The 72089-nt window shown below is 38.3% G+C and overlaps 3 protein-coding genes across 3 annotated transcripts; all 3 read right to left on the bottom strand.

Moving 5' to 3' along the window:
* Positions 1–9953: 9953 nt before the first annotated feature.
* On the bottom strand, positions 9954–15941 carry LOC140822487 (uncharacterized). The gene is made up of 9 exons (XM_073183254.1): positions 15822–15941; positions 15438–15526; positions 13368–14339; positions 13172–13285; positions 12864–13021; positions 12593–12755; positions 11556–11845; positions 11036–11234; positions 9954–10168 (listed from the first exon to the last, which is right to left on the bottom strand). The coding sequence occupies exons 3-9, from the start codon at positions 14335–14337 to the stop codon at positions 9954–9956; spliced, it is 2109 nt and encodes a 702-aa protein (XP_073039355.1). The 5' UTR covers positions 14338–14339; positions 15438–15526; positions 15822–15941.
* Positions 15942–46000: 30059 nt separating this feature from the next.
* LOC140822488 (uncharacterized) lies at positions 46001–50500 on the bottom strand. Its single transcript, XM_073183255.1, has 12 exons — positions 50482–50500; positions 50253–50379; positions 50062–50151; positions 49638–49934; positions 49354–49556; positions 49159–49276; positions 48814–49058; positions 48271–48483; positions 48074–48166; positions 47838–47936; positions 47462–47756; positions 46001–46234 (listed from the first exon to the last, which is right to left on the bottom strand). Exons 2-12 carry the CDS (start codon positions 50377–50379, stop codon positions 46218–46220), a joined length of 1797 nt encoding a protein of 598 aa, XP_073039356.1. The 5' UTR covers positions 50482–50500; the 3' UTR covers positions 46001–46217.
* Positions 50501–52858: 2358 nt separating this feature from the next.
* LOC140822489 (uncharacterized) lies at positions 52859–68273 on the bottom strand. Its single transcript, XM_073183256.1, has 3 exons — positions 67927–68273; positions 53076–54086; positions 52859–52924 (listed from the first exon to the last, which is right to left on the bottom strand). Exons 2-3 carry the CDS (start codon positions 54048–54050, stop codon positions 52877–52879), a joined length of 1023 nt encoding a protein of 340 aa, XP_073039357.1. The 5' UTR covers positions 54051–54086; positions 67927–68273; the 3' UTR covers positions 52859–52876.
* Positions 68274–72089: the final 3816 nt, after the last annotated feature.

The raw sequence follows: 72089 nt of genomic DNA, 5'->3' as shown, positions 1-72089 counted from the left end.
AGAACTTTGGAAACACTTTTGCGTGCTATTCTTAAAAAGAACTTGGATTGACATCTCTATGGACTTTATTTTGGGGTTGCCTAGGACTAAGAAGGGTAGGGATTCTTTTTTTGTTGTTGTGGATAGATTATGTACGATGGCACATTTTATAGCTTGTCATAAAACCTAATGATGCATCAAATATTGCGGATTTGTTCTTTAGAGAAGTCGTTACGTTGCATGGCATGCCTAGGCCTATTGTTTCTAGTCGCGATGTTAAATACTTGAGTTACTTTTGGAATACTTTATGGGCTAAACTTGGCACAAAATTGTTGTTTTCTACTACTTGTCATCCTCAAACGGATGGACAAACTGAAGTTGTCAATTAAACTTTGGGAACACTTTTGCGTGCTATTCTTAAAAAAACTTGGATTGAAATTTCTATGGACTTTATTTTGGGGTTGCCTAGGACTAAGAAGGGTAAGGATTCTTTTTTTGTTGTTGGGGATAGATTCTCTAAGATGGCACATTTTATAGCTTGTCATAAAACCAATGAAGCTTCAAACATTGCGGATTTGTTCTTTAGAGAAGTCGTTAGGTTGCATGGCATGCCTAGGACTATTGTTTCTGGTAGCGATTTTAAATTCTTGAGTTACTTTTGGAAGATTTTATGGGCTAAACTTAGCACAAAATTGTTGTTTTCTACTACTTGTCATCCTCAAACGGATGGACAAACTGAAGTTGTCAATAGAACTTTGGGAACACTTTTGCGTGCTATTCTTAAAAAGAACTTGGATTGACATTTCTATGGATTTTATTTTGGGGTTGCCTAGGACTAAGAAGGGGAGGGTTTCTATTTTTGTTGTTGTGGATAGATTATCTAAGATGGCACATTTTCTAGCTTGTCATAAAACCGATGATGCTTCAAACATTGCGGATTTGTTCTTTAGAGAAGTCGTTAGTTTGCATGGCATGCCTAGGACTATTGTTTCTGGTCGCGTTGTTAAATTCTTGAGTTACTTTTGGAAGACTTTATGGGCTAAACTTGGCACAAAATTGTTGTTTTCTACTACTTGTCATCCTCAAACAAATGGACAAACTGAAGTTGTCAATAGAACTTTGGGAACATTTTTGTGTGCTATTCTTAAAAAGAACTTGGATTGACATTTCTATGGACTTTATTTTGGGGTTGCCTAGGACTAAGAAGGTAGGGATTCTATTTTTGTTGTTGTGGATAGATTCTCTAAGATGGCACATTTTATAGCTTGTCATAAAACCGATGATGCTTCAAACATTGCGGATTTGTTCTTTAGAGAAGTCGTTAGGTTGCATGGCATGCCTAGTACTATTGTTTCTAGTCGCGATGTTAAATTCTTGAGTTACTTTTAGAATACTTTATGGGCTAAACTTGGCACAAAATTGTTGATTTCTACTACTTGTCATCCTCAAACGGATGGACAAACTAAAGTTGTCAATAAAACTTTGGGAACACATTTGCGTGCTATTCTTAAAAAGAACTTGGATTGACATTTCTATGGACTTTATTTTGGGGTTGCCTAGGACTAAGAAGGGGAGGGATTCTATTTTTGTTGTTGTGGATAGATTCTCTAAGATGGCACATTTTATATCTTGTCATAATACCGATGATGCTTCAAACATTGCGGATTTGTTCTTTAGAGAAGTCCTTAGAATGCATGGCATGCCTAGGACTATTGTTTCTGGTCGCGATGTTAAATTCTTGAGTTACTTTTGGAAGACTTCATGAACTAAACTTGGCACAAAATTGTTGTTTTCTACTACTTGTCATCCTCAAACGGATGGACAAACTGAAGTTGTCAATAGAACTTTGGGAACACTTTTGCGTGCTATTCTTAAAAAGAACTTGGATTGAAATTTCTATGGATTTTATTTTGGGGTTGCCTAGGACTAAGAAGGGGAGGGTTTCTATTTTTGTTGTTGTGGATAGATTCTCTAAGATGGCACATTTTATAGCTTGTCATAAAATCGATGATGCTTTGAACATTGCGGATTTGTTCTTTAGAGAAGTCGTTAGGTTGCATGGCATGCCTAGGACTATTGTTTCTGGTAGCGATGTTAAATTCTTGTGTTACTTTTGGAAGACTTTATGGGCTAAACTTGGCACAAAATTGTTGGTTTCTACTAGTTGTCATCCTCAAACGGATGGACGAACTGAAGTTGTCAATAGAACTTTGGGAACACTTTTGCGTGCTATTCTTAAAAAGGTCTTGGATTGACATTTCTATGGACTTTATTTTGGGGTTGCCTAGGACTAAGAAGGGTAGGGATTCTATTTTTGTTGTTGTGGATAGATTCTCTAAGATGGCTCATTTTATAGCTTCTCATAAAACCGATGATGCTTCAAACATTGCGGATTTGTTCTTTAGAGAAGTCGTTAGGTTGCATGGCATGCCTAGTACTATTGTTTCTGGTCGCGATGTTAAATTCTTGAGTTACTTTTGGAATACTTTATGGGCTAAACTTGGCAAAAAATTGTTGATTTCTACTACTTGTCATCCTCAAACGGATGGACAAACTGAAGTTGTCAATAAAACTTTGGGACACATTTGCGTGCTATTCTTAAAAAGAACTTGGATTGACATTTCTATGGTCTTTATTTTGGGGTTGCCTAGGACTAACAAGGGGAGGGATTCTATTTTTGTTGTTGTGGATAGATTCTCTTAGATGGCACATTTTATAGCTTGTCGTAAAACCGATGATGCTTCAAACATTGCGGATTTGTTCTTTAGAGAAGTCCTTAGGTTGCATGGCATGCCTAGGACTATTGTTTCTGTTCGCGATGTTAAATTCTTGAGTTACTTTTGGAATACTTTATGGGCTAAACTTGGCACAAAATTGTTGTTTTCTACTACTTGTCATCCTCAAACGGATGGACAAACTGGAGTTGTCAAAAGAACTTTGGGAACACTTTTGCGTGCTATTCTTAAAAAGAACTTGGATTGACATTTCTATGGACTTTATTTTGGGGTTGCCTAGGACTAAGAAGGGGAGGGTTTCTATTTTTGTTGTTGTGGATCTAAGATGGCACATTTTATAGCTTGTCATAAAACCGATGATGCTTCAAACATTGCGGATTTGTTCTTTAGAGAAGTCGTTAAAAAGAATATGAGATGCTCATATGATGAGTATCATGAAACTCATATTTGGAATACTGTATATTCTAAACAGTTCCTAGTCGATTCAGTCGCCACTAATAATGATATAGGCCGCTCGAGTTAGAGACTAGTATCTGCGATGTGAGTATCATGTTTCATTGGTAGGGGACATTGTGATGTCCAAGCATGCAGATAGGTGCTCCTGGAAGAGTGCACTGAACAACCCTCCATTAAAGGACTTTCCAAGTGGTTCTCACTTATCGAGTGGAAACGTCCTAGTTTATGGTTGTACACCATTAGTCCTTATGACCCGGGACAACATTGGGACTCTATGTGCTAGCATTGCACTTTGACTTGTTTACCGACTCTCGAGGGGACATCAGGTGGCAAGGTTGGGTGTTCTGTCGAAACATATAGGAGTCGATGCATTGTAGTCGGGGATTCACCGCTTACCTTCGGGTATGGATATCCTATGTGTTTTCATGTATATGTAGTGTGAAATCTCTGATCAGAGTATGGTGGTAATTATGAAAGGAGTTTCATAGATTACACCATCGATGCAACTACGGCATGACACATAGTATCGATTCATTGACAACTCTCGATAAACCAATGGTTGTCGAATCGGTCGGGATATATGAGTTGAAGGGACCGTACTGTACGCTAACCATAATTGAATGGTTCTTGCAGGCACTATCATTTGATACCTAGGGAATCATGTAAGCGATGCTGCTAGACGTTTAACATGATTGGTTGGGTACTATCAGACTTGAGTTCTGACGTTCTTGTTATCAAGGAGTTGATAAATAAGAATGGAGCAATTGGGGTATGCTCATATAAGGACATGTTTAGTCCGAATCACATGGAGATGTGAACTCACGGCTAGTTGTATCAATGAACCATTGAGGGCCACACAAGTGCTGGCTTTCTAGATCCCGTTGAGAAGTAAAATTAGTTCAATGTTTTGAACGGCTTATAAAGGAGTTTATAAGTGTAAGGAAAAATTGAAGTATGACTTCTATGAGAGAAACGTAAATTTTAATTTATGGAAGTGTTCCTAAATTAAAATTTTGCCAAGTGAATAATGTATTTGAAAATTGTGATTTTCATAAACATTATAATGGACTAAATTAAATTAATTCAAGTGTTGAATTAATTAAACACTAGTGGACCTAGTAGAGTCCAAATAATTAAATTAATTCAAGTGTTGGATTAATTAAATTATATTGAGTCTTGTAGAGCTCAATTTAATTTAATTATTTAACTAGTGGGACTTGGGTAAATTCAAGTAATGTTTAATTAGTCTCAAATATGTTTGAGATAATTAAATTTAGTCCATGGTTTTTATTTTGATAAAAAACCATATAATATGCATGCATGGGAGGTGAAGGGTTGGAGACAACTTTTGCAACTATCAAGGCTTGGCATGCTACTTTTGTCTCTACTTTTTGCAAGTCCAAGACAAGTCTCCCTTCTCCCCATTCTAGCACACAATGGCCGAAATTCTCACTACCATTCTCTCATGTTTTCTCTCAATTTTTCTCTTCAAGTGTCGAGGAAGAAAAATACTTCTCTTTGAAAAATCCTTTTATTTTTCTAGTGCAAAATAAGAGGGGTTCTAGTTTGCTAGTGGTGGGCCTAATTTGAAGGAAAGAAAGGAGTCCAACGAAGCTTGTAGATCTTCATTCCATTCAAGAGCCAAGTTGTTTACAACTTGGTTGGAACCATCATCAACCTTAAGAGGTTGATAGGTAACTATTTCTAAACACACTATGAATGTCATTTTGGTGTTTTATTGTATTTTCTACACAAAAATCATGGTGGCCGAAATTTATATGCTAAAACGAAATTTTTTGTGCTTCCGTTGCTTTTCCGGCCACTGTAACCGATCCCCTTTCAAGTGGTATCCGAGCTATGGTTACGTTTTTGTGTAGCAAATACAAGATATTATATTGAGATTGATTTCTAACCGCATGAGAATGAAATTTGCAACAAAAATCAAGGCATGGACAAGGGGAATTTCGGGCAGCATGTTGCTGCCCGTGTCGGGCAGCTCGGGCTGCCCGAGGGGCTGCCCGAACGCCCCTCTTTTAAAAATAAAAAAAAATATTTTTTGTTACCGGAATCCGGCGACGGAGCTCCGGCGACGGCAATGACGACTAGGGTTTTCAAAAGGTGTTTTGAAATATCCAAGTGTCATGGGCCTTGAGTTGTTGGGCCATTGGATGGCTAACATATTTATGAATTTTAAATGGGCCAAAACGTTTTTGGTTAAAAATGAGTTTTTGGGCCCTTAAGTTTAAAATTACAAAAGTTGCAAATATTTTCTCATGAAATAAATAATTTAAGTTGGACTTTAATTATTTATAGTAAATGGTGATTTACAAGAAATTCGGTTATAAATAAATTAATTGAAAGTAGACAAAGGTGTTTGTATACTTTGTTAATTTAGTTTATAATCGTGGCGGTTAGTGATTGGATCCAGATATATAATATTGGATCAATTAATTATTGTAATAATTAATTGATAGTGTATGATATGTGATATTATGCATGAAGGATGATCAAAAGCCCAAGCCCAATTTTCTAGGTGTATGCTAGGATATTTTGTGTTGAATGATTGTAATAATTATCAATTTATAAAGTGGGCTTGGTTTATGGCCCGTTCCCACCCCCATGAGATGTATCCCTATTTGCCATGGATATTTATTTGTAAATATTAGTATAGTGGATGATCAAGATTGGAAGATGGTGGCCATGATGATTATGAAGATCGAAGACATGTAAATATTGGAAGCTTATGTAATAGTTGCATTTGCATCCCGTGCATTTCCCTAGGATTGGACCTAGGCCCGTGTTTAGCTCACACGGTCCTTTAGTATTGGGGCGATTGATCATCCTTGTTTGTTTACTGTTATAATATATGCATGATATGTTATAAATATTGAGTATGTGCGTTATTATTATAATAACAAAGTCGCATGAATCCGGCAAACATACGATCAAACATGGCGAGCTTTTAAATAAAATTAATGATGAGACCTTTTCAAAATTAAAAACCCTCGTTTTGAATTAGATTCAAAATTAATATCAATCCCGAAAAGGGGAATTATAAATTTGTTTATAATTTCCTTGTCTTCCATCGACAAATGGGTGCATGACGAATCGCTACCCGTACTCGGGGCTCGGCTCATATTATTGGGGGGGCCCTTAGTACCGGAAAGCTGTGACATCCATTTGACATAGTGATGTGAACTACGTGGAACTCCCATGACTTCGGCTCATATTATTGAGGGAACTCTTGGCGACCGTCCATTAATGTTCAACATCGATGGGTAAGGCTTGACACGTAAAGATGAACGACGTCATATTATTGGGTCCTAATCAAACGTGAGACAAAAGTTTACGTAGAGGGTTGCATTGTGATGCAATTGGAAACTACCTTTTAGGAATTGTGATTGGCTGATATTATTCGGGATCATAATTCGCTAATTGGACCTTACGTACCTACTGAGGAAAGGAGTTTCCCGTTTTCACTAGAGGGTAGTGAAAGATGTCAAAACAGTGGGAGTAAACATTTATAAAGTTAAAGTCCATACTTTATATCTTACTAAAATATTTTAAAATAGTCATCAACATTTATCTGTTTACTTTTCAGTACTTTTTAACGATGTCTTCAATTCGCAATCCGCTTTCTGCCATACTCGAAAAACATGTGTTAACCGGACCTAACTACCTCACTTGGCTAAGAAACCTGAAAATCGTCTTGAACTCGGAAAAGATTGCATATACACTGACTGAGTCGCCCCCTGATAAGGCTCCGACTGACTGCACTCCTGAGGAATTGCAGACCTACAAGGATTGGTGTGACCATGACTTGAAGACCAAGTGTTATATGCAGGCTTCTATGAATGATGAGCTGCAGAGGCGTTTTGAGGGTGCAAAGAGTGCTGCTGACATTCATTTGCACCTCAAGGAGCTCTTTGGTGAGCAGACTCGGCCTCTTAGGCATGCTACCGTCAAGGAGCTAATCACTTTGCGCATGCGAGATGGGGCCTCGGTCCATGAGCATGACCTAAAGATGATTGGACTCGTGGACAAGCTCGTTGGCATGGATTTGATCTTACCTTTGGAGTTGACCACCGACGTGTTGCTATTGTCCCTGCCTAGCTCGTTTGATCATTTTGTGGTGAATTTCAATATGAACAAGATGGAGCCGACCCTTGAGGAGTTGGTGAACATGCTTGTGACTTTTGAGTCCACTATCAAGAAAGAGAAGTCGGTTCTTTATGTGGGTTCTTCATCTGGTACGAAGACCGATCCACGTGGGAAGAGGAAGAAGCGTTCTTTCCAACATCCCAAGAAGAACGTGCCCTTGAAGAGGCAAGCTCCGAGTCCCGTTGTGGTAGCCACACCAGTAAAGGCTAACAAGACTGTTGACGTTTGTCATTACTGCAAGAAGCCTGGACATTGGAGGCGTAACTGTGGGGCCCCGGGTCCGACATCTAATACCAATAATTATAAAAGTAATAACCAAACGATTTAATAAAATACATAATTCGTTGTTCACAAATCCACATAAACATTGTCACAATAATTTAAATGTTTGAACTATAAGTTTTCAACATGTCAAAATAAACTTGTGAACCAAATTTTCCCAACATCATCAAATGCTCCTAAGACCCGAGAATCCCACTCTAACTCGCATCTCCTCGCCTGGAGCTTGACTCTGGCATTCCAAGCCTCGCCTCACCTACCGTCAAGCACATGAAAACAAGAGGTACCGGACACGCCGGTGAGTATAAACCCAGTATGATACAATCAATAACATATGAGAATTAAAATTTCAAATATTTCATATGAATTCATAAAGATGCAATATAATGCAATGCATGATCAGAAGCTGTGAGCTATCAATAAATCTCAAGATCAAGTGAATCATCTGGTCATAGGGTACCCAAGGAAAGAGAATCCCCCAGCAACATCCACCGACTCATCCGCTCGAGGTGGGGTGCTGTGTTCTACAATCCCAGGACTATGGTGCGCCTATAGAGAGTGTTCAGGCCATAGCAGCGACCTCCGCATACACTATGCCAACTCAAATATAGCCCCATACGTCCAACAAAGCAATATATCAAGGCGACCTCCGCCATATCAAATCTGAATCAAAAAGTGGCTCAATATGCAATGCAATGTTGCATTTCAATCTCATCAAGTCAATATCATAATAAGCTCATCTCAAAAGATCAATCATCAACAAATCACAAATATTTCATCCAGCCATCGAATTTTCAATTTAAAATAAAAATGATACTTTTACCTCGTATGTTACCGACCGTAACATACCTTTCAATTATTACCAAAAGAAATCGAAATGCGTAGGTGAGAAGTCTTGAACCTCTGGATTCTACTATAATTCAATAACTCTGATCATCTATCAAAACAGAGTAATTTCTGTTCAAAATTCATAATTAGTTCCATATCGCTTCGAATCAAGATCCATAAATTTCTTAACCTTAATATGCCATAAAAACATTCATTGAATCATTCTATCAAACACATGGCATGTGTCCTAAAGAGTTAGCTCCTTTACTTTGCCATTGTCTTCAATTCCATTTTAAATTCAAACCAACACAATCTCAACATCTCCAACATCTCAAATATCAACACAAATATCAATTCTAAACTTCATCTCATTTCCAAACTTGAATAAAATATAACATACTTACACCATCTTGAAGATCTTGGAGAGAGGATCACAAATCTAACTTCATTTCATAATTTCCTTGAACAAATCTCCCATAGATTGAAGAAATAATTAGAAAATAAAAAGGAAGAAGAGAACCCTAGCTTCCAAACCGATAGAGAGAAGACAAGGAGAAGGAAAATGAGGAAAAATATGATACCATTCTATTTTATGCCTTCCCAAACACCAAAACACGTTTTTATTATTGTTGTTGGGCGCCATAGCGTGAGATTTGGCACTGCCGCGCGCTCCATTCTGCCCCAAACAACAACAAAATCAGTACTGGGCGCGCTACAGCACGGGTTCTGGCGCAGGGGCGCGCAGGTATTCTGTCCAAAACACATTTTTAACTTCAGAATTTGCGAAAGTGGTAAACTACAAAGTTGTAGCCCTATGTCTTGGCTTTCGTCTCCCAAACTTTCAGATTATTTGGAGCTCTGAATAAAAAGTTATGCCCATTCTCCCAACATGTGTAATTTTAGGAACGACGATACGCACGACACACTTCGGGGCGATTTTGGCTCGTCTTCCCTAATGATTTGAACAAAACTCAAAACTTGAAAGTTATAGCCTTAGGTCTTATCTTTCTAATGGAAGTGGCCTCACATCAATTGGATCAATATACAAAACATTATTCTAAAAACCACAACTTGTTCCATATTTTTCATACCGTTTCTGCACTTCCATTACCTATTTAGCTCAAATTCCACCTTTGATTCTACACATCCATTATCTATTCCATTCTATAACATCATTATCATTTATACCATAACATAAAGACAAGAACCATCACAACTACTGTCATATTATATCAAAATTCGGGCATTACAATTCCTCCCCTCTAAAAATAGATTTCGTCCTCGAAATCAATCATCTCTTTCAAGTCTAACATGTAATAATCAATACTGAAATTAAAACCGAGAATAGAAGCGTACTTCATTTGAATAACTCTGGATATTTTTGTCTCATTTTATATTCTAATTCCCAAGTTGCCTCCTCGACACCATGTCTGTTCCACTGTACTTAATCAACGGTATCAATTTATTTCTGAGTTGTTTATCTTTTCTGCCTAGAATCTGAATCGGTCTCTCAATCTAGCTCAAATTCTGATCTAACTCAATTTCATCGGGTGGAAGTACATGAGAAGGATCTGGATGATATTTCCTCAACATGGACACATGAAAAACATCATGAACACCTGATAACGCAGGAGGAAGAGCTAATCTGTAAGCCAAATCACCAACACGTTCCAAAATCTCATACGGACCTATGAATCTTGGTGATAATTTACCCTTCTTTCCAAATCTAACTGTACCACGGAAAGGAGATATTTTCAGAAAAACTCTGTCACCCTTCTCAAAAATCAATGGTCGTCTCCTGATGTTCGCATACTTAGCCTGCCTATCCTGAGCAGCTCTCATACGACTCTGAATCAATTTCACCTTCTCTGTCATATCTCTTATCATATCAGGTCCTACAATTGGTGCTTCAGATAAATCATCCCAATACAAAGGAGATCGACACTTCCTGCCATATAATGCTTCAAATGGTGACATTCCAATGCTCACTTGATAACTGTTGTTAAAATAAAACTCGACAAGTGGTAACGAATCCTGCCAACCAATACCAAAATCCATCACTACAACTCTCAGCATATCCTCTAATGTCTGAATAATACGTTCTGACTGTCCGTCTGTCTGAGGATGATATGCTGTACTCAAATGCAAACGAGTACCAAGGGCCTCTTGTAAACTCTGCCAAAAATGAGAAGAAAATCTGGGATCACGATCTGATACAATTGACTTAGGAACACCATGCAATCTCAAAACTTCTCTTATGTACAATCTGGCCATCTGATCATGTCTATATGTCATCTGATAAGGAATGAAACATGAAGACTTAGTTAATCTGTCAACTATAACCCAAATTGCATCGCAACCCCTCGACGACCTCGACAATTTCGTGACAAAGTCCATGGTGATATGATCCCACTTCCATTCTGGAACTTTAAGGCTATGCAAAAGACCTCCTGGTCGCTTTCTTTCTGCTTTTACTTGTTGACAATTCAAACAATGAGATACAAATTCTGCTATGTCAGATTTCATTCTTTTCCACCAGAATTGTTTCTTCAAATCATTGTACATCTTTTTACTTCCAGGGTGTACACTGAATTTACTGCAATGAGCATCACGCAAAATATGCATCCTCAACTCTGAAATATTAGGAACTACAATACGATCATTCACAAACAAAATACCCTCATTATTGACCTGAAATTCTGATTGATGTCCTGATCTGACGAGTTCAACTGATTTCTGAATACTTTGATCTAATCTTTGGGCCTCTTTAATTTTAACAAACAACTCGGGTTCTGCCTGAATCATAAATACTCTTACAGGTTGAGTATTTTCCACAAAATCCAAACCAGAAAGACAACACTCTTCTACTAGATCAGATACACTGCTAGTGATCAAAGACATATTACATACTTTTCTGCTCAAAGCATCGGCTGCTGCATTAGACTTTCCTGGATAATATTTTATTTCGCAATCATAGTCTTTCAACAAATCTTACCAACGCCTCTGTCTCATGTTCAGCTCAGCTTGTGAAAAGAGATATTTCAAACTCTTATGATCAGTGAATATCTCAAATTTCCCCCCATACAAATAGTGACGCCAAATCTTTAAGTCAAAAACCACTGCTGCTAATTCCAAGTCATGCACCGGGTATCTAGACTCATGTAGCTTCAACTGTCTAGAAGCATAGGCAACCACACGGCCATTCTGCATTAATACACAACCCAGTCCTTGATGTGAAGCATCAGTGTGCACTGTAAATCCTCCTACACCTGATGGAATAGTCAAAACTGGAGCACTAGTCAATCTCTTCTTAAGTTCAACAAAACTAGCCTCACATGCTTGCGACCAAATAAATGGTGCATTCTTTTGTGTCAGCTGGGTAATTGGCCTCGCAATCTGTGAGAATCCTTCAATAAATCTGCGATAATAGCCTGCCAAACCCATAAAACTACGTACCTCAGGAACTGATGTCGGTCTAGACCAATTCATGACTGCCTCAACTTTACTCGGATCAACTGATATACCTGCACTTGAAATCACATGTCCAAGGAAAACCACTCTATCCAACCAAAACTCGCATTTCGATAATTTAGCATACAACTTTTCAGTTCTCAAAATTTGCAAAACAACTCTCAAGTGTTCGGCATGCTCAGATTCAGATTTTGAATAAATAAGAATATCATCAATGAATATCACCACAAATTGATCTATATACCTTTGAAACACCCAGTTCATCAAATCCATAAATACCGCAGGTGCATTGGTCAACCCAAAAGGCATTACCAAAAATTCAAAATGCCCATACCTGGTACGAAAAGCAGTTTTAGGCACATCTGCCTCACTAACTCTTAACTGATGATATCTGGATCTTAAATCAATTTTAGAATATACTGAAGAACCCTGCAACTGGTCAAAGAGATCATCAATCCTTGGCAAAGGATACTTATTCTTTACTGTGGCTTTATTCAACTGTCTATAATCGACACAAAGCCTCATAGATCCGTCTTTCTTCTTCACAAATAAAACCGGAGCACCCCAAGGTGAAACACTGGGTCTAATATATCCTTTAGCCAATAGATCCTCAAGTTGTTCCTTTAATTCTTTTAGTTCAATTGGTGCCATCCTATAAGGAGCTCTAGAAATAGGCTGTGTACCTGGCATCAACTCAATGTTGAACTCAACCTCTCGGACTTGAGGAAATCCTGGAATTTCATCTGGAAATACATCTGAAAATTCACTAACAATTGGAATATCTTCCAATTTAGGTACTGACCTTGAAATATCAATCGCATAAACCAAGAAACATTCGGCTCCTTTCTGCAACAAACGAGTCATGGACAACACAGATATCAAAGGAATCTTAGCTCGAGAACCCTTACCATAGAATGTCCAGTGATCTGTCATATCAGACCTAAACTTAACAACCTTCTGAAAACAATCTACAGTAGCCTTGTATCTTGTCAACATGTCAATGCCAACTATGCAGTCAAAATCATACATCTCCAATATAATACAATCAAGCTCAATGACATTATTCTCATAGCGAAATTCACAACCACTTATCATTTTAGCTGACCTCATCACTTTGCCCAGTGGAGTAGAAATAGATAAGGTAGATGATAATGGTATAGAATGCAACGAATGCAATGTGACAAAGTGCTCAGATATGAAAGTATGTGATGCACCAGTATCCATCAAAACATAAGCAGGATAACCTGAGAGAAAACAATTACCTGCAATGACATGATCTGGAGCATTATGTGCCTCATCCTCAGTGAGTGCAAAAACTTGAGCCTGTTGTCTAGGTGGATGTCCTGCCCTGTAGCCACCACTCTGTTTGTTCTGATCTGACCAGGTTTGATTGTTGATAAGAATGAACTGTAGGGGTCTGACGATTCTGGTGAGGTGTTTGTCTCGATGATCCCCCACTCTGAGACATATCACTGCCACGGTTAGGACACACTCGAGCATAGTGTCCCACCTGGTTACACAAGTGGCAAGTTCCCAAGATTCCTCTACAATGATCGGTATAATGTCTACCACCGCACTGACCACAAGTCGGGCCTGAATAACCAGTGCTCTGAACTGAACCAGACTGTCTCGATCCACTAGAACTCGAAAAATTACTTCCATGCCTCTTAAATTGTTTGCCTCTAGCCTTGAACTGATCTCTTATGTTGCCACTGTTACCACCAGTATTACCCTGTCTGAACTGCTGTTGAAACGGTGGCTGTTGGGGTCTTTGTGAATATTGAGAACCTCTCTGCCTAATGATTCCAGTTTCAGCTCCCTTGGCTCGATCAAGAGCCTCAGCAAAAGTGTTAGGCCTTCCAGTATTAACCAGGGTAAATATATCAGGATTAAGACCATTTATGAAATGATCGGCCTTAGCTTCTTCATCGGATGCTACATGAGGAGCAAATCTCAGTAAATTCGAGAACTTAGCAACATAGTCCTCAATATTCAGATTTCCCTGCTTTAAATTTGCAAACTCGGCTCCCCTATCTTTCCTGTAAGAGGTAGGAAAGAAACGCTGATAAAATTCAGATTTAAAAATATCCAAGGTAACAATCGTACCTCGACTCTCTAAAGCTTTCTTTGTCATGATCCACCAACTCTTAGCAACATCCAATAACTGATGAACAACTAACTTGATTCTACGATCATCTGGATACTCAATAGATTCAAATAATTGATCCATATTCTCCAACCAGTTCTCACACTCTAATGCATTCTCTGTACCCTTCAACATCGGTGGGTGCAAAGACTGAAATCTGGCTAACAGTATCTCCATCGGAGTAGGAGTTATATCCATCTGAGTATGAGTAGCACTGCCCTGATCTTGTGCCACTGGTACGTCCTGTCTAGGTCTACCACGACCTCTACCACGAGTAGCCATGTCTGATATACAATAGATCAAACACAGATAAAATCACAATATCATAATCATCTCAATCTCGTATCCATCATCTCTGGCTCAACGAATAAAGATCAACAATATAATATCTCAATTAAAATCATGTATTTCACATTATGTCACAATGAAAATGCTAGCAAATATATCACATGATCAAGCAATTCGAATTGACTCGATCTACCATGTTCCTCAAATATCTTATGCTCTGATACCACCAAATGTGGGGCCCCGGGTCCGACATCTAATACCAATAATTATAAAAGTAATAACCAAACGATTTAATAAAATACATAATTCGTTGTTCACAAATCCACATAAACATTGTCACAATAATTTAAATGTTTGAACTATAAGTTTTCAACATGTCAAAATAAACTTGTGAACCAAATTTTCCCAACATCATCAAATGCTGCTAAGACCCGAGAATCCCACTCTAACTCGCATCTCCTCGCCTGGAGCTTGACTCTGGCATTCCAAGCCTCGCCTCACCTACCATCAAGCACATGAAAAGAAGAGGTACCGGACACGTCGGTGAGTATAAACCCAGTATGATACAATCAATAACATATGAGAATTAAAATTTCAAATATTTCATATGAATTCATAAAGATGCAATATAGTGCAATGCATGATCAGAAGCTGTGGGCTATCAATAAATCTCAAGATCAAGTGAATCATCTGGTCATAGGGTACCCAAGGAAAGAGAATCCCCCAGCAACATCCACCGACTCATCCGCTCGAGGTGGGGTGCTGTGTTCTACAATCCCAGGACTATGGTGCACCTATAGAGAGTGTTCAGGCCATAGCAGCGACCTCCGCATACAATATGCCAACTCAACTATAGCCCCATACGTCCAACAAATCAATATAACAAGGCGACCTCCGCCATATCAAATCTGAATCAAAATGTGGCTCAATATGCAATGCAATGTTGCATTTCAATCTCATCAAGTCAATATCATAATAAGCTCATCTCAAAAGATCAATCATCAACAAATCACAAATATTTCATCCAGCCATCGAATTTTCAATTTAAAATAAAAATGATACTTTTACCTCGTATGTTACCGACCGTAACATACCTTTCAATTATTACCAAAAGAAGATCGAAATGCGTAGGTGAGAAGTCTTGAACCTCTGGATTCTACTATAATTCAATAACTCTGATCATCTATCAAAACAGAGTAATTTCTATTCAAAATTCATAATTAGTTCCATATCGCTTCGAATCAAGATCCATAAATTTCTTAACCTTAATATGCCATAAAAACATTCATTGAATCATTCTATCAAACACATGGCATGTGTCCTAAAGAGTTAGCTCCTTTACTTTGCCATTGTCTTCAATTCCATTTTAAATTCAAACCAACACAATCTCAACATCTCCAACATCTCAAATATCAACACAAATATCAATTCTAAACTTCATCTCATTTCCAAACTTGAATAAAATATAACATACTTACACCATCTTGAAGATCTTGGAGAGAGGATCACAAATCTAACTTCATTTCATAATTTCCTTGAACAAATCTCCCATAGATTGAAGAAAAAATTAGAAAATAAAAAGGAAGAAGAGAACCCTAGCTTCCAAACCGATAGAGAGAAGAGAAGGAGAAGGAAAATGAGGAAAAATATGATACCATTCTATTTTATGCCTTCCCAAACACCAAAACACGTTTTTATTATTGTTGTTGGGCGCCATAGCGCGAGATTTGGCGCTGCCGCGCGCTCCATTCTGCCCCAAACAACAACAAAATCAGTACTGGGCGCGCTACAGCACGGGTTCTGGCGCAGGGGCGCGCGGTATTCTGTCCAAAACACATTTTTAACTTCAGAATTTGCGAAAGTGGTAAACTACAAAGTTGTATCCCTATGTCTTAGCTTTCGTCTCCCAAAATTTCAAATCATTTGGAGCTCTGAATAAAAAGTTATACCCATTCTCCAAACATGTGTCATTTTAAGAACGACGATACGCACGACACACTTCGGGGCGATTTTGGCTCGTCTTCCCTAATGATTTGAACAAAACTCAAAACTTGAAATTTATAGCCTTAGGTCTTATCTTTCTAATGGAAGTGGCCTCACATCAATTGGATCAATATACAAAACATTATTCTAAAAACCACAACTTGTGCCATATTTTTCATACCGTTTCTGCACTTCCATTACCTATTTAGCTCAAATTCCACCTTTGATTCTACACATCCATTATCTATTCCATTCTATAACATCATTATCATTTATACCATAACGTAAACACAAGAACCATCAAAACTACTGTCATATTATATCAAAATTCGGGCATTACAGTAACTGCAGAAATATCTTACCCAAAAGGGTTCTGGAAACGGTATGTTCTATATTGAAGTAAACATTTCAATTAACTCTACTTCTTGGGTATTGGATACCGGCTGTGGCTCACATCTCTGTAATGATTTGCAGGTGATGGGAAGAAGTAGAAGGCTTAGAAAAGGTGAGACCTTTTTGAGGATGGGCAATGGAGCAAGGATTGCTGCCAAGGCCGTAGGAGATGTTTACTTGCTTTTGAACAATGATTTTAAGTTAATTTTGAGAGATGTTTTGTTTGTACCCGATTTGGTGAAAAACATTATTTCCATTTCTATGTTGGACAAATTTGGATTTTCTTGTTTATTTAGCAAAGGTGTTTGCAACATTTACAAGAATGAATGTTTAGTTGGTACCGGGGAACTTGAAAACGATCTCTATAACTTAAAATTGAAAGATATTCCACTAAACAATGTCCAAGCGATAACAACAACAAACAAGAGAAAACAAGATACTCTAAATTCGGCACAATTATGGCATGCTCGATTAGGACATATTTCCTTAAGAAGGATGAACAAGCTAGTGGGAGTTGGCATGTTTGATATGTCTGATATTAATGCTCTCACGACTTGTGAATCCTGTCTAAAAGGAAAGATGACCAAAATTCCATTTAAGGGCCATGTGGAGCGAGCCAAAGGGTTATTGGATTTGATCCATACCGATGTGTGCGGTCCTCTTAGCATCACCACTAAGCATGGACATGCCTACTTCGTCACCTTTACCGATGACTTTTCGAGGTATGAGTATGTGTATTTGATGAAATACAAGTCTGAAGCCTTTGAAAGGTTCAAAGAATTCAGAAGTGAAGTAGAGAATCAGTTGGGACGAAGCATGAAGACACTTCGATCGGATCGGGGTGGTGAGTACTTGAGTGCCGAGTTCCAAGAGTATCTAAGGGAGAATGGGATTCTCTCGCAGTGGACTCCGCCCGCTACACCACAGTTGAATGGTGTTTCGGAGCGTCGTAACCGGACTTTGATGGACATGGTTCGGTCTATGATGGGGTTCACGGAGTTGCCGCCATCCTTTTGGGATATGCGCTTGAGACAGCGGCACTGTTGTTTAACAATGTCCATACAAAAGAAGTTGATAAGACACCATATGAGATATGGATGGGTAAGCCACCCAAATATTCATATTTTAGAATATGGGGGTGCCCTGCTTATGTGAAGCAGGTAGTGGGAGATAAATTGGATAGTCGATCCATTTTATGTTACTTTGTGGGATATCCAAAGAATTCTGTTGGATATTACTTCTATCATCCCCAAGAAACAAAGGTATTTGTTTCTAGGAATGCGACCTTTTTGGAAAGGAAATTTCTATTGAATAGAAAAGGAGAGATGATAGAAATCGAAGAAGTTCGAGAGACACCCACAATTGTAGAACCCACACCCGAAGAGCCAAGGGAGGAGATACAAGCTCCTAGAAGATCCGAGAGAGTCTCGAGACCACCTATGAGGTATGGTCTGCTTCTTGAAGAGGGCCGTGATGAGCCTAACCTTGGATGTGATCCAAGGACATTCAAGGAAGCGTTATCTGATGCCGATTCATCCAAGTGGCTTGAAGCAATGGAATCTGAGATGAATTCCATGCATTCGAACCAAGTGTGGAATCTTGTGGATCCACCTGAGGGAACTGTTCCCATAGGGTGTAAATGGATTTACAAGAGGAAACTTGGGGCGGATGGGATAGGTATTGACCTTCAAAGCGCGATTGGTAGCAAAAGGATATACTCAAAGACAAGGAGTTGACTTTGAAGAAACCTTTTCTCCAGTCGCAATGTTCAAGTCCATAAGGATTTTGCTAGCCATAGCTACATGGTATGACTATGAGATATGGCAGATGGATGTTAAGACAGCATTTCTTAATGGGGATATTAAGGAAGAAATTTACATGTCTCAACCCGAAGGGTTTACATCTGTCGGAAGTGAGCATATGGTATGCAAACTTCAGAGATCTATTTATGGTCTAAAACAGGCATCTAGGAGTTTGAACCTTAGATTCGATAGTACAATCAAAGAGTTTGATTTTACTAAGAATCCTGAGGAACCCTGTGTGTATAAGAATGTCAATGGGAGTGCTGTGACATTCTTGGTGTTGTATATTGATGACATTCTACTCATTGGGAATGATGTAGGAATGTTGCAATCAACCAAGATATGGTTAGCAAGCAAGTTCTCGATGCAAGACTTGGGTGAAGCATCTTTTGTATTGGGAATACAAATCTATAGAGATAGATCAAGAGATTGCTTGGTCTCACCCAATCCACATACATTGATACCATCCTGGAGCGATTCTCGATGGATGAGTCCAAGAGAGGACATCTACCAATGTGTCATGGCGTGACCCTATCCAAGTCTATGTCTCCCAAGACTGATGCGGAGATAGCGGCGATGACACATATTCCGTATGCTTCGGCAATTGGTAGTATCATGTATGGAATGATATCCACACGTCCTGACGTGGCTTTTGCACTAAGTGTAGTGAGTAGATATCAATCGAACCCTGGTCTTCCACATTGGAAAGCTGTGAAAGACATCCTCAAGTACTTGAGGAGGACCAATAAATTTTTATTGGTCTATGGGGGTGGAGAACTAAAATTGGAAGGCTATACCGACTCTAGCTTCCAAAGCGATATTGATGACTCAAAGTCAACCTCTGGATTCATATTCATGCTCAATGGTGCTGCTGTCTCTTGGAAGAGTTCCAAGCAAGACAGTACAGCGGATTCCACCACTGAGGCAGAATACATTGCTGCATCAGCTGCAGCAAAGGAGGCAGTTTGGATAAGGAATTTCGTCCAAGAGTTGGGCGTCATTCCTAGTGGAGTTGCTCTTGTCCCGGTGTTTTGTGACAACACGGGAGCCATTGCTCAAGCAAAGGAGCCGAGGTCTCATCAGAAGTCCAAACACGTATTGAGAAAGTACCACATCCTCAGAGAGATCGTGGAAAGAGGAGATGTCATGATTGCACAAAGTCGACTCCGCAGATAATGTTGCTGATCCACTAACTAAGCCTTTACCTGGACCATTATTCGAGAAGCATCGCGAATCAATGGGTTTGAAGCATATGGGTAGTTGGCTGTAGTGAAAGTGGGAGATTGTTAGAGTAGGTGCCCGTCGAGCCAAGTGTTGGCCGAGTGTTCACAATGAAACTCTATGTATAAACGATCTTTATTTTAATTATATTTGAAATTATTATTTTGGCACATCTTTATCTGTATACCCATGCTAGTTGCATAGATAAAGTCCTTGAATATACAAATAGTAGAAAGAATATGAGACGCTCATATGATGAGTATCATGAAACTCATATTTGGAATACTGTATATTCTAAACAGTTCCTAGTCGATTCAGCCGCCGCTAATAAGGATATAGGCCGCTCGAGTTAGAGACTAGTATCTGCAATGTGAGTACCATGTTTCATTGGTAGGGGACATTGTGATGTCCAAGCATGCAGATAGGTGCTCCTGGAAGAGTGCACTGAACAACCCTCCATTAAAGGACTTTCCAAGTGGTTCTCACTTATCGAGTGGAAACGTCCTAGTTTATGGTTGTACACCATTAGTCCTTATGACCCGGGACAACATTGAGACTCTATGTGCTAGCATTGCACTTTGACTTGTTTACCGACTCTCGAGGGGTCATCAGGTGGCAAGGTTGGGTGTTCTGTCGAAACATATAGGAGTCGATGCATTGTAGTCGGGGATTCACCGCTTACCTTCGGGTATGGATATCCTATGTGTTTTCATGTATATGTAGTGTGAAATCTCTGATCAGAGTATGGTGGTAATTATGAAAGGAGTTTCATAGATTACACCATCGATGCAACTACGGCATGACACATAGTATCGATTCATTGACAACTCTCGATAAACCAATGGTTGTCGAATCGGTCGGGATATATGAGTTGAAGGGACCGTACTGTACGCTAACCATAATTGAATGGTTCTTGCAGGCACTATCATTTAATACCTAGGGAATCATGTAAGCGATGCTGCTAGGCGTTTAACATAATTGGTTGGGTACTATCAGACTTGAGTTCTGATGTTTTTGTTATCAAGCAGTTGATAAATAAGAATGGAGCAATTGGGGTATGCTCATATAAGGACATGTTTAGTCCGAATCACATGGAGATGTGAACCCACGGCTAGTTGTATCAATGAACCATTGAAGGCCACACAAGTGCAGGCTTTCTAGATCCCGTTGAGAAGTAAAATTAGTTCAATGTGTTGAACGGCTTATAAAGTAGTTTATAAGTGTAAGGAAAAATAGAAGTATGACTTCTATGAGAGAAACATAAATTTTAATTTATGGAAGTGTTCCTAAATTAAAATTTGGCCAAGTGAATAATGTATTTGAAAATTGTGATTTTCATAAACATTATAATGGACTAAATTAAATTAATTCAAGTGTTGAATTAATTAAACACTAGTGGACCTAGTAGAGTCCAAATAATTAAATTAATTCAAGTGTTGAATTAATTAAATTATATTGAGTCTTGTAGAGCTCAATTTAAATTAATTATTTAACTAGTGGTACTTGGGTAAATTCAATTAATATTTAATTAGTCTCAAATATGTTTGAGATAATTAAATTTACTCCATGGTTTTTATTTTGATAAAAGACCATATCATATGCATGCATGGGAGGTGAAGGGTTGGTGTTAGGATCGGTTATTGACTAAGGAGTGTTTAGAAGGGGGGTTGAATAAACACTTCTAGGAATTTAAATGTTTTTCGAAAAAGGTAGTTCAGTTTTGTTACAAACTGAACTGAGTATCCCGTCTGTCAATTATCAATCAGTTAAACTGAATAAGTAGTTGCGGAAAATAAACTGATTGAAAGATAGAATATCTAACTGGAAATAAAAAGCTGAAGTAAAGACAACACAATATGTTTTTGGATGTTCGGAGAATTGAACAACTCCTACGTCACCCCTTCTATCACAAGGATAGGATATTCACTAAAAGACTTTGATCGAGTACAACGCTTGTACAGACCCACTTCAGTTAGGACTTATCTATTGCCTGAACTGAAACTCTTAGTATAATACAATGATCTCTGTAAGTAACTGAACTTAGCACTTATCTAGTTATCAATATTCATAGTGCTAGATTGCTCAATATGTAGCCTTGATTGCTAAGAATAGATCTGATAGGTGTGAGCAGAGATTTTTAACAGAGTAATGGCAAGTTTGAGATTGGTCAATCGTCTATTTTGTCAACTGCTCTTTAGTCATATTTATAGACTTATCTTTCAACGGTAATTTTGAATTCTCGTATCCGTTGATTGCCTCCTTATCATTTCTTGGACAGAGTTCTTGATTGCCGCTTCATCATTTATTGTAAGACGGCGTATTAATCTCAATAGCCGAAATACGTTTTTCTATGCAGTGCGGCTTTCCACATTCAGTTGATGTCTGATATGTCTTTTTGTCTGTTGAATGATCTTTCCCGAGGTATCATTAGTTGAGAAGATTTAATGTTTTCGGCTGAATGTTTTAACTGATCAGTTCTCAACTGATCAGTTTGTGTCAACTGATTTTAGTTGAATGTTCAGCTGCCGAATATGCTTTCATGTATTAGTTGATTTTATGTTTTGTCAAACTCCAGAATTTAGTTTCCAACAATTTCCCCCTTTATGGTGTTTGACAAAACCAAGAGATTTAACTCAGCTCTTTGTTGATAATAGATTACGCAACTGAATCATAGAATATTTGGATTTCTTGTAGAAGTCTGAGAAACTGGTATCAGTTGAAAATAATAGCTTGATTAATTCTTCTTCTAATTCTTTATCATAACTGAATCATAAAATAACTGGTCAAATGATATCAGTTTCTTCAGCTGCTTTCCCCCTTTTTGTCAAATACATCCATCTTGTCAGATAGCTTGCTAACGTGAGAAGAGAGGACCGTGACAGATGATGACATATTTTCAATAGCAGTAGTCATTGTGACTTGCAGTAGTTCAATTTTCCGAGACACAAGCGATTCCACATTGTTGACGCGTTGGTTAATCAATTCTTGAGTGGCAGTCAGACTGGACATGATAACTCTATTTTTCTGAATATCGCCAACTGCAAAAGAGAGAGCAGTAACAGTAGATTGAATATCCTTCAGTCTTTTCAAGGATTCTGATTTTCTTCCAATTTCAGACTGTGCGAAAGTTGTGTATTTTGAATTTTGGAAATGGCAGTAATGATTTGATTCATGCTGTCCTGCATATGTTGGACTTCTTCAAAAATGAGATCAAAATCTGCTGAAGATGGAGGATTAGATTGGCGAGAAGTGCTTGCATTACCCTTATCAAGTTCAGAAACGATCAAGGCTTGATCAGTTGAAACTATTTCAGTAACATTTCGAACTGAAATATCATCAGCAGGGATTTCTGCTTGATCCTGAGATTTTGAGGAAGGATTTTGTTCAGTTGATGGTGGCACAACCTGAACTGATGTCTCTAGGGAATGATCGATTGAGTCATCTGGCATTTCTGTTGGTATAACCTGATCAACAGATTGATCTGGTGGAACAATTTCCTCTGAATGAATAGTGACCTCTGGATGGGTTTGATTAACAGAATGATCTACTTTATCATTAACTGGTTCACTAAGGTTGGATTCTTCTACCACGGCTTGAATTACTTCATCAATATGAGCGAAAGTCAGCTCAGCTTCAGTATATAGTTGTTGTTCAATAGGTGGTGAAGAAAGCTTATCAGAAATTGGCTCTTCAGTTGGAACAAGAACTAAAGCTGATGATGGTTCTGTAATGTTAGAGGGTGCTTCTTCAACTAGTTCCACATCATCATCTGAATCTTCTTGGTAGACTACTAGCTCTTGATCCAATTCCCAAAATTTGATCCGAGAAAGTAGCCCTATAAGGTCAGTGTCAAGCTGAGTAATTACAGCTTGATCAGCATATGCAGTAGGACCAGTTGGCAAGTAATTGTTTTTAAGCTTAGCGACAAATTGAGCCAACTTCTTCGCTCTCATCTGATCAAAGAAATAACTTTTCCTCTCTAAGGCTTGAGCAATAGAGGCAGCTTTGACAGTTCGAAGAACAAAGGCCTCCAGCTTGATGAATTTTTGGAGCTCGGACTTTTCCTTCAGTTGCTTGGCAAAAACCTCAGTACGATAGCCTACCCAAGCATCATAGGACTTAGTTTTTGCAGCAGCAAAACTATTCACCTTTCCCCATACAAGATCAATATGAGTCTGAATCGGGTTGGAGGGTCTGGGTTCTTCAATCAATTTCCCTTTCCCTTTATCAGTACTCATGATATGAGGAATTTCCAGTCCAGTTCGAGTTGATTCAATTTGTTCTACAAATTTTATTCCTTTGGGTCTGGCAGGTGCTACACCAATTGGTCGAGGTATTTGAGTAACAGGAACCTGGGTCCTAACTGATTTCTTTATGGTACTTACTGAATCAGCTTGTGGGATAATCTGTAGAGGAACTGCTTCTATAGGCTGCTGATCAGTAAAGGAAATCATTTTGTCAGTAGAAATGGATACCTCAGAAGTAGTTTTAACCCTTTGAGTTCTTGGCTTTTTCGCAATTTGAGGTGATGATGTCTTTTCTGACTCTGATGGACTCAAAATCAACTTCCTTTTGGCAGCCTTCAGTTGAGCTAACGTTTTGGTTTTCTTGACTGTTTTGGTAGTCGCCTGATCAATTCCAATCTCCTTCTTAATCTTGACGAATTTGGCAGGAGAAATGTCCAGGTTGATTTTTGGTGGCATAGTGTTCTTTGCATTGAACACCTTGAATTTCGATAATCTTTCAGAATCAGCATCCACTAAACCTTTTACTTTCAAAAGATAACTGATTTGTACGGCAAAACCCTTGGATTGTTTTGACGACAAAAACATATTCTTCAGTATGTTGAAGATGAGTCGTTTCCAGTTGAATTTTTGATCAGTCATAATAGTAGTAATCGCTTGAAACTTTTCCAATGTAAGTGCAGCAAATGATCCTGCTTTTGCTAAGAGTCCTTTAGCAATTATATCAGCAAGCAACTGAATTTCATGTTTCAGTTCCTTCTTAGGATCGGAAACTTTAATTTTCCGTCCATCATGCAGATAAAAGGATTTGCATTTCATCAATATCAGATGCTTTGACATCCGAAAGTTGTGCTAATCCGTCACAAGGTAAAGAAAATAATTCCCCAAAAGAATCTTCAGATATAGTCAGCAACTGATCATTAACAGTAGAATTTATGATACCTTCTGAGTCAACTTTGCCAGAGGAATAGAAATCTTGAAGTTCTTTTGGATATATATCCTGCGATGATTGTCCCAGAAATGTTCTCAGACCAGCATTTTCGAGTTTTTGAAACACCTTTTTGACCTCATCATCTCCGAAAGATAAAACGGATCCAAAATTGATTGTCATAGCATTAAGCATGTAAGCGGGAATCTGAGTCGTCATTTCGTACTGGGTGATTTGCTGAAAGAGAAATTTAGAGAAGATATTTGTTCTTACTTTCGGCAGTTTGTGAATAATCAAAAAGTAGAACTGAAATGAAGCGGGCAATTGTACATATGTTCGTGACTATTCAAATTTTTGGACACGTGTCAGTCCGTAAATAATTTGTGTTTTTTAAAAAATAATGTACGCGTGCCATGTGTGTGCAATTTTGAGCGGTTAAAAACGTGTACACGTTATAAACTTAAATTCATCATGATTTAGCAGATAGTCACGTCATTTGATTAGGAATATAATAGGTTTAATTTATTAACTTTGATGAGAAGATTAGTAGAATTTTCAACTGAACGATCAGTTAGGAAAAACTGAGTCCTTTCAGTTAGGAATTCACTAACAACTGTCTTCTCAGTTAATCTCTTAGACCATCATTCCCCCTAAATAAATGCATTAAAGAAAAATGACGGCAATAGACAGTAATGATTAAAGACGAGTATAGTGCTTGGCATATCAATCGTCACAGAGAGAAGCATCCTTTCGTTTTCCTTGTCCTTGCCTATAAATAAGACTGAAAAGTTAGTCACAAGTATCAGCAGAAAAGTTTTAAGAAGAAATGGCAGGAGCAAGTAGTTCAAGCGTCGTTCCAGTTTCACTTGAGGCACAAAAAGCTGCGATAGAAGACAAGGTCTTCTATGCTAGTCTTCCCTACTGGGAAGAATTACAGGAGCTGGAGCTCCTGTACAACTCAGGAAGGGTCACCACCTTTAGGCGGATGGCCCAGTTGAGAGAAGTGCGTGAGCACTTAAAAATTTCTGCAGAGGTGAATGCCTTCAAGGAGGGCCACCTTTATGAATTGATGTTGCGTAAGGAGTTGGAGACTCTTAACAGTCATCGCATCTTCACATAGTTTCTGCAAAACTTCTTCCCCAGCACTAGCTGCTTGGATGAACATGTGGATAGCTAGTGTGAAGGAAACTTATGATCATGTAATCCTATCAAATATTTATGGATGAATGAAATATTTATTTTGATTAATGTGTTATTTTATTTTGTTTTTGTGCACAATGATCTGCGATGAGATATAAACACTTAAACGCTAACTGATATCAGTTGTGATAAACAAATAAACTGATAAAGGATTAATTTTAATAAGTTGGTTATAATATTCAAACTAATATGAGTTATAATTAACTCATAATTAAAAATCCTTGGTAAATAGGAAAGACATATTTAATGACTTAAAACTCTTCGGCTTCTTCGTTTTCCTATAAATAGTGATCACAATGGGATATATTATCAGTAAAACTTTCAATATGTCTGATTCTGATACAGGCAGTAGCACTCATGTTCATGTGATTGATCAGTCAGCCCCTCGTTTAGCTGAAATTAAAAGAAAAATGGAGAAATATGTCTTTCAAAAGGTACTGACAACCTGGACAAAAATTCAAGAGTTGAAGAATGTGAGTGACAGTGGTGTCATTCCTACTCGTGCTCAGGAAAGGAGAGCACTGAAATATCTTGCTCGTTTTGAGGTTAGCCATGTTAGAGAGTTGGTGGAGGATAAATGTCTTTTAGAGGCACTGCTGTGGAAGGAATGGCATGTTGTTGATAAAATTTCAAAGTCTAGGGCATTTGCCAGAGTTCGAATCTATGAGTTGAATGATTGGGTTAGAGCATGGCTAGATACAGTTGGATCTATGATTTCTTCTGTAAATTGGGAACGTTGGTATTCTTAATGAAATATTATTCTTAATTTATTGTGCTCTTATTTTTGTTTTTAATTCTGTTGAAGAAGTTATATTTCTAATAATATTTAAGATAAATCAATTAAACCAATAATGTTTCGAAAATAAGAAAACTTAGCCTCTGGTAGTGGTTTTGTGAAGATGTCTGCTGCTTGTTGTTCCGTTGAGACATACTCCAATCTGATGTTCTTCTTCAGTGCATGATCCCTGATGAAGTGATGTCTGACATCTATGTGCTTGGTTCTGGAGTGAAGAACTGGGTTATATGTTATAGCGATTGTACTTGTGTTGTCACAGAATATCGGTGACTCCTTTGCTTCGACACCATAATCTTTCAGTTGTTGCTGAATCCAAAGCAGTTGTGCACAGCAGCTTCCAGCAGCAAGATATTCTGCTTCAGTTGTGGAAGTTGCTATGGATGTTTGCTTTTTACTGAACCAAGAGATCAGTCTGTCTCCTAGAAACTGACATGATCCACTTGTGCTTTTTCGATCAAGCTTGCATCCTGCATAATCTGCATCTGAATAGCCAACTAAATTGAAAGATGAGTCTTTAGAGTACCATAGACCAACATTTTTCGTGCCCTTAAGATATCTCAAGATACGTTTGGCCGCAGAAAAATGTGATTGCTTAGGGTTAGCTTGAAATCTTGCACATATACAAACAGCAAACATAATATCAGGACGACTAGCAGTTAGGTACAATAAAGAACCTATTAAACCTCTGTAAAGTGTCGTCTCAACTGATATTCCCCCTTGATCAGTATCTAATTTAACTGATGAGCTCATTGGAGTACTTGCTGTTGAACAAGATTCCATGCCAAATTTCTTCAGCAATTCCTTGGTATATTTTGTTTGACTAATAAATGTTCCTGAATCCATGTTGCTTCACTTGTAAACCAAGAAAGAATGTCAGCTCACCCATCATGCTCATCTCGAACTTTTCCTGCATCAACTTAGCAAATTTCTTGCATAATTTGGGGTTAGTTGACCCAAATATAATATCATCAACGTAGATTTGAACAAGTAAGATATGATCATTTTTCGAGAATTTAAACAAAGTCTTATCAACTGATCCAACAGTAAAATCATGATCAGTTAGGAATTTTGATAGGGTTTCATACCAAGCTCGTGGAGCTTGTTTGAGACCATACAATGCCTTGTTCAAATAATAAACATGATCAGGGAAATTATGATTGATAAAACCTGGAGGTTGTTCAACGTAGACTTCTTCCTGCAATTGGCCATTTAGGAATGCACTTTTCACATCCATTTGATAGACTTTAAAGTTCTTGAAAGATGCATAAGCAAGAAATATTTTGATTGCCTCCAGTCTTGCAACTGGTGCAAATGTCTCATCATAATCTATCCCTTCTTCTTGTCTATAGCCTTGTGCTACGAGCCTTGCTTTGTTGCGCACAACTGAACCGTCTTTGTTCAGTTTGTTCCTGTATACCCACTTTGTACCTATAACAGTTTTAGAAACTGGTCTTGGAACTAAGTTCCAGACATTTTTATGAACAAACTGATTTAGCTCTTCTTGCATTGCATTAATCCAATTAGGGTCAGCAAGAGCTTCGTCAGTTTTCTTTGGTTCTAATTGAGATTCAAAAGCTGAGTGAATAAATAGATTGAGCACCTGATTTCTGGTTCTTACTGGATCAGATGGGTTACCTATTACCAGTTCTGGAAGGTGTGATTTCTTCCATCTAAATTCAGCATTTGTTGCTTCACAGCCAGCAAATTCTTCGTGGGGTAACTGAATGTTTTCAGTTTCAGTTGGAACTGATTCAGTTGATAATTGATTTCCATTAGTTTGCTCCATCAACTGATTGTCAAGATTTGCTTCCAATTCAGCTGGTTGATCCAATATCTCAGGTTCAGGTGTATGAAAGATATTCTGATTATTACGATCTTCGTCTGAGTCATCATCTTCCAGACTGATATCTGTAAAACGATCAGCTAGCTCAACTTGATCAGTTGGCTTATCGATTAGTGCAGTTTCATCAAAATCAACGTGTGCAGATTCTTCAACATTCAAAGTTTTCTTATTAAATACTCTGTAAGCTATACTAACTGATGAATATCCAAGGAATATTCCTTCTGCAGATTTGACATCGAATGCTTTTAGATAATTTTTACCATTGTTATGAATAAAGCATCTACAGCCAAATATTTTGAAGTAAGTGATTATGCTTTTTCTTCCATGCCAGATCTCATATGGTGTTTTCTTGTGATTTTTATTAATCATTGATCTGTTCTGAGTGTAGCATGCAGTGTTTACTGCTTCTGCCCAAAATCTTTGAGAAATATCTGAATCAGCAAGCATCGTTCTAGCAGCTTCCTTAAGAGTCCGATTCCTTCTCTCAGCTACACCGTTTTGTTGAGGTGTCCTTGCTGCTGAGAACTCATGCTTGATTCCAGTATTTTCTAAAAAGTTTGAAAGTGTTTGATTGATGAATTCAGTTCCTCGATCAGATCTGATTCGATCAATCCCAACTGATTTTTCATTTAAAAGTCTTTTGAAAAGTTTAATCAGTTGTGCAGCAGTATGGTCTTTGGATTTGAGAAATATAACCCAAGTAAATCTTGAAAAGTCATCTACGACCACTAAGGTGTATTTCATTCCCCCTAAGCTCATGATTGGTATTGGACCAAAGAGATCCATGTGCAATAATTCTAAGCATCGGGATGTAGATTTACAGCCTTTGTTTTTGAAAGAGGATCGAACTTGTTTTCCATACTGACATGCTGAACAAAGTTTTTCTTTTGAAAAATTTATTTTGGGCAAACCAGTTACAAGTTCATGCTTACTCAGATAGGCAATAGATTTAAAATTTAAATGATTTAACCGTTTATGCCACAACCAGTTTTGAGATGATTTAGACGCAATAAAGCATACTGGTGTATAAGGTTGATCATTCCAACTAACTTTGTAAGTGTTTCCACACCTTTTGCCAGTTAGAATAATCTCTTCAGTTGAGTTTTTGACTGAACAAGAGTGTTTGTCAAACTGAACTGAGAATCCATTATCGCATAACTGACTAATGCTTATCAGATTATACTTAAGATTCTCGACTAATAAAATATCATTAATGGTGAAGTTACCATGGATAAGCTTACCCTTACCCACAGTTTTACCTTTGGAATTATCCCCAAAACTGATGTTTGGACCATTGTATTTGACCAGTTGTGACAATAAGTTTGAATCTCCTGTCATGTGTCGTGACTATCCACTGTCCAGATACCATATTGATCCAATACTTGTTTCTGTTGCCTGCAATTAAACATAGAATAAGATTTTGTACCCTTTTCTATTTGGGTCCATAGTTGATTAGTCCTTTTGGAATCCAGACTTGAATCATTTTAACTGACTGTCCTGTTGCTGTATTCCATATAGTCCTTCCCTGTCTGTGTGTGCTTGGTGTATAGTGTGTGGATGATGTGACATGTGTTTTGTTCTTTTTCAACTGATTGTTCAGCCGATATCTTTTCTGAACTGGCTTACTATTGTAGTAGTTTGAGTAGCCATATGAATATTTCCTGCTGAGAGTTTTCGGTTGCTGATTCCATGAGTCAGTCTTACCCTTTGGAGTATATCCAATTCCACATCTCATGCCTTTATTCATATTCTGAGATGGCTGTTCAGTCAGTTTGCTCGTACTCTTCTTGATTTTGTACCATAACTGATTTTACAAAGTGAATATATTTCCCTTTGTTCATATTCAGTTTTGGTTGAGTATCTTGGGAAGACAAATCATCTTTACCACATAATCCTAAACAAGTTTTATCATCAACTGATTTCTGAGAGTTTTGTATATTAGTTAAAGTTTTAGATGATTTGTTCCAAACTTGAATGAGCTCATTGAGCTTTGTATTTTCAAGCGACAATTTTTGAATCATTGATTGATTCCTGCTTCTTTCATCAGTGAGTTCAGCAATCTCCCTTTTCAGACTCAACATTTCAACTGATTCATAAGTTTTTGTTTTATTGTCTTTGGGATCATTTTGCTTTGCTCTGAGTTTTTCAAATGATAAAGCAAGCTTTTGATACTCATTGACCATGTCATGAAGAGTTGAGATGAGTTCTTCTCGTGAAAAATCAATAGAGCTAAAGTCAAATACCTGCTCGCAGCTTGATTGATCTTCTAGGTTGTCTGCCATTAGACATGTTACTTCTTCCTCATCCTCACTTGAACTGCAAGAGCTTTCTGTATCTGACTCTTCGCTGTCAGTTTCTGCCCATTTGGCTTTGCTGTCTTCAGCTAGAAGTACTTCATGTCTCTTCTTGTAAGGCTTCTTTTCGTCTTTAGACCTTCTTTTGTGTTCATACATCTTTTTCTTTCTTTCAGTTGAGATTTGATTATCCTTTTTAGGCTTTGGACAGTTGGCAATAAAGTGACCGGATTTGCCACAGTTGAAACATACATTAGTCTCTTCTCTGGAGTTGTTTCTTTGGTAGTTTTTCTGAAAATTTCCTTGATTTTTCCTCATGAATCTTCCAAATTTCTTAATGAATAGAGACATGGCATCATTGCTCAGCTGATCAGCAGTTTTCTCAACTGAACCAAGTGATTCATTTCTAACAGCAGTCAAGGCAGTAGTTGCTGCTGGAGTAGATGGTTCTCCTTCTCGAGTTTGATGTTCAAACTCATATGCTTTTAGATCTGCAAATAAATCATGAAGTTCAACTTTGTTAAGATCTTTGGATTCCCTCATTGCCATAGTTTTGACATCCCATTCTTTGGGAAGTCCTCTGATTACTTTCAACGCTACTTCTTTATTTGTATACACTTTTCCAAGTGCATTTAGTTCGTTGATGATACAGCTTGTTCTTTCATCATACTCATCCATTGTTTCTCCCATCTTCATTCTGATGTTGTCGAACTTCTGCATAGCAACTGAAAGTTTGTTTTCTTTTGTTTGATTCATTTCCTTCGCAAAGTTGAATTAACTTCTCCCAAATTTCTTTGGCGGTTTTGCACATTTTGATCTTACTGAACGTTACTTTGTCCAGTGTCTTATACAATATGTCTTTTGCAACGTTGTCTAGATTTGCCTTTCTTTTGTCCTCTGTAGTCCACTCATCTCGAGGCTTTTCAATTCGGTGAGGTGCCCCTTCAGTAATAGCAACAGCTTGTGTTTGCTTTCAAAATTTTCATGGGTCCGTCAGTTATGACGTACCACATGTTATCGTCTTGTGCAGCTAGATGAGCCTGCATTCTGATTTTCCAATCATCAAAATCTTCACTGGAGAACATTGGAATCTTATTGAATGAAGACATAGTGATTAGATTGAAGATAGATAATTCTTTGACAGGATATGCCTCGCTCTGATACCACTTGTTAGGATCGGTTATTGACTAAGGAGTGTTTAGAAGGGGGGGTTGAATAAACACTTCTAGGAATTTAAATGTTTTTCGAAAAAGGTAGTTCAGTTTTGTTACAAACTGAACTGAGTATCCCGTCTGTCAATTATCAATCAGTTAAACTGAATAAGCAGTTGCGGAAAATAAACTGATTGAAAGATAGAATATCTAACTGGAAATAAAAAGCTGAAGTAAAGACAACACAATATGTTTCTGGATGTTCGGAGAATTGAATAACTCCTACGTCACCCCTTCTATCACAAGGATAGGATATTCACTAAAAGACTTTGATCGAGTACAACGCTTGTACAGACCCACTTCAGTTAGGACTTATCTATTGCCTGAACTGAAACTCTTAGTATAATACAATGATCTCTGTAATTAACTGAACTTTGCACTTATCGAGTTATCAATATTTCACAGTGCTAGATTGCTCAATATGTAGCCTTGATTGCTACGAATAGATCTGATAGGTGTGAGCAGAGATTTTTAACAGAGTAATGGCAAGTTTGAGATTGGTCAATCGTCTATTTTGTCAACTGCTCTTTAGTCATATTTATAGACTTATCTTTCAATGGTAATTTTGAATTCTCGTATCCGTTTATTGCCTCCTTATCATTTCTTGGACAGAGTTCTTGATTGCCGCTTCATCATTTATTGTAAGACGGCGTATTAATCTCAATAGCCGAAATACGTTTTTCTATGCAGTGCGGCTTTCCACATTCAGTTGCTGTCTGATATGTCTTTTTGTCTGTTGAATGATCTTTCCCAAGGTATCATCAGTTGAGAAGCTTTAATGTTTTCGGCTGAATGTTTTAACTGATCAGTTCTCAACTGATGAGTGTGTGTTCAACTGATTTTAGTTGAATGTTCAGCTGCCGAATATGCTTTCATGTATTAGTTGATTTTATGTTTTGTCAAACTCCAGAATTTAGTTTCCAACAGTTGGAGACAACTTTTGCAACTATCAAGGCTTGGCATGCTACTTTTGTCTCTACTTTTTGCAAGTCCAAGACAAGTCTCCCTTCTCCCCATTCTAGCACACAATGGCCGAAATTCTCACTACCATTCTCTCAAGTTTTCTCTCAATTTTTCTCTTCAAGTGTTGAGGAAGAAAAATACTTCTCTTTGAAAAATCCTTTTATTTTTCTAGTGCAAAATAAGAGGGGTTCTAGTTTGCTAGTGGTGGGCCTAATTTGAAGGAAAGAAAGGAGTCCAAGGAAGCTTGTAGATCTTCATTCCATTCAAGAGACAAGTTGTTTACAACTTGGTTGGAGCCATCATCAACCTTAAGAGGTTGATAGGTAACTATTTCTAAACACACTATGAATGTCATTTTGGTGTTTTATTGTATTTCCTACACAAAATTATGGTGGCCGAAATTTATATGCTAAAATCGAAATTTTTTTGTGCTTCCGTTGCTTTTCCGGACCGATCCCCTTTCAAATACAACTCTATCATCTAAATCATAAAACCCAAATAAACATACAAAAACTTAAACCGTACCGTACACCGGGCTCGGCTATTACAATCTCCCCTCCTTAGAGGAATTTCGTCCGCGAAATTGACGTCACTGCACAAACAACTCAGGATACTTCTCTCTCATCTCATCCTCTGGTTCCCACGTAGCCTCCTCGATCAAATGGTTCCTCCAAAGGACTTTAACGATGCCGATCTCTTTGTTCCTCAAAACTCTAACTGTGCGATCCAAAATCTGGACCGGAATCTCTTGGTACGTCAAATTCGGCGTCAAGTCCAATGGCTCGTGGTGAAGAACATGGGAAGGATTCGCAATATACTTCCTGAGCATCGATACGTGAAAAACATTGTGAACTCTGTCAAGATCTAGCGGTAGGGCTAATCTGTAGGCTCTGTCACCAACTCTGTCCAAGATCTCAAAAGGGCCAATGAATCTCGGACTCAACTTACCCTTCTTGCCAAACCTCATCACACCCTTGAGAGGTGCTATTTTCAGAAACACATGATCGCCAACCTCGAACTGCAAAGGCCTACGACGAACATCTGCATAGCTCTTCTGTCTCGACTGCGCAGTCTTCATCCTCTCACGGATAACCGCAACAACATCGGCTGTCTGCTGGACCAACTCGGGACCCAACATCTTCCTCTCTCCAACCTCACCCAATACAAAGGAGATCTGCACTTCCTGCCATAAAGAGCCTCGTACGGTGCCATCCCAATCGTTGCCTGGTAACTGTTGTTGTACGTGAACTCGACCAAAGGCAACTTAGAATCCCAGCTACCAGAATAATCGATAGTACAAGCTCTGAGCATGTCCTCTAGAATCTGAATGACTCCCTCTGACTGACCGTCGCTCTGAGGGTGATAAGCTGTACTGAACGCTAACCGCGAACCCATAGCTCTGTGCAAACTCTTCCAAAACTCTGAAGTAAACCTGGGGTCACGATCAGACACAATCGACACAGGGACACCGTGAAGTCTAACAATATCTGCTACATACTCCTCAGCATACTGATTCATGGAGTACGTCGTCTTGACTGGAAGAAAGTGCGCTGACTTGGTCAATCGATCAACGATAACCCAAATGGAGTTAAAACCCTTCTGCGTCCTGGGAAGACCAGTCACGAAATCCATCGTAATATGCTCCCACTTCCACTGAGGAATCGGCAATGACAACAATGTCCCAGCAGGTCTCTGGTGCTCAATCTTCACCTGCTGACAAGTAAGGCACTGAGAAATGAACATAGCAATATCTTTCTTCATACCTGGCCACCAATAGAGACGACGAAGATCCTGGTACATCTTCGTGCTGCCTGGATGAATCGAATATGGCGCAGGTATGAGCCTCTGTCAAGACATCTCGCCGAATATCATCGCCAAAAGGAACATAAATACGGCCTCTGAAAGTCACCAAACCATCACCATTCAAACCAAACTCTGAATTACCTCTCTCCTCTGCTCTAGCTCTCAACTCTGTTAACTGAACATCGTCAGTCTGCTCTCTACGGATCTTGTCCGTCAATGTAACCCGAATGACCAACGCTGAAAGGCGAGCAATGGTTCCCGGAACTACTAAAGAAATCTCCTCTCTCTGCAAATCCATCAACAACGGCCTCTGAATCAAAGAACTCAAGGAAGAACTCGACTTACGGCTCAAAGCATCGGCCACAACATTCGCTTTCCCTGGGTGGTAACTGATCGTCACATCATAATCCTTGACAAGCTCTAACCACCTCCTCTGTCGCATGTTGAGCTCTTTCTGAGAGAACAGATACTTCAAACTCTTGTGGTCTGTGAAGATCTCACACTTTTCGCCATACAAGTAATGTCTCCAAATCTTCAGGGCGAAAACCACAGCTGCTAGTTCCAAATCATGCGTCGGATAATTCTTCTCATAGTCTTTCAACTGGCGAGAAGCATAGGCGATAACCTTACCTCGCTGCATCAACACTGCACCAAGGCCTCTCTTCGACGCATCGGTATAGACAACAAAATCCTCAGAACCACTGGGAAATGAAAGAACAGGAGCTGTCGTCAATCTATTCTTCAACTCCTGAAATGCACTCTGGCAATCAATGGACCACTCGAACTTCACAGTCTTCCTCGTCAGATTGGACAATGGCAGGGCAATCTTGGAGAAATCTGAAATGAAACGACGATAGTAACCCGCCAAACCAAGGAAACTGCGTACCTCTGAGACAGTAGTAGGAATAGGCCAATTCTGAATCGCCTCTATCTTCAACGGATCAACAGCAATGCCATCCTTCGAAACGACATGGCCTAGGAAAGAAATCTGATCCACCCAAAACTCACACTTCTTCAGCTTGGCAAACAACCTCTGCTCTCGCAACAACTGAAGAACCACTCTGAGATGCTCTGCATGAAGCTCTCTGGACTTGGAATAGATCAGAATATCGTCGATAAAGACAATGACGAAGCTATCCAGATAAGGCTTGAACACACGGTTCATCAGATCCATAAAGACTGAAGGAGCATTGGTCAAACCAAAAGACATAACCATAAACTCATAATGACCGTACCTGGTCCGGAACGCTGTCTTAGGGATATCAGACTCCCTAACCTTCAACTGATAGTAGCCAGACCGAAGATCAATCTTCGAGAATACAGTAGCACCATGGAGCGGATCAAACAAATCATCTATCCGTGGCAACGGATACTTGTTCTTGACAGTCACTCTGTTAAGCTCTCGGTAGTCGATACACAGTCGCAACGACCCATCTTTCTTCTTGACAAAAAGAACCGGAGCTCCCCAAGGCGAAGAACTCGGACGAATAAAACCCTTGTCTAATAGATCCTGCAACTGCGCTTTCAACTCCTTCATCTCGGTAGGGGCCATCCTGTACGGAGCCTTAGAAATAGGAACCGTACCTGGAGCTAAATCGATCGAAAACTCAACATCCCTATCCGGCGGCAAACCCGGAAAATCATCCTCAAACACATCAGCAAACTCCCTCACAACATCGATATCATCTATATTCAACTTAATCAGTCTATCCACATCCACAATAGAAGCCAGAAACACATCACAACCTCTACACATCAACTTCTCAGCCTCAAGACAAGAAATAAAAGGAAGGACCAGCGAAGTACCTGTGCTGGCGAGAACTCTTCCCTGGCCATCATCTGCAAAAGTCACCTTCTTAGCAACACAATCGATAACTGCACGGTAAGTCGAAAACCAATCCATGCCAAGAATTGTTAGAGTAGGTGCCCGTCGAGCCAATTGTTGGCCGAGTGTTCACAATGAAACTCTATGTATAAGCAGTCTTTATTTTAATAATATTTGAAATTATTATTTTGGCACATCTTTATCTGTATACCCATGCTAGTTGCATAGATAAAGCCCTTGAATATACAAATAGTAAAAAGAATATGAGATGCTCATATGATGAGTATCATGAAACTCATATTTGTAATACTGTATATTCTAAACGGTTCCTAGTCGATTCAGCCGCCACTAAGAAGGATATAGGCCGCTCAAGTTAGAGACTAGTATCTGCGATGTGAGTACCATGTTTCATTGGTAGGGGACATTGTGATGTCCGAGCATGCAGATAGGTGCTCCTGGTAGAGTGCACTGAACAACCCTCCATAAAAGGACTTTCCAAGTGGTTCTCACTTATCGAGTGGAAAAGTCCTGGTTTATGGTTGTACACCATTAGTCCTTATGACCCGGGACAACATTGAGACTCTATGTGCTAGCGTTTCACTTTGACTTGTTTACCGACTCTTATGGGGTCATCAGGTGTCAAGGTTGGGTGATTTGTCGAAACATATAGGAGTCGATGCATTGTAGTCGGGGATTCACCGCTTACCTTCGGGTATGGATATCCTATGTGTTATCATGTGTATGTAGGTTGAAATCTCTGGCCAGAGTATGGTGGTAATTATGAAAGGGGTTTCATAGATTACACCATCGATGCAACTACGACATGACACATAGTATCGATTCATTGACAACTCTCGATAAACCAATGGTTGTCGAATCGGTCGGGATATATGAGTTGAAGGGACCGTACTGTACGCTAACCATAATTGAATGGTTCTTGCAGGCACTATCATTTGATACCTAGGGAATCATGTAAGTGATGTTGCTAGGCGTTTAACATGGTTGGTTGGGTACTATCAGACTTGAGTTCTGACGTTCTTGTTATCAAGGGGTTGATAAGTAAGAATGGAGCAATTGGGGTATGCTCATATAAGGACATGTTTAGTCCGAATCACATGGAGATGTGAACCCACGGCTAGTTGTATCAATGAACCATTGAGGGCCATACAAGTGCTGGCTTTCTAGAACCCGTTGAGAAGTAAAAATAGTTCAATGTGTTGAACGGCTTATAAAGGAGTTTATAAGCGTAAGGAAAATTAGAAGTATGACTTCTATAAAGGAGAAAATAGTCAATGTGTTGAACGACTTATAAATGAGTTTATAAGTGTAAAGAAAAGTAGAAGTATGACTTCTATGAGAGAAATATAAATTTTAATTTATGGAAGTGTTCCTAAATTAAAAGTTGGCCAAATGAATAATGTATTTGAAAATTGTGATTTTCATAAACATTATTATGGACTAAATTACATTAATTCAAGTGTTGAATTAATTAAATACTAGTGGACCTAGTAGAGTCCAAATAATTAAATTAATTCAAGTGTTGAATTAATTAAATCATATTGAGTCTTGTAGAGCTCAATTTAAATTAATTATTTAACTAGTGGGACTTGGGTAAATTCAAGTAATGTTTAATTAGTCTCAAATATGTTTGAGATAATTAAATTTAGTCCATGGTTTTTAATTTGTTAAAAAAAAAAACCATATAATATATGCATGCATGGGAGGTGAAGAGTTGGAGACAACTTTTTCAAATATCAAGGCTTGGCATTGGAATTCACACCAACTTTTTCCAAGTCCAAGACAAGTCTCCCTTCCCCCCCATTCACTCATGCTATGGCCGAATTCTCCTCTCAATTCTCTCCAAGTTTTTCTCTCATTTTTCTTCTTCAAGTGTTCAGGAATGAAAATACTTCTCTTTGAAAAATGCTCTAATTTTTCTAGTGCAAAATTAGAGTGGTTCTAGCTAGTTGGTGGTGGGCTTAATATTTGAGCAAGGTGGGCTCAAAGGAAGCTTGAAGATTGTCTTGCCATTGAAAAGCTTAGTTGTATATCAACTAAGTCGGAGCCATCATCAATCTTTTAAGATTGATAGGTACATTTCTCTAAACACACTATGAATGTCATTTTTGAGTTTTTGTATTTGCTACACACTATCCTCATGGTGGCCGAAATTTTTGCTTACAAATTTTAAATTTTAAACTTCCGTTGCGCTTTCGGTCACCGTAACCGATCCCCTTTCAAGTGGTATCTGAGCTATGGTTACGATTTTGTGTAGCAACTACAAGATATTATGTTGAGATCGATTTCTAACCGCATTAGGTGAAGTTTTGCAACGATTCAAGGCCGGGTTTGGGGCGGCTTTTGGGCAGCAATTTGCTGCCCATTTCGGGCAGCTTGGGCTGCCCGAGGGGCTGCCCGAACAGCCCCAACATTTTTAAATAAAAAAAAAATAATAATTTTTTTGTGGCCTGAATCCGGCGACGGAGCTCTGGCGACGGCGATGACGGCTAGGGTTTCCGAAAGTGTTTTGGAATATAAAAGTGTCATGGGCCTTGAGTTGTTGGGCCATTGGATGGCTAACATGTTTGTGAATTTTTAAATGGGCTAAAAATGTTTTTGGTGGAAAATAAGTTTTTGGCCCTTAAGTTTAAAATTACAAAAGTTGCAAATATTTTCTCATGAAATAAATATTTTAAGTTGGACTTTAAATATTTATAGTAAATGGTGATTTACAAGAAATTCGGTTATAAATAAATTAATTGGAAAGTAGACAAAGGTGTTTGTATACTTTGTTAATTTAATTTATAATCGTGGCGGTTAGTGATTGGATCAAGATATATAATATTGGATCAATTAATTATTGTGATAATTAATTGATGGTGTATGATATGTGATATTATGCATGAATGATGATCAAAAGCCCAAGCCCAATTTGCTAGGTGTATGCTAGGATATTTGATGTTGAATGATTGTAATAATTATCAAATTTAAAGTGGGCTTGGTTTATGGCCCGTTCCCACCCCATTAGATGTATCCCTATTTGCCATGGATATTTATTTGTAAATATTAGTATAGTGGATGATCAAGATTGGAAGATGGTGGCCATGATGATTATGAAGATCGAAGACATGTAAATATTGGAAGCTAATGTAATAGTTGCATTTGCATCCCGTGCATTTACCCTAGGATTGGACCTAGGCCCGTGTTTAGCTCACACGGTCCGTTAGTATTGGGGCGATTGATCATCCTTGTTTGTTTACTGTTTATAATATATGCATGATATGTTATAAATAATGAGTATGTGCGTTATATTATGATAATAACAAAGTTGCATGAATCCGGCAAACATACGATCAAACAGTGGGAGTAAATATTTATAAAGTTAAAGTCCATACTTTATATCTTACCAAATATTTTAAATAGTCATCAACATTTATCTGTTTTACTTTTCAGTACAAGTTTTGACAATGTCTTCGATTCGCAATCCGATATCCGTAATACTCGACAAACACATATTAACTGGACCTAATTACCTCACTTGGCTAAGAAACCTGAAAATCGTCTTGAATTCGGAAAAGGTAGCATATACACTGACTGAGTCGCCCCCTGTTGAGGCTCCGACTGACTGCACTCCTGAGGAATTGCAGACTTACAAGGAATGGTGTGACCATGACTTGATAGCCAGGTGTTATATGCTGACTTCTATGAATGATGAGCTGCAGAGGCGTTTTGAGGGTGGAAAGAGTGCTGCTGACATTCATAAGCACCTCAAAGAGCTCTTTGGAGAGCAGACTCGGCCTCTTAGGCATGCTACCGTCAAGGAGCTGATCACTATGCGCATGCGAGATGGGGCCTCGGTCCATGATCATGGCCTGAAGTTGATTGGGCTCGTGGATAAGCTTGTTGGCATGTATATGATCTTGCCTTCGGAGTTGACCACCGACGTGTTGCTATTATCATTGCCTAGCTCATTTGATCCTTTTGTGGTGAACTTCAACATGAACAAGATTGAACCGACCCTTGAGGAGTTGGTGAATATGCTTGTTACGTTTGAATCAACCATCAAGAAAGAGAAGTTGGTTCTTTATGTGGGTTCTTCATCTGGTACGAAGATTGATCCACATGGGAATGAAAAGAAGAGTTCTTTCCAACGTCCCAAGAAGAACGTGCCCTTGTTGAGGCAATCTCCGATTCCCGTTGAGGCAGCCAGACCAGTTAAGGCTGACAAGACTGATGATGTATGTCATCACTGCAAGAAGCCTGGACATTGGAGGCGTAATTGCAAAGAATATCTTGCCCAGAAAAGTTCTGGAAATGGTATGTTCTACATTAAAGTAAGCATTTCAATTAACTCTACTTCTTGGGTATTGGATACCAAAGGTTGATCACATCTCTGTAATGTGTTGCAGGTGATGGGAAGAAGTAAGAGGATTAGAGAAGGTGAGACCTTCTTGGGGATGGGATATGGAGCAAGAGTTGCTGCCAAGACCTTAAAAAATGTTTACTTATTGTTGAACAATGACTTTAAGTTAATTTTAAGAGATGTTTTGTTTGTACCTGTTTGGTGTAAAACATTGTTTCCATTTCTATTATGATAAAAATGGATATTCTTGTTTATTTAGCAAAGGTGTTTGCAACATTTACAAGAATGAATGTTTAATTGGTACTTGAGAACTTGAAAACGATCTCTATAACTTAAAATTAAAAGATATTCCATTAAATGTCCATTCAAAGGCATACACCATATGAGATATGGATGGGTAAGCCTCCTAAGTATTCTTATCTTAGAATATGGGGTGCCCTGCTTATGAAGCAGGTAGTGGGAGATAAATTGGATAGTCGATCCATTTTATGTTACTTTGTGGGATATCCAATGAATTCGGTTGGATACTACTTCTATCATCCTCAAGAAACAAAGGTGTTTGTTTCTAGGAATGCAACCTTTTTGGAAAAGGATTTTCTATTGGATAGAAAAAGGGAGATGATAGAACTCGAAGAGTTTCGAGAGACACCCACAATTATAGAACCCACACCCGAAGAGCCAAGTGAAGAGATACAAACTCCTAAAAGATTCGAGAAAGTCTCGAGACCACCTATGAGGTATGGTCAGCTTCTTGAAGAGGGCCATGATGAGCCTAACCATGGATGTGATCCATGGACCTTCAAGGAAGCGTTATCTGATGCCGATTCATCCAAATGACTTGAAGCTATGGAATCTGAGATGAATTCCATGCATTCGAACCAAATGTGGGATCTTATAGATCCACCTGAGGGAACGGTTCCCATAGGGACTTGGGGCGGATGGGAAGGTATTGACCTTCAAGGCGCGATTGGTGGCAAAAGGATATACTCAAAGACAAGGAGTTGACTTTGAGGAAACCTTTTCACCAGTTGCAATGTTCAAGTCTATAAGGATATTGCTAGCCATAGCTGCATGGTATGACTATGAGATATGGCAGATGGATGTCAAGACAGCCTTTCTTAATGGGGATATTAAGGAAGAGATTTACATGTCTCAAACCTGGAGGGTTTACATCTATCGGAAGTGAGCATATGGTATGCAAACTTCAGAGATCTATTTATGGTCTAAAGCAGGCATCTAGGAGTTGGAACCTCAGATTCGATAGTACAAACAAAGAGTTGATTTACTAAGAATCCTAAGGAACCCTGTGTGTATAAGAAGGTCAGTGGGAGTGTTGTGACATTCCTGGTGCTTTATGTTGATGACATTCTTCTCATTGGGAATGATGTAGGAATGTTGCAAGCAACTAAGATATGGTTAGCGAGTAAGTTCTCGATGCAGGACTTGGGTGAAGCATCTTTTGTATTGTGATACAGATCTATAGAGATAGATCGAGAAGATTGCTTGGTCTCACCCATTCCACATACATTGATACCATCGTGAAGCGGTTCTCGATGGATAAGTCCAAGAGAGGACATCTACCAATGTGTCATGGCGTGTCCCTATCCAAGTCTGTCTTTCAAGGCTGATGCAGAGATAGCGGCGATGACAAAGCATTCCTTATGCATCTGCGATTGGTAGCATCATGTATGGGATGATATCTACACGTCCTGATGTGGCTTTCGCACTAAGTGTAGTGAGTAGATATCAATCGAACCCTGGTCTTCCACACTGGAAAGTTGTGAAAGACATCCTCAAGTATTTGAGAAGGACCAATAAATTGTTCTTGGTCTATGGGGTGGAGAACTGAAATTGGAAGGCTATACCGACTCTAGCTTCCAAAGCGATATCGATGACTCGCAGTCAACCTCTAGGTTTGTATTCATGCTCAATGGTGCTGCTGTCTCTTGGAAGAGTTCCAAGCAAGACAATACTGCGGATTCCAGCACAGAGGCCGAATACATTGCTGCATCAGATGCAGCAAGGGAGTCTGTTTGGATAAGGAATTTCGTCTAAGAGTTGGACGTCATTTCTAATGGAGTTGCTCCTATCCCGGTGTTGTGTGACAACACGGGAGCTTTAGCTCAAGCAAAGGAGCCAAGGTCTCATCAGAAGTCCAAACAAGTATTGAGAAAGTACCACATCCTCGGAGAGATTGTGGAAAGAGAAGTGTCTATCGACAAAGTCGGCTCCGCAGACAATGTTGTTGATCCACTAGCTAAGCCTTTACCTGGACCATTATTCGAGATGCATCGCGAATCAATGGGTTTGAATCATATGGGTAGTTGGCTCTAGTGCAAGTGGGAGTTTGTTAGAGTAGGTGTCCGTCGAGCCAATTGTTGGCCGAGTGTTCACAATGAAACTCTATGTATAAGCAGTCTTTATTTTAATAATATTTGAAATTATTATTTTGGCACATCTTTATCTGTATACCCATGCTAGTTGCATACATAAAGCCCTTGAATATACAAATAGTAGAAAGAATATGAGATGCTCATATGATGAGTATCATGAAACTCATATTTGTAATACTGTATATTCTAAACGGTTCCTAGTCGATTCAGCCGCCACTAAGAAGGATATAGGCCGCTCGAGTTAGAGACTAGTATCTGAGATGTGAGTACCATGTTTCATTGGTAGGGGACATTGTGATGTCCGAGCATGCAGATAGGTGCTCCTGGTAGAGTGCACTGAACAACCCTCCATAAAAGGACTTTCCAAGTGGTTCTCACTTATCGAGTGGAAAAGTCCTGGTTTATGGTTGTACACCATTAGTCCTTATGACCCGGGACAACATTGAGACTCTATGTGCTAGCGTTTCACTTTGACTTGTTTACCGACTCTTATGGGGTCATCAGGTGGCAAGGTTGGGTGATCTGTCAAAACATATAGGAGTCGATGCATTGTAGTCGGGGATTCACCGCTTACCTTCGGGTATGGATATCCTATGTGTTATCATGTGTATGTAGGTTGAAATCTCTGGCCAGAGTATGGTGGTAATTATGAAAGGGGTTTCATAGATTACACCATCGATGCAACTACGACATGACACATAGTATCGATTCATTGACAACTCTCGATAAACCAATGTTTGTCGAATCGGTCGGGATATATGAGTTGAAGGGACCGTACTGTACGCTAACCATAATTGAATGGTTCTTGTAGGCACTATCATTTGATACCTAGGGAATCATGCTAGCGATGTTGCTAGGCGTTTAACATGGTTGGTTGGGTACTATCAGACTTGAGTTCTGACGTTCTTGTTATCAAGGGGTTGATAAGTAAGAATGGAGCAATTGGGGTATGCTCATATAAGGACATGTTTAGTCCGAATCACATGGAGATGTGAACCCACGGCTAGTTGTATCAATGAACCATTGAGGGCCACACAAGTGCTGGCTTTCTAGAACCCGTTGAGAAGTAAAAATAGTTCAATGTGTTGAACGGCTTATAAAGAGTTTATAATCGTAAGGAAAATTAGAAGTATGACTTCTATAAAGGAGAAAATAGTTCAATGTGTTGAACGACTTATAAATGAGTTTATAAGTGTAAAGAAAAATAGAAGTATTAATTCTATGAGAGAAATATAAATTTTAATTTATGGAAGTGTTCCTAAATTAAAAGTTGGCCAAATGAATAATGTATTTGAAAATTGTGATTTTCATAAACATTATTATGGACTAAATTACATTAATTCAAGTGTTGAATTAATTAAACACTAGTGGACCTAGTAGAGTCCAAATAATTAAATTAATTCAAGTGTTGAATTAATTAAATCTTATTGAGTCTTGTAGAGCTCAATTTAAATTAATTATTTAACTAGTGGGACTTGGGTAAATTCAAGTAATGTTTAATTAGTCTCAAATATGTTTGAGATAATTAAATTTAGTCCATGGTTTTTAATTTGTTAAAAAAAAAAACCATATAATATATGCATGCATGGGAGGTGAAGAGTTGGAGACAACTTTTTTAAATATCAAGGCTTGGCATTGGAATTCACACCAACTTTTTCCAAGTCCAAGACAAGTCTCCCTTCCCCCCCATTCACTTGATAGGTACATTTCTCTAAACACACTATGAATGTCATTTTTGTGTTTTTGTATTTGCTACACACTATCCTCATGCACTACAAGAAAACAGACTTTTAATGACGGGAAAACCCGTCACTAAATAATCAAATCCCGTCATTAAATACTTTTAATGGCGGTACATATCCCGTCATGGACCGTCGTTATTGTCCTCCTAGGTAAAGGTAATTAATGAGGGGAATTGTGTCCCGTCACTAAAACTAGCGACGGTTTTATTAACTGTCGCTAATTAGCGACGGTATAAAGACCGTCGCTACTTTTAGCGACGGGTTAACGATGTGCTTACACCGTCATTAAAATGAATAAAAATGACGAAATTTTTCGTCATTATATTACCATTTGCCTCTCATTAAATAATATTTTAATGACAACATATCTCCTCATTATATCATTATTTAACTCTCACTATTTGTTTTTTTATTGATAAAATTTACTATAATTATTAGTTATTAGCCCCTCACTAAAAATAGATTTAAGTATGAAATTACCTCTCATTAAATCATTAATTACCCTCATTAAAAAATATTTTTAATTGTGATGAAATTTATAATAATTATTTTATATGAATTTGTCATTATATTACAAGATAACATTATTACAAAATATGAAATCTAGAACAAGTAATTTTTTTGAACAAAATATTTTATATAAACAACTGCATCTATATCTATTCATATATTCAAAATATACAGAATTGCAAATTGTTCCAAAACATGGTTCCATTTTGATGGATACTTGAAGTATTTCGTAATATCTACTCCTTGGAGTACAAAAATATTTGAGGACCATAAATGATGATCACTTAGTAGTTGCTTCAAAATACCATGTACTAATTTCCTAATCAATGCTTGAATTCTTCTTTGAAGCACGACATCAGATTAAGGCAGCGTGTCATCTGTAAAACAAAAACAGAAAAAATAAATTAAAATTTATCATTGTCATTAAAAGTAAAAGATCAGGTTGTAATCAAATTTTTAACATAATGGAAAACAAGACATTCAAATATCTAATCCTCTTTTTACAGCAGTCAACAAATCTACTCGAGCAATAAGTACATCTTCGCTAGAGCAGAAATAAAGCAGTAAAATTAGGACCATAACAAAAAAAAAACACTTTCCCCAGTAAATTGTGGTAGAGAATCCCTATCGGTTTGGAAACAGGTCGGAGAACGAAACTAGGAAAGGAGGGGAAAATCGGGGAGGATTAGTTCCAAGTCCTCCAATATTTTAAAGGGGAGATGGGAGCTTACCAAGCATCTTCAGAATGTCGGTGAAGGTGGCCTGTAAAATTAAATTCAATAAGCTGGGCACGTTATCAGGAGAATGAAAAGGACAATTAATACACTAAATACTGAAAAACTGCTAGAAAACAGGTTAATATCACTTCTCACAACTTAGAGCTGAAATCAAGAGGGAAGCTAAACATTCAAGACTCATGAACTCTTCTAATGAATTCTGAGTCATCAATAGACACGATAGAACCATTTCGCAGGAAAAAACATACATATCTTGTTAGATAACATATATAAAACCAAAGTAAATATCCCAAACAATCCGAGAAGACAAAAATATGTAAGTGTCTATTTAACTTCGACAACAGACCCAACATGAGAGTACGAACTTATTAAACCAGTCCCATTCTTTAGCATTAAACAAGTGCACAATTTTTTATTTTGAAAATTTTTAGAAGCCACAAACACAATTTCGAGTTGCTTAAATGATCCTTTGATTCCAACTCTTCAGCACAGCAATCCTCAACTAAAAACCCACATAAAAGACAAAGCGATGTTGTCTCATAAGAAGTTGGATTCACTAAAATGGATCAAAATATCTACAAGAAAATAGGGAGATACACAAAGGGGCATTATATCATGGGGAGAAACTAATAAATCCATAACCTTTGATCTTACAAGTCCAGTTGTCCGTAACAATCTGCTTCATTATTAGCTCACCTTGATTTTGGGTAATTTACTAAAAATGTATGCCAAGTTAAAGGGGCAGTATATCATGGGGAGACGCCTAATACACACAACTAGCAAACTCCCAAAAAGGAATAAATGCAGAATAATATATAAACCTGAAGTAAAATATCTGTAGTAAAAATTCAAGATAACACAACACACCTTCACCAGACATTGTAGGTGCATCTGAAGTTGCTTGGTTTTCATTCTCGATTTTCGATAATCTACTTTCAATTCCATCCATGCGTCTCTTAAGATTATTATTTTCTTCTTCCTTCTCATGGAGCTTAGCCTCAAGATCTTTTATATAATCAGCTTGTGAACAATTAAAATGTTTTCTTTTCATTCCACCTCCAAAACCAAGGACATGACTATGGCGCTGTGGTCCAAAACACTTTTCAACAACCTCAATATGTGAGAGTGATGCATTAGATTGAACAGTCTTCACAATCTCATCCTACAAAGGTCCATCACTCATGTCATTTAAATAAATGATAAACAACAAAATTATGTTAAAAGATTAAGTAGTGATATTTACATATTTTTCTTGCGTTTCTGGATCAACAAGCTTTCCATTTTTATGTCGAGTCTCATAGAAAATTTTTGCAATATCAGGTGGGTTATTATCCTTGCCTCCCTGAAAGATATTTAAAAGGCAAATGATATATACATATATATATATGTATATATATATATATATATATATATATGTATGTTAATTAAGCAAAAAAATCATAAATAATAAACATAAGAATTAATATAGATGTTTACGACCATTTCATATATCAGTTGTCTGTGCGGCTTGCTTCCAGTTCGATGAGGCATTACTCCATTTACCCGATTATTAGAATTCTGGTTACTGGTTTTCTACATAAATCACAAACCAAAATCACAATCATCAGTTCCATGAGTGCAATTTAACTGCAAAATGAAGATATTTCTAATTACAAACTGAACCAGTATTATTATACCTGAAACCCATCAGTTAGGAACTTATTAGTTACAAGCCAGTCACATTCTTTAGCATTAAACCCTTGCGGCACATTCTTTAAAACTTCAGCTTTAGTTTTGCAAGGTCTCACATAGTCAACATTCAAGGATGACCTCCATGCTGTCCACAAAGCCCCCATATGCTCCAAAGTATGCTCACGATATAATTCTATATTAGGATTGAAAAAGCATTCCTGCAACATAATCATAATACAACAATAGTTTGTTTTGGATATGTCATATTATAAAATAAGAAAAGGAAGTAGATGCTAGCAAAGTCCATTCTTGTATTTATTCTGAGAACCTTATATATTTTTTTTACTATAGTAAAGATCACCATCTCCAATTCCACCAATCATTATGCTTATAAAAAATTTAGATCCGCCTTAAAAATTAATAAATTTATTAAAATTCACCAAATTAAAAAATAAACCACACCATAAACTAAAAGTCACCCAAAAAAACAATTATTATCTCTATGCTAACAGTAAATTCAACTGAAATTAATATTGTAATTCTTTTACCTTCACCGAATCCCACATGTGTTGCTTGTCTAATTCAGTCAACTCTTTCCATGTTTTCACTTGTATAGGGCAGATATGCTTGTCGCGCACGATTTTCCCCAAGTGTCTTGACCAATATCTGTGATGTTTTCCCACTGCACGATTGTTGTAGAATTCGATCTCCATCTTTTCTCCACTTTTTAAAGCTGCAATTTTCTTATTCTTATTTTTTCCTCTAACTTTTCTCGCCTTTTGAGTTGCTGAATCTATTTAACGAGTCGAAGTAATAAATAAATGTATCAAGATTATAATTTGAAATCAATAGAAAATGCATAATACGCTACATTTCAAATATATTTTACTTACCATCAACATATTTGTCTGTAACAACATAGCTCGATTCACCACTTTCACCATCTTCAGTCATAGGAGTAAATTTAGCAACAAGATAATGACCAACAGCCTCAATTGGTATTTGAAAATCCTAAAGAAATCATATAATTACAAATAATAAATTATGGTTCACGGAAAATTTAATATTATTTTAGCCAAAGAACTTGCCTTGTTGATCGTACATTCACTGATAGATTGCAAGCCAGTCTCGATATCAAAGTTCTTCGAAATAGTTATGAACCATTGAACTGTACTAGCTTGTTCACTTCCATTTACCACATCCCCCCGTACAATGACTTTCTCATTTGCCTTATAATCACCCAATATTTTAGTATCTCTCACTTTTGGAACTCTTGGGATTGAGATATAATCTGTACAAATTTAAAGAAAATAAATCGATGATACAGAAAAACAAGAAAAACTCAAAATAAATAACTCTTTATTAACGATACCAGATGTTGTATTGTCTTCAGGCAGTTTGAAGAGCAATGGTTGGGCAGTTTCATCCACATCTACATAAATGTCTATGTTCTCCACGTACTCATGTTCATTCAACATAGCCAATAAATCTTTATCATTTCTCAAAGGCTTACCATCCCCATCCGTGACTTTGAAACCAACAGAATATATGTCAATGAACTTTTTACATATATTCAAGATTTCTAAGAAAGAACTATCATCCGTAAAATCTCTTTCTTTCCATTCATCTTCCCCAAAATGCACAATAAGAGTATGGGCTGAAATTCCACCTTTTGGAAGAAAAAAAAACACTTTTTACAATTATATCAATATATTTTCACTTAAAAATAGAGAGAGCGACCTAAAAAATTGCATGAGTTATAAATTACAATGTCTACATAAAGTTTAGAGGTTTACCAATTCTTCGTTGATAGCCGATGTATTGAGCTTCTTGCTCAACCTGTAGCCTTTGAATTCCCCCTAAGCTCTTGTGAGCAGATGCATTTCCTGGAAAACAACAAATCAAATAATTTAAAAATGAATAATTATATCAATCGTTGCAATTATATAAAAAATAAATCTACGCTATCAGTTTAGAAAGAAATTACCATTAGAATCTCCAACAGGCCTCGTTTTATGTCCATATCCACGCTCCTTGGCCAACTTACCAGGAGCTAAAAATTTTACAGGCTTTCGGATGTTGCCTACACTACTTTTGGCAAGCATTGGTTTCATCTGTTAATATAAGCAATGTAACATATTAGTACAAATAGTAAAAACATGAAAATGAACCTAGAATAAATAAACAACTAACACATAAAAGAAACAACCTTTTACCAAAATAGAATAGCAATAGAAAACAACTAAGAAATATGATAAGTTGGAAATACTTCTTCAAATTGGAATTCGCTTTCTCTTTCTTTTATTTGTTGGTAAGTCAACTACTAGCGGCTCCAAATCTGTTCTTCTCCAAATGTTTTGACCATGTACATCGAATGAAGTTTGACCCCCACAATCAAAATTGAAAGATTCAGCATGTTGATATGCTTCACCGAAATCATCTACATTATTGCTCTTGTCCTCTATTGGTTGTGGCATCTCATATAGATCCCGAGGTTGTGTCTTAACAACAACATGCCAACCTTTATTGATGTTGTCAGTGGCATAAAACACTTGTGAAGCTTGATTGGCGAGAATAAAGGGTTCGTTTGTTTTCAAAATACGATGGCAATTAATGCTAGTGAATCCATATTCATCTACTTTGACTCCTTTCTCATTATCATGCACATCGAACCATCTACATCGAAATAAAACCACTCGTTTTCCGTCAAGATACTGCAAGTTCAAGAATCTCTGTCAACACTCCATAATAGTCAACATAATTCTTCTCACTACCTATATCACCGATTACACACACCCCAGAATTTTGGGTTCTACATCCTTTGTCACGAGCTTCAATCCGAAACCTATATCCGTTGACAACATAACCACTGAAAAATCTAACATACATTGAAGGGCCACGGCACAACGACAGCAGGTCATCATATTTACTGTGTTGGTCTTGCATTTTCATTTTGTCAACCTACAAATAAATTACAATGTAAATAACTCGAACAAATAAGCTTGTTCAAAACAAAATAATTTATAACAATAGAATCACTTACTTTTTGTTTAAACCAACCAATAAAATTGCTATTCCATTCGTCATCCGATAGTTGTGGTGTATTATTTTTCTCATTTTTAGAGTACTCTCTGCGTTACAACATTAATGAGAAATGCATATATATAAAAAGAAAAAAGAAATGGTTGTTTAGATGTATTTGAGCTTACTCGAGGAAAGGTTGTACTTCATCGCAATTCTTTAAAATATAGATATGAGCTTTCTCCCATGCATCATCATCGAGAATACGACTTATACCAGCTCCTAATGCTCGTCCACATTGCGAAAATATGGATATTTCACCTTTATATTTTTGAAAGTCACTGTCATAGTTTCGCTCAAGTCTACTGAATTTTGTCTCAATGTCTTTCAAGTATCTTGAGCAAAGAGTCATACACTCCTTTGCTATATAGCCCTCTACTATTGAGCCTTCCGGACGAGCCATGTTTCGAATCAGTTGTTTTAACTCATACAACATACGCTCAATAGCGTACATCTATCGATATTGTACAGGTCCACCAATTATAGCCTCTTTAGCCAAATGAACAGGTAAATGCACCATCACATCAAAAAATGAAGGGAGAGAAACTTGTTCCAACTTGCAAAGAGTAATCGGAATTTGGGATTCAATCTTTTGTAACTCAGAAACCTTCAATGTTTTAGCACCCAAACTAGTAAAGAACAAAGACAACTCAATAAGTGGTTCACACACTACTTTAGGGAGGAGGCCACGTATCCCAAGAGGAAGTAGATGTTGTAAAAGGACATGAAAATCATGACTTTTCAGACCTGATATTTTATGTTCTTTCAAGTTAACACTTTGAGAAATATTAGAAGAAAACCCATCTGAAACTCTTAATTGCTTAAAAAATAAGCAAAACAAGTGTTTTTCCTCTGCAGATAAAGTGTAGGATGCAATGGGCAACTCAAGTTTATCCCCCTTGCGAATTGGATGCAAATCTGGTCTAATTTTCAGAGCTTCCAAATCAAGACGAGCTTGGACATTGTCCTTGGTCTTCCCCTTCGTTTTCATAATTGTCTTGACTATATTCTCACATATGTTCTTTTCAATGTGCATCACATTCAAATTGTGTCTTAACAAAAGAGAACTCCAATATGGCAGTTCAAAGAAAATACTTTTCTTATTCCAATTATCACCTCTGTTTTCATGTGATATTTTCACCTTCTTTTAACATCTTTAGTCAAGATGATTCCTTCAAGGTCATTCACTTGAGCAAGCACATCACCACCTGAAAGTGAAAGTGGCGGTGGTCTTACTTCTTTAGTTCCATCAAACAAACTTTTATTTTTTCTCCATTTGTGGTTGCTATGAAGATAACGTCGATGACCCATATAACATTGCTTTTTACCATTAGCTAACCTCATAGAACATGTGTCTTTGTTACAACAAGGACATGCCATCTTACCTTTGGTACTCCAACCAGACAGATTCCCATATGCTGGAAAATCATTGATTGTCCACGATAAAGATGCATGCAATTTAAAATTTTGACGAGTTGAAGCATCAAATGTTTCAATGCCTACTTCCCCACAACTCCTTCAACTCTTCTATCAAAGGTTGAAGATAGACATCAATAGCATCTCCCGGACCCTCGGGACCTGGTATTAGACTTGAAAGAATAAAATTAGATACTTTCATGCACATCCATGGAGGCAAATTGTATGGAATGAGTATTACTGGCCAAATGCTGTATGATTTTTTAGAATGAGTAAACGGTTGGAAACCATCACTAGCAAGACCAAGTCGTACATTTCGAGGTTCAATGGAAAAATCTTTATGCAAATCATCGAACGACTTCCATGCCATAGAATCAGCTGGATGTCTCATCAGTCCATCATCTAATCTTTTTTCATGATGCCATCTCATAAAAGAAGCAGTCTTTTTAGACATGAATAACCTTTGAAGCCTTGGCTTTAAAGGAAAGTAACGCAAGGTCTTCACTTCTAATTTCTTACCATTGTTTCGAACTTTGGTTTCCTCATTATGACTATTTTCTTTCCATCTAGAAGCACCACATATTTTGCACATGTTAGACTTGTCTTCTTCCTTCCAATACAGCATACAATCATTTTTACACACATCTATTTTTTGATAAGAGAGACCAAGATCTTTAATAATTTTTTTGGAATCATAATAGGATTCTGGCAAATTTGAACCGATTGGGAGTATTTGTTTCAATAGCTGTAGCAACATATCAAATGAATCATTACTCCATCGACCAATACTCTTAATGTGTAATAGTTTGACAAGCACAGATAATTTTGAGGTGTCACAACCTGGATAAGTTGGTTGCTCAGAGTCCTTTAACAATTTGTAAAATTTCTTTGCTTCATCATTCGGTTCCTCTCCATGTTTATTCTCACTTGATGAACCAATTTCAGATGCACTTCTATAAAAACCATCCATGTTAGGATACAAATCCCTTAAAATTTCATCACAATCACTTCCTTCTGATTCTTCATCATCAGATGAAGACTCACAAAGCCTTTCACCATGGTGATACCAAGTTGTATAATTTGGCATTATTCCATTCACATTTAGATGCATTTCAACCACTTCACGAGATCCATAATCAGTGTTATTACACTTCACACATGGACACCGAATACTATTCTCTTCACTTGTCTTCTTAAAAGCATAATTCAAAAATTGTTCAACTCCAACCTTGTATTTTTCATTGAATCGATCAATGAAAAAACTCATCCATTCCTTACTAGGTGCCATTTTCTTTTTAACAAGTACGAATTCTTGCTCAAGAATCTGCAACATATTTAGAGGCAACTGAAAGGGATCGATATAAGGTGTTCGAAATCGTAACGGAAGCACAAAATGTTTTCAAAACATGAAAACCGAAATTTGAATGAAAATTTTCAAAAATGAACACCATGTACTAGTTGTGCAAACATATACAAAAATCCAACTATGTCATACATAGGGTGTTGAGAAAATATACCTATCAATCTTTAAAAGATTGATTGTGGCTCCAACCAAGTTGTAAACAACTTGGCTATTCAAAGGCAAGACAAATCTACAAGCTCTCCTCCACCTTCAAAATTAGGCCCACCACTTGCAATGTAAACCCCCTCAAATATTGCACTAGAAATATTTGAGGATTTATCAAGAGAGGCTATTTTATTCTCCAACAATTGAAGAATAAAAGATAAGAAAACTTGAGAGAAAAATGGGAGATAGATTTCGGCCAAGGTGGAGTGTGGGAGGGAAGGAGAATGAGTTAATTGCATGCCTTGGTTGTGAGAAAAGCAAAAAGCAAAAGGTGCATGTCCTTGCATTATTTTAATAAAAAGTAATCTCCAACCCTTCACCTCCCATGCATGCATATAATATAGTTTTTTATCAAATAAAAAACCATGGACTAAATTCAATTATCTCAAACATATTTGAGATAAATTAAACATTACTTGAATTTACCCAAGTCCCACTAGTTTAAATAATTATTTTAATTGAGCTCTACAAGACTCAATATTATTTAATTAATCCAACACTTGAATTAATTTAATTATTTAGACTCTACTAGGTCCACTAGTGTTTAATTAATTCAACACTTGAATTAATTTAATTTAGTCCACAATAATGTTTATGAAAATCACAATTTTCAACTACATTATTTACTTGGCCAAATTTTAATCTTAGGAACACTTCCATAAATTAAAATTTATATTTCTCTCTTAGAAGTCATACTTGTATTTTTCTTTACGCTTATAAACACATTATAAGCCGTTCAACACATTGAACTATTTTACTTCTCATCGGGATTTACAAAGCTAGTACTTGTGTGGCCCTCAATGGTTCATTGATACAACTAGCCGTGGGTTCACATCTCCATGTGATTCGGACTAAACATGTCCTTATTCGAGCATACCCCAATTGCTCCATTCTTACTTATCAACTCCTTGACAGTAAGAACGTCAGAACTCAAGTCTGATAGTACCCAACCAATCACGTTAAACGCCTAGCAGCATCGCTTACGTGATTCCCTAGGTATCACATGATAGTGCCTGCAAGAACCATTCAATTATGGTTAGCGTACAGTACGGTCCCTTCAACTCATATATCCCGACCGATTCGACAACTATTGGTCTATCGAGAGTTGTCAATGAATCGATACTATGTGTCATGTTGTGGTTGCATCGATGGTGTAATCTATGAAACCCCTTTCATAATTACCACCATACTCTGATCAGAGATTTCAAACCACACATACATGAAAAACACATAGGATATCCATACCCGTAGGTAAGCGGTGAATCCCCGGCTACAATGCATCGACTCCTATATGTTTCGCCGTAACACCCAACCTTGCCACCCTGATGACCCCATAAGAGTCGGTAAACAAGTCAAAGTGAAACGCTAGCACATAGAGTCTCAATGTTGTCCCGGGTCATAAGGACTAATGGTGTACAACCATAAACTAGGACTCTTCCACTCGATAAGTGAGAACCACTTGGAAAGTCCTTTTGTAGTAGCCCTAATTCCAATTGGGGTAATTAAACGGAGTAATGTGATTAAGAGGTTTAAGATTGGAATTTTGACCGAGTCAATGATCGGAACGGACCGAAGAATGGTTCGGAAGCACCGAAGAGTTCGGAAGGTCCGAAGTGGGTTCGGTGGATCCGATCATGAGGTGTCAAGAGGCAGCTGGACACGTGCATTTTCGGACGGTCCGAAGTGTATGATCGGAGGGAGGATCCGATCATGATCTGTCAAGAGCCAATGGACACGTAGCGTTCGGACGGTTCCGAGTGTTGGTTCGGAGGAAGCCGAACATGGCCTATAAATAGTGCTCGATTCCTCATATTTGGTATTGCCATTTCTGAGATTGAGTCTTTAGTGAGAGATTTGGAAGGTTCTAGGGTAGTTGTTGGTCGAGCGATAGCCAGGAGCTGCCAGGAGTGGTAGCGTAGCGACGTCTGAGTTACGAGGCAATCGACATCAAAGGGCTGTCGACGGACGAAGGTAAACCCTAAACCTTTGGTAGTACTAGGGAGTACTGGTTTTGCTAGTCGAGCATGGTAGTATTGATTGAGTATGCTTTTGATGCGTAGGCTTGTTCTAGACCTGATTAGCGGTGTTGCGTAAGGCTAGGCTTGCTGTGATAGAGGTACGAAAGTACTATCCGAGATATCCTGGTTGAGTATACATTCTTATATGTGTTGCATGATTATGTGGTGCATTGATATATGTCATATGACGCATGCTATTATGTCACGTTTATTACTGCACGTTGCATTTCATGTTGAGCCGTATTCTCCTTCGAGATAGCCTTTACTGTTGAGCTGTATCTCTTTCGAGATAAGCTATATCTTGGGGCCGCTCAGCCCTGTCTTGTGGACGCATGGACACCGAGAGTACACAGTGGCCGACGGGTCGGGAGGGCTTCGGTGGTCCGGGACATTTTAGGTCCACGTCTGTCTTGTAGTGGATGCAGTGACCCAGAGGTTGGACCGCGCGGCACTATCCACTTGGCGCCTCTAGACTGAGCATTGTTGAGATCCTTTTGTGACTCCTGTTTCTTGACTACCCCGGTATCATGATCATAGCATGTGCATTTCATATAGGTCTGTATACTCATACTTTTGTACTGGGCGTTCTTATCGCTCACGTCCTCGGTTTTGTTTATTCTTGGACACCCCATTCCCACGGGGCAGGCCTCAGGTTGGATAGCTCAGGAGGAGCAGGAGGAGGACGTTGAGTAGCTGGTTGGTTTAGTTAATCGGTTTTGTTGTTGACTTTTCCGCTGTTATCTCTGATTATTGTTAATTAAGTTAGTTGCATGCTTAGTTTTTGATTAGTAGGTGATTCTGGAACGGGTCACTACATTTATGGTATCAGAGCATGCATACGATTTTGGGATATAGATTTCTGTTTTGGGATTTCCGTTGACCAATTTACTAGTTCCTCATTCTATGTTGTAGCGATGGCTGACCACTTTGGTGATGAGAGTAGTCAGGGAAGTGTAGGTCGTTGGGGTGACCAGGACGATTTGTTAAGCGTCATAAGTTACCGCATGTTTCTCTAGATGTCATTCTTTCTGTTTCTACTCCGATGGGTCATTCGGTTTTAGCCAAGCGTCTAGTGATGGGTTGTCCTTTAGATTTTGAGGGTAACGATGTTGTTATTTTCGTTTTGTTCATTCTCTTGCCTAGATTTCGAGGACGAAATCTTTTTAAGGGGGGAAGAATGTAGTAGCCCGAATTCCAAATTGGGTAATTAACGGAGTAATGGTGATTAAGAAGGTTTAAGGTGGAATTTTGACCGAGTCATGATCGGACGGACCGAAGATGGTTCGGAAGCACCGAAGAGTTCGGAAGGTCCGAAGTGGGTTCGGTGGATCCGATCATGAGGTGTCAAGAGCAGCTGGACACGTGCATGTTCGGACGGTCCGAAGTGTATGATCGGAGGATCCGATCATGAGCTGTCAAGAGCCAATGGACACGTAGCGTTCGGACGTTCCGAAGTGTTGTTCGGAGGATCCGAACATGGCCTATAAATAGTGCTCGAATTCCTCATTTTGGTATTGCCATTTCTTGAGATTGAGTCTTTAGTGAGAGATTTGGAAGGTTCTAGGGTAGTTGTTGGTCGAGCGATAGCCAGGAGCTGCCAGGAGTGGTAGCGTAGCGACGTCTGAGTTACGAGGCAATCGACATCAAAGGGCTGTCGAGGGACGAAGGTAAACCCTAAACCTTTGGTAGTACTAGGGAGTACTGGTTTTGCTAGTCGAGCATGGTAGTATTGATTGAGTATGCTTTTGATGCGTAGGCTTGTTCTAGACCTGATTAGCGATGTTGCGTAAGGCTAGGCTTGCTGTGATAGAGGTACGAAAGTACTATCCGAGATATCCTGGTTGAGTATACATTCTTATATGTGTTGCATGATTATGTGGTGCATTGATATATGTCATATGACGCATGCTATTATGTCACGTTTATTACTGCACGTTGCATTTCATGTTGAGCCGTATTCTCCTTCGAGATAGCCTTTACTGTTGAGCTGTATCTCTTTCGAGATAAGCTATATCTTGGGGCCGCTCAGCCCTGTCTTGTGGACGCATGGACACCGAGAGTACACAGTGGCCGACGGGTCGGGAGGGCTTCGGTGGTCCGGGACATTTTAGGTCCACGTCTGTCTTGTAGTGGATGCAGTGACCCAGAGGTTGGACCGCGCGGCACTATCCACTTGGCGCCTCTAGACTGAGCATTGTTGAGATCCTTTTGTGACTCCTGTTTCTTGACTACCCCGGTATCATGATCATAGCATGTGCATTTCATATAGGTCTGTATACTCATACTTTTGTACTGGGCGTTCTTATCGCTCACGTCCTCGGTTTTGTTTATTCTTGGACACCCCATTCCCACGGAGCAGGCCTCAGGTTGGATAGCTCAGGAGGAGCAGGAGGAGGACGTTGAGTAGCTGGTTGGTTTAGTTAATCGGTTTTGTTGTTGACTTTTCCGCTGTTATCTCTGATTATTGTTAATTAAGTTAGTTGCATGCTTAGTTTTTGATTAGTAGGTGATTCTGGAACGGGTCACTACACCTTTATAGAGGGTTGTTCAGTGCACTCTACAAGGAGCACCTATCTGCATGCTCGGACATCACAATGTCCCCCACCAATGAAACATGGTACTCACATCGCAGATACTAGTCTCTAACTCGAGCGGCCTTTATCCTTCTTAGTGGCGGCTGAATCGACTAGGAACGGTTTAGAATATACAGTATTCCAAATATGAGTTTCATGATACTCATCATATGAGCATCTCATATTCTTTCTACTATTTGTATATTCAAGGGCTTTATCTATGCAACTAGCATGGGTATACAGATAAAGATTTGCCAAAATAATAAATTCAAATATTATTAAAATAAAGATCGTTTATACAAAGAGTTTCATCGTGAACAGTCGGCCAACACTTGGCTCGACGTGCACCTACTCTAACAATCTCCCACTTGCACTAGAGCCAACTACCCATATACTTCAGACCCATTGATTCGCGATGCTTGTCGAATAATGGTCCAAGTAAAGGCCTAATTAGTGGATCAACAACATAATCTGCGGAGCCAACTTTGTCAATAGACATTTCTCTTCTTTCCACAATCTCTCCAAGGATGTGGTACTTTCTCAATACTCGTTTGGATTTCTGATGAGACCTAGGCTCCTTTGCTTGAGCGATAGCTCCCGTGTTGTCACACAACACCGGGACAGGAGCAACTCTATTAGGAATGACGCCCAACTCTTGGACGAAATTCCTTATCCAAACAGCCTCCCTTGCTGCATCTGATGCAGCAATGTATTCGGCCTCTGTGCTGGAATCCGTAGTATTGTCTCGCTTGGAACTCTTCCAAGAGACAGCAGCACCATAGAGCATGAATACAAAACCAGAGGTTGACTTCGAGTCATCGATATCGCTTTGGAAGCTAGAGTTGGTATAGCCTTCCAATTTTAGTTCTCCACCCATAGACCAAGAACAATTTATTGGTCCTTCTCAACTACTTGAGGATGTCTTTCACAGCTTTCCAGTGTGGAAGACCAGGGTTCGATTGATATCTACTTACTACACTTAGTGCGAAAGCAACGTCAAGACGTGTAGATATCATCCCATACAAGATGCTACCAATTGCCGAAGCATACGGAATGCGTGTCATCGCCACTATCTCTGCATCAGTCTTGTGAGACAAACTTGGATAGGGACACGCCATGACACATTAGTAGGTGTCCTCCCTTGGACTCATCCATCGAGAACGGCTTCACGATGGTATCAATGTATGTGGACTGGGTGAGACCAAGCAATCTTCTCGATCTATATCTATAGATCTGTATTCCCAATACAAAAGATGCTTCACCCAAGTCCTGCATCGAGAACTTACTCGCTAGCCATATCTTAGTTGATTGCAACATTCCTACATCATTTCATATGAGTAGAATGTCATCAACATACAGCACCAGGAATGTCACAACACTCCCACTGACCCTCTTATACACATAGGGTTCCTCAGGATTCTTAGTAAATCAAACTATTTGATTGTACTGTCGAATCTGAGGTTCCAACTCCTAGATGCCTGCTTTAGATCATAAATAGATCTCTGAAGTTTGCATACCATATGCTCACTTCCGATAGATGTAAACCCTTCAGGTTAAGACATGTAAATAACTTTCTTAAAATCCCCATTAAGAAAGTCCGTCTTGACATCTATCTGCCATATCTCATAGTCATACCATGCAGCAATGGCTAGCAAAATCCTTATGGACTTGAACATCGCGACTGGAGAAAAGGTTTCCTCATAGTCAACACCTTGCCTTTGAGTATACTCTTTTGCTACCAATCGCGCCTTGAAGGTCAATACCTTCCCATCCGTCCCAAGTCCCTATGGGAGCAATTCCCTCAGGTGGATCTACAAGATCCTACACTTGGTTCGAATGCATGGAATTCAACTCAGATTCCATTGCTTCAAGTCACTTGGATGAATCGGCATCAGATAACGCTTCCTTGAAGGTCCTTGGATCACATCCATGGTTAGGCTCATCATGGCCCTCTTCAAGAAGCTGACCATACCTTATAGGTGGTCTCGAGACTTTCTCGTATCTTCTAGGAGCTTGTATCTCCTCTCTTGGCTCTTCGGGTATGGGTTCTTCAATTGTGGGTGTCTCTCGAACCTCTTCGAGTTCTATCATCTCCCTTTTTCTATCCAATAGAAAATCCTTTTCCAAAAAGGTTGCATTCCTAGAAACAAACACCTTTGTTTCTTGGTGATGATAGAAATAATATCCAACTTAATTCTTTGGATATCCCACAAAGTAACATAAAATGGATCAACAATCCAATTTTATCTTCCACTACCTGCTTCATAAGCAGGGCACCCCATATTCAAAGATAAGAATATTTGGGAGGCTAACCCATCCATATCTCATATGGTGTCTGCCTTTGAATGGACATTTAGTAGAATATCTTTTAATTTTAAGTTATAGATATTGTTTTCAAGTTTTCAAGTACCAATCAAACATTCATTCATGTAAATGTTGCAAACACCTTTGCAAAATAAACAAGAATATCCATTTTTATCACCATAGAAATGGAAACAATGTTTTTACAAAATTAGGTACAAACAAAACATCTCATGAAATTAACTTAAACTATTGTTCAATAATAAGTAAACATCTTCAATAGCCTTGGAAGCAACTCTTGCTCCATTGCCCATCCTCAAGAAGGTCACACCTTCCTTAAGCTTCCTACTTCTTCCCATCACCTGTAACCCATTACAGAGATGTGAGTCATAACCGGTATCTAATACCCAAGAAGTAGAGTTAATTGAAATGTTTACTTCAATTTAGAACATACCGTTTCCAGAACATTTCTGGGCAAGATATTCTTTGCAATTACGCCTCCAATGTCCAGGCTTCTTGCAGTGATGACAAACATCACTAGTCTTGTCAGCCCTAACTGGTGTGGCTGCCTCAACGGGATTCGGAGATTGCCTCAACAAGGGCACGTTCTTCTTGGGACGTTGGAAAGAACTCTTCTTTCCCTTCCCATGTGGATCAATCTTCGTACCAGCTGAAGAACCCACATAAAGAACCAACTTCTCTTTCTTGATGGTGGATTCAAACGTAACAAGCATGTTTACCAACTCCTCAAGGGTCGGTTCCATCTTGTTCATGTTGAAGTTCACCACAAAAGGATCAAATGAGCTAGGCAGCGATAATAGCAACACGTCGGTGGTCAACTCCGAAGGCAAGATCAGATCCATGCCAACGAGCTTGTCCACGAGCCCGATCACCTTTAGGCCATGCTCATGGACCGAGGCCCCATCTCGCATGCGCAAAGTGATCAGCTCCTTGACGGTAGCATGCCTTAGAGGTCGTGTTTGCTCACCAAAGAGCTCCTTGAGGTGCAAATGAATGTCAGCAGCACTCTTTGCACCCTCAAAACGCCTCTGCAGCTCATCATTCATAGAAGTCAGCATATAACACCTGGCTATCAAGTCATGGTCACACCATTCCTTGTAAGCCTGCAATTCCTCAGGATTGGAGTCAGTGGGAGCCTCAACAAGGGGCGACTCAGTCAGTGTATATGCTACCCTTCCCAAATTCAAGACGATTTTTAGGTTTCTTAGCCAAGTGAGGTAATTAGGTCCAATTAATATGTTTTTGTCGAGTATTATGGATATTGGATTGTGAATCGATGACATCGTCAATTTGTACTGAAAAGTAAAAACAGATAAATGTTGATGAATATTTTAAAATATTTAGTAAGATATGAAGTTTGGACTTTTACTTCATAAATATTTGCTCCCGCTGTTTTGACATCTTTCACTACCCTCTAGTGAAAGCGGGAAACTCCTTTCCTCAGTAGGTACGTAAGGTCCAATTAGCGAATTATGATCCCGAATAATATCAGCCAATCACAATTCCTAAAAGGTAGTTTCCAATTGCATCACAATGCAACCCTCTACGTAAACTTTTGTCTCACGTTTGATTAGGACCCAATAATATGACGTCGTTCATCTTCACGTGTCAAGCCTTACCCATCGATGTTGAACCTTAATGGACGGTCGCCATGAGTTCCCTCAATAATATGAGCCGAAATCATGGGAGTTCCACGTAGTTCACATCACCATGTCAATGGATGTCACAGCTTTCCGGCACCCAGGGCCCCCCCAATAATATGAGCCGAGCCCCGAGTACGGGTAGCGTTCATCATGCACCCATTGTCGATGGAAGACAAGGAAATTATAAACAAATTTATAATTCCCCTTTTCGGGCTTGATATTAATTTTGAATCTTATTCAAAATGAGGGTTTTTAATTTTGAAAGGTCTCGTCATTAATTTAATTTTAAAAGCTCGCCATGTTTGATCGTATGTTTGCCGGATTCATGCAACTTTGTTATTATCATAATAATAACGCACATACTCATTATTTATAACATATCATGCATATATTATAAACAGTAAACAAACAAGGATGATCAATCGCCCCAATACTAATGGCCCGTGTGAGCTAAACACGGGCCTAGGTCCAATCCTAAGGTAAATGCACGGGATGCAATGCAACTATTACATTAGCTTCCAATATTTACATGTCTTCGATCTTCATAATCATCAAGGCCACCATCTTCCAATCTTGATCATCCACTATTCTAATATTTACAAATAAATATCCATGGCACATAGGGATACATCTCATGGGGTGGGAATGGGCCATAAACCAAGCCCACTTTATTTTGATAATTATTACAATCATTCAACACAAAATATCCTATCATACACCTAGCAAATTGGGCTTGGGCTTTTGATCATCCTTCATGCATAATATCACATATCATACACCATCAATTAATTATCACAATAATTAATTGATCCAATATTATATATCTTGATCCAATCACTAACCGCCACGATTATAAACTAAATTAACAAAGTATACAAACACCTTTGTCTACTTTCAAATTAATTTATTTATAACCGAATTTCTTGTAAATCACCATTTACTATAAATAATTAAAGTCCAACTTAAATTATTTATTTCATGAGAAAATATTTGCAACTTTTGTAATTTTAAACTTAAGGGCCCAAAAACTCATTTTTCACCAAAAATATTTTGGCCCATTTAAAATTCACAAATATGTTGACCATCTAATGGCCCAACAACATCAAGGCCCATGACACTTTGATTATCCAAAACACTTTTGGAAACCCTAGTCGTCATTGCCGTCGCCGGAGCTCCGTCGCCGGATTCCGGCCAACATTCCGGCCAACATGCAAAAAAATTTTTTTTTTTTAATATATCGAGAGGGGGTTTCGGGCAGCCCTTAGGGCTGCCCTTGCTACCCTTTTTGGAAAGCCCCTCGGGCAGCCCGAGGCGCCCGAAATCGGCAGCAACTTGCTGCCCAAAAAACGCCCCCAATCCGGCCTTGAATCGTTGCAAAACTTCATCTCAATCGGTTAGAAATTGACCTTAATATAACATCATGTATATGTTGCACAAAAACTAGTACCCTTAGCTCTTGATACCACTTGAAAGGGATCGATATAAGGTGTTCGAAATCGCAACGGAAGCACAAAATGTTTTCAAAACATGAAAACCGAAATTTGAATGAAAATTTTCAAAAATGAACACCATGTACTAGTTGTGCAAACATATACAAAAATCCAACTATGTCATACATAGGGTGTTGAGAAAATATACCTATCAATCTTTAAAAGATTGATTGTGGCTCCAACCAAGTTGTAAACAACTTGGCTCTTCAAAGGCAAGACAAATCTACAAGCTCTCCTCCACCTTCAAAATTAGGCCCACCACTTGCAATGTAAACCCCCTCAAATATTGCACTAGAAATATTTGAGCATTTATCAAGAGAGGTATTTTATTCTCCAACAATTGAAGAACAAAAGAAAAGAAAACTTGAGAGAAAAATGGGAGATAGATTTCGGCCAAGGTGGAGTGTGGGAGGGAAGGAGAATGAGTTAATTGCATGCCTTGGTTGTGAGAAAAGCAAAAAGCAAAAGGTGCATGCCTTGCATTATTTTAATAAAAAGTAATCTCCAACCCTTCACCTCCCATGCATGCATATAATATAGTTTTTTATCAAATAAAAAACCATGGACTAAATTCAATTATCTCAAACATATTTGAGATAAATTAAACATTACTTGAATTTACCCAAGTCCCACTAGTTTAAATAATTATTTTAATTGAGCTCTACAAGACTCAATATTATTTAATTAATCCAACACTTGAATTAATTTAATTATTTAGACTCTACTAGGTCCACTAGTGTTTAATTAATTCAACACTTGAATTAATTTAATTTAGTCCACAATAATGTTTATGAAAATCACAATTTTCAACTACATTATTTACTTGGCCAAATTTTAATCTTAGGAACACTTCCATAAATTAAAATTTATATTTCTCTCTTAGAAGTCATACTTGTATTTTTCTTTACGCTTATAAACACATTTATAAGCCGTTCAACACATTGAACTATTTTACTTCTCATCGGGATTTACAAAGCTAGTACTTGTGTGGCCCTCAATGGTTCATTGATACAACTAGCCGTGGGTTCACATCTCCATGTGATTCGGACTAAACATGTCCTTATTCGAGCATACCCCAATTGCTCCATTCTTACTTATCAACTCCTTGACAGTAAGAACGTCAGAACTCAAGTCTGATAGTACCCAACCAATCACGTTAAACGCCTAGCAGCATCGCTTACGTGATTCCCTAGGTATCACATGATAGTGCCTGCAAGAACCATTCAATTATGGTTAGCGTACAGTACGGTCCTTTCAACTCATATATCCCGACCGATTCGACAACTATTGGTCTATCGAGAGTTGTCAATGAATCGATACTATGTGTCATGTTGTGGTTGCATCGATGGTGTAATCTATGAAACCCCTTTCGTAATTACCACCATACTCTGATCAGAGATTTCAACCCACACATACATGAAAAACACATAGGATATCCATACCCGTAGGTAAGCGGTGAATCCCCGGCTACAATGCATCGACTCCTATATGTTTCGCCGTAACACCCAACCTTGCCACCTGATGACCCCATAAGAGTCGGTAAACAAGTCAAAGTGAAACGCTAGCACATAGAGTCTCAATGTTGTCCCGGGTCATAAGGACTAATGGTGTACAACCATAAACTAGGACTTTTCCACTCGATAAGTGAGAACCACTTGGAAAGTCCTTTACAGAGGGTTGTTCAGTGCACTCTACAAGGAGCACCTATCTGCATGCTCGGACATCACAATGTCCCCTACCAATGAAACATGGTACTCACATCGCAGATACTAGTCTCTAACTCGAGCGGCCTTTATCCTTCTTAGTGGCGGCTGAATCGACTAGGAACGATTTAGAATATACAGTATTCCAAATATGAGTTTCATGATACTCATCATATGAGCATCTCATATTCTTTCTACTATTTGTATATTCAAGGGCTTTATCTATGCAACTAGCATGGGTATACAGATAAAGATTTGCCTAAAATAATAAATTCAAATATTATTAAAATAAAGATCGTTTATACAAAGAGTTTCATCGTGAACAGTCGGCCAACACTTGGCTCGACGTGCACCTACTCTAACAGCAACACAACAAAAAGATATGTTTTGAGATGCTAAAATATGATAGTTTCAGCTTACTATTATCATAATACAACTTTCAATTATGCTATCAAATTTTATAATAAACTAAACAATTATGCTATCATATTTATACCAAAAAAAATTATCCCTGAACCACACTCAATGATTTATTAATCCCATCAAATGTTGAAAATATTTATTATAACGATGCTATTTATAATATGGTGCTATTAATTAAATTTGGAATTTTAGTTTGAGATCAAATGTATACATTAAAAAACTTTAAAAAGGAATCATATTTTAAAAAGTGGGGTGGTAAAGGACATATAGAACCGATTGGGTGATTACTGGACAGCCTCTTCGAGTAAAGAGAAAATAAGGAAACCTAACAACTAATCTTGCTGCAGCAAAAACAAAAATTCTAGATTCACGGTATTTTCAACTCAAATGTGTTAATCTAATTTGACATCTTTATCTAAAATTAGCTAAACGTGTAATAATAGTGATGTTCTTTGACCATTAAAACAACATAAACGAAAAAATAAGATAAATGCATACACATACATTAATTTTCGTTGTTCTTTTTGTTCAGATATACATGTAATAAATGCATGTTTGTGTGTTCTTAGGAAATAGTGGAAGATCAAAGAGAAGCAGAAATTGAGATTTATACAAAAGTTTTGATGTACCTGAGAGGTGTGGATGAATTAGGTTTGAAGAACATCAACAAACTCAGAAAATAGATTGTTTACAGATTGGAAATGAATAATTATGAAGTCCAACTTTGTCAGACTTCATGGTCTACTCCTTTTGATTCCTTCAGGTTCATTATTTTCTCTCTACTTGAAAAGAGCTGGTTAATTAAAAATTATTTTTTTAGAATGGCAAATGGCTTTGTTACAATTATTGGTCAACTCGAGATTTTATCACAAACTTAAAACTTTGATGTAGATAAACAAACATTGGAAAATCAAATTTCAATTAAAGGGTTTTAGCTGGTAGTTTTGCTGATCGATATCTAATGATATTGATCAAATTTCAAGATCATTAATTTTCACTCACCACATTATTATATATCATTCACGAAAAGATTCACATAAAAATATTCTTGTAAAAAAACCTGTAAAATAAATTTTCAGAAGCATCTTTGAATTGAAATATATATAGAAAACCAAGTCTCTCTATCTATATTTTAAAAAATTTCTCATTCCAACAACAAATTTTAGAATTAAATCACACGCTATATCATTAAACTAATTTGCTGTATATTTTCAGTCTCTTATTAGTTTCCTGGTAACTACGAATATGTTGAAGTGGTGATGATAGACAAAGAAAGCCACGTGAATAGAAAAGAAAGCCACGTGAAGTCCAAGTGGCTTTCCACAAATCGCAAAAGGGTTTCTTTTTCAGAATTCATGAGTTGCCTCTCTACATACAATATGACTCAAATATAAGGTAAATGTAAGATTCAGAATGAGCGCAAACCTCTCTTGGAGAAACGCGGCGGAGTTCAAATCGAAATTTTACTGGGAGAGGTAAGTTTGCACGCCTTCGACAAACGACGTTGCTGGGATTCCCCTTCTCTCAGTCGCACAGAGAATGACAGAGCACTACCGAGAATGAGAGATAAGCGATTATGAGAGGCGATAAAAATCTATAGGTGAGAAAGAAAGTTGAAGTCGGAGGGGAGAGATGGGTTTACGACACAGATGAATTGAAGGAGAGAAGAAATATGATGGTATTTGGGATAAAAGTTATTTTTATTTTTTAATAATGAAAAATAAAAATGTATTAAGGGGTAATTGGAGGGAAATTATTTCATCATTGCGCCAAAAATCTGTAGGCAACTCCGCAACTATGAGGGGAAATTTTTTGTCATTCTTGTAGTGTCATTAGCGAATCGACGACGGTTTCGTATACTGTCGCTAATTAGCGACGGTTGTGTCATACCTGTCGCTAATTAGCGACGGTTATTTCCATAACCGTCGCAAAATGTCAAAAAATACCCCTACCGACACGACGGATTAAATTAAACGTCGCTATTAGTGACGGTTATTAAAAACCCGTCGAAAAATTGTGCGGAATTACTAATTTTAATTCAAATAATGACGGGATACTTATCTATGGTCACGAAATTAAAAATTCGTCACTAATAATTCAACTTTTTAATCATATTTTTTTAACCCTCATAAAAACATCAAAAAATAACTCTTTTAATCACCACTTTTGTATACTCTCATTAAAATTTTGTCATTATTGATGAGATTTCTTGTAGTGATGGTGGCCGAAATTTTTGCTTAAAAATTTTAAATTTTAAACTTCCGTTGCGCTTTCGGTCACCGTAACCGATCCCCTTTCAAGAATAACATCAAAGGCAACCATAGGGATAACAATCAAATCAGCGAAGACAACTCGCTCCTCAATACGAACAGGGCACGCAAACACAATCGATGTCGGGCACAACACGTCCCCCGAAGGCAAAACAACACTAAGCTGGAGGGGAAGAATAGAAGGAACTATACCCAAAGATCTCAAAAACAATTCAGACATAAAAGAATGAGTAGCACCAGTATCTATCAAAGTCGTAGCTACTCTGCCTGAAATCAAAATAGTACTAGAGATCAATGAAGAATCATGATTAATACCTTCCTTGGTCATCGTAAAGATGCGACCCTGCACCTTCCCTTGGCTAGCTCCTCGTGGACAATCTCTGGCAACGTGACCTGCCGTGCCACAACGATAGCAAGAATGAGTGCCAAATCTGCACTCTCCTCGATGATGCTTGCCACACTTAGGACACAGTGGCTTCTCGGGATCAACTGGAACTGGCGGTGGTCTAGGACTCGACTCCATCTTGCCCTTGCCCTTGAAACGATCCCTGCCCCTCTGATTCGAGCCCTGGCCTCTCTGAACAACAGCTTGGTGCCTCTCCTGTCTCTCTCTGGTGATATCCTTCTCATCCTGCTCGGCCAACAATGCCTTGGACACAATCTCCTTGAAAGTCACAGCCTTGGACATGTTGATATCCCTTCGAATCTCCGCTCTAAGGCCTCGAACGAAATGAGCACCTTTGTCTTTGTAATTGGAAGCAATGTAAGGAGCAAACAAGCAACCCTCCTCAAACTTGAGAATATACTCACCAACATCCAAGCTCCCCTGTCGAAGCTCCAAGAACTCCGTAACCTTCCTCGCTCGAAGTGCATCGGGAAAATACTTGTCATAGAACAAGTCTGTAAACCCTGACCATTTCGGTGTCGAGACATCAACTCCAACCTTGGTCGCATTCCACCATATGCGAGCAGCTTTAACCAACATGAATACAGCACAGCTGATACGGTCTCTATACTCGTAGTGGAGATGATCGAAGATCGCCTCTAAAGCCTTGAACCACTCTACAGCAACTAAAGGATCAGTGCTACCTACGAATTCCGGTGGATCCATCCTCTTGAAAGCAGAAAAGACGGCATCAGTGCCAACTGCCTGAGCTACTGGAACTCTACCTTGGCCTCTACCCTGTCCTGTTCCTTGCAATCGAAGCAGCTGCTGAATCTGCTCACTATGAACTTTAGCCTGCTCCTTAAGCAACTTGCCGAACTCATCGACAACTCTAGAGGAAGAACTATCCTCACCCTCTACTGCTTTCCTCTTAGGTGGCATACTCTACAATTGCTCACAAGACACCAATCAATAGATAACAATGAATAAATAGATGCAAGAAACATACCCGGACAGTTGAAAGTAGACGAAGTCATATGCATTGGTCCGAAGAACACGGCTCTGATACCACTAAATGTGACACCTTGACCCGTAACGATAAAATACAGCGGAACTTAAAATTTTCATTCAAATGGAAGGAGTTTGAAAATACATTTCATAAAAATGTTTACAAAATAAATACATAATCATTCAAATGATATACAAAATACAAAACAATCATTTCTATGATCATGTCCCCAAAAATATTTGCAAAAACATCATCCTTCCAATCTTCGTATGCATATGACCTCTGACCACAGTCAACGTCCTGGTCCGTCGCTCTTATCTGCATCACATGAAAATAACTGAAATGAGAATAAATCTCAGCAAGTGGAACTCTACATAGCAATGATATATAGCATACTCTATAAAACATGACTTTGAAACCGTAAATACCATCAACTTTGAAATATGAATACTGTAGCAATAGCATAGTAATAACATAGCAATAAGATGGTATTCTCTTTTTCTCTGGTTGGATTGATATCAATAGTATCTCTGACTGTGGTACTCGTATCCCAAATCGATATAAACCGATAACTCTGAGGGATACAATCCTATGGGCGTTGATCAACTAATTGCATGCAATGCTCTGACTATGATTCAATCAATCCAATAAAACATTTGAATTCTCAATAGCATTTAAACAATCACTTTGGAAACTATATCTTTTCTCTTGTATTCCCTTTTCAATAAATGAGACATACAATGCCTCCAATAGATAATCAATGAATCAATACATAACAATGGATCAATTGAAGGGAATAACACATTAAAACCTTTGAAACACAATACATATAACATCATGTGAGCACAAGGGATGAAATTCCACTTACAAACCAATAGAACACCTCCAAACTATACTCTTGATACACCACCTACAACAATAATCCATAAATAACACCAATATCAACTCTATATCCAAAAATACAAGTCAAATAATCCATTGAACCATCAAAAACATCAACCTATAGCAACTCAATTCCAACACCATGATAGAACTCAACCAAAACTTACCTTAGCTTCCTCTCACCACGTAGAAGCTCGATCTCAACTCGGAAATCCAAACAAATCCAAGAATCAAAGGTAGGAAATGAAATGAAATGAAGGAAACCCTTGTTTCTAGAGAGAAATCTCGAAAATGGAGGAAAGGTAAGGTGAAAAGTGAAGTCAACTCAACCAAAAAGCAACTTAAAGCTTCGCCCATACCTCAATAATACAAGACCGCAGCGGGTGCGCTATGCTCTCGGCCACCAAAAATAAAATCTAAGCACGATGACCGCGGGTGCGATGCTGCAAATACCGCAGGGGCGGTCTCACCGCGGGTGCGGTCCTTGCACTGCCGCGGGTGCGGTGATGCCACGGCCAAACTCCCAAAATCCAATAAATGAGACCGCGGGTGCAGTCCCTACAATGAGTGCGGGTGCGGTATCCTCTCGGCCAAGAAACAAACCAAAGCAACTAAAATCGATCCGAAACACTGAAACAACGCAACCACTAACAACTAACACAACAACCAAGCCACAAACAATAATACCAACTAAACTATAACCCATAATACAACTCTATCATCTAAATCATAAAACCCAAATAAACATACAAAAACTTAAACCGTACCGTACACCGGGCTCGGCTATTACACATACTATATGACTTGATGATTATCGAAAGGAATGGAGTAATTCCTTATATATTCAGTTGATTACTGAAATTGAGCAAATCAGGAGCTGATTTGTCGATAGCAGGAGATTTGCTACAGTCTCGCAGATTAAGATTTTAGATTTGCTTTGTATCAGGGAAATGGATTACAGCCTTGATTCTATACCAGGTACTGGTGTTATTTTAGAATTATGAATAGAATAATACTGAATGAATTAAAAGAATTGAGATAT

Source organism: Primulina eburnea, unplaced genomic scaffold (assembly GCF_022965805.1).
Source record: "Primulina eburnea isolate SZY01 unplaced genomic scaffold, ASM2296580v1 ctg870_ERROPOS2543523+, whole genome shotgun sequence".
Taxonomy (NCBI): Eukaryota; Viridiplantae; Streptophyta; class Magnoliopsida; order Lamiales; family Gesneriaceae; genus Primulina; species Primulina eburnea.
Note: the sequence above shows the minus strand (reverse complement) of the source record. Positions and strands in the feature narration are given on the sequence as shown.

Coding starts and splice junctions, on each gene's coding strand:
- LOC140822487 (XM_073183254.1), bottom strand. CDS start 14,337: ATGGCTACTCGTGGTAGAGGTCGTGGTAGACCTAGACAGGACGTACCA. Junction 13,022..13,171: donor TCCAGATCATGTCATTGCAG/GTAATTGTTTTC, acceptor CACTGGGCAAAG/TGATGAGGTCAGCTAAAATG. Junction 12,756..12,863: donor CTGTAGATTGTTTTCAGAAG/GTTGTTAAGTTT, acceptor CGTTTGTTGCAG/AAAGGAGCCGAATGTTTCTT.
- LOC140822488 (XM_073183255.1), bottom strand. CDS start 50,379: ATGAAACCAATGCTTGCCAAAAGTAGTGTAGGCAACATCCGAAAGCCT. Junction 49,935..50,061: donor CGGCTATCAACGAAGAATTG/GTAAACCTCTAA, acceptor TTCTTCCAAAAG/GTGGAATTTCAGCCCATACT. Junction 49,059..49,158: donor TACAGACAAATATGTTGATG/GTAAGTAAAATA, acceptor CTCGTTAAATAG/ATTCAGCAACTCAAAAGGCG.
- LOC140822489 (XM_073183256.1), bottom strand. CDS start 54,050: ATGGCACCTAGTAAGGAATGGATGAGTTTTTTCATTGATCGATTCAAT. Junction 52,925..53,075: donor TTTCCATTGAACCTCGAAAT/GTACGACTTGGT, acceptor GTCTAATACCAG/GTCCCGAGGGTCCGGGAGAT.